General features: G+C 36.3%; 1 pseudogene; it reads right to left on the bottom strand.

Annotated features, from left to right (window-relative positions):
• Positions 1-37,636: 37,636 nt before the first annotated feature.
• On the bottom strand, positions 37,637-64,693 carry LOC129869768 (uncharacterized; annotated as a pseudogene).
• Positions 64,694-72,089: the final 7,396 nt, after the last annotated feature.

Here is a 72,089-nt window from a genome sequence, read left to right as displayed (position 1 = left end):
ATCATTCTTTCATTTTGTCCATTGATTTGAGGATAAAAAGCGGTACTTAGCTTAACTTTTATACCAAGACCTTTTTGAAATGAGTTACAAAAATGTGAAGTGAATTGAGTACCTCTATCTAATATAATTGACAATGGAAGACCATGAAGTTTCACAAATTCATGAATGAACAACTTAGCATTATTTTTGGCACCATAAGAAGTCTTAACCGGTAGAAAGTGTGCTTATTTAGTCATTTGGTCCACAATAACCCAAATAGAATCTTATTGCCTTCTAGTACAAGCCAATGTCAAAATAGGAGCCAACGTAAGACGATGCTTCAATAATTGAAAACTTTTCTCACATTCTTCCGATCATTGCAATTTCACTTTCTTTTAGGTCAACTTAGTCAAATACGAAGCAATAGTGGAAAATCATTCAACAAACCGTGTATAGTCTCCGGCCAAGCCTAAAAAGTTTCTAATATTCGAAGGAGACAATGGTCTAGGCCAATTATTTCCACAATTTGCACACCTGGAAAAAATGGGCTACTAGCATTCACACCTCCACCTTGAACCTTGGGGTATGACACCCTATCTCTAAGAAACTTCTTCCTTAAACCTTGGTGTAATAACCTCCAAGGTCATTGTCATGAACCAAGCCTAGGGCCTAGACGTGACATGGTGAATGAGGAACCCAAAAGTACCTCAAATAATTCTTTTAACATTCTTTTAGCCTTTCATAGGTAATGACAATAAATAAATAAGAAGAAATCATAATAGTAAATCTTCAACTTACATATGTCCAACAATATCTTTAACTTTTAGATTTAACAGTGCTAAGACAATTCCCTACCTCACCCTTAATCATAATAGAAAGAAATATCATAGTAAGTGTCTAAAGATCTCAACATATCATAAGCTAAAAAGATAAAGGAGTATTGTTCCCGGAATATGGGAATTTATAAAAAGTAGTCTTCAAATAAAATCTCAACTAGCCACGTGGAGGAGAATAAGGAGGAGCACCGGTCCCTACATGGTGATATCATGTAGGAATGCATGAACATTAAGGAAACATTAAAACATTTATGTAATATGAAACATAATGCAATGCATGCATAATCAATCATATAGACATGCTTTAAAATATTCATTTTGTGGGAAGATGACCATAACTGACGTTTAAGACAATGCGAGATGTCACATGGAATCCAACATAACCCCCTATGTTGGCCGGGGAGACTACTTTCCGATAGAACTCCATCAACTTCATTCATTTATTTAACTTTAACTTTAAGGGCTTTCATGGATCCATTAGTCTAAGCCTACAAGGGATCCTATGTTAGCACATAGTTAATGAGACAAGGGGTTGCTACTAGGATTTCCTTATCGAATCGTACCTCAATGCCCCATTCGGTGCTAAGTCAATTCCATGAAATAGTTTAATACTTCAAACTATTCATAGCATATAGCTTGAGAATTTTAAACATCATATTCGGTGGAATAACTCATTAAAAGCTTTAGTGATTCAAATATGCAAGAATTTTCCTTATAGCATAAAGAATCCATCATTCATAGAATTTCATCATTCTTTTATTTCATAAGACTCCCTTTTGATCATAGACGTTGCTTTCATAAATATTTATTTGAACTCAAAGCTTTCAAGTGAAACTTCATTGAAAATATAGTAAAACTAGGTGGGTTTAAATCATTTCAACTTTCAAACATGTATGTAAATGAAATTATGCATAAATAATTTGAAATTCATTAATTAAAAATCACGCATTAAAGAACCCACCATAAATTTCAAGAACCTTTAAAGAGCTAAATAGGGAAAAATACTTGAAAACCATCAATTCATACATATGAAATCATTTTGCATAAAAATAGATCACTAATCATTAGTTTAACCATGATTCATGCTATTAATTAGAAATAAGAATTACCCATAAGAAAATCTTATTTGAAATCAAGAGATTTAGTTGAAAGATTTTTGGACTACATGGGTGGAAGAACCCATGGATAAACACCTACATAACTTAGAGTAAAACTTAAAGAAAATAAACATAATTTATCATATAATCAAAATATTTTAGGCATGATACTGGAAGGAATATTTTTATTAAAGTCTTACATACATGGAATCCGAAATGTTACTTAGAATCGAATGACTTAATAACCACTCTTGAATCCTATCATTTTCTCCTCGTCGGAACATTTTTTATACTACCTAGAGTATATGAATCACCAGAATAGTATTTCCATACTACTAAGAACTAAAACTATATTTTGAGAATGAGTAAAGGAGTATGTAGATAGAAGAGTTACTTGAGAAAGCTTGATGAACAAAATGATAAAATAAGGTGGGTATTTATAGGTGTGAAGGAGGAACCTAATAATAATTAAAATAATTATAAAGAAAAATTTAAAAAATTAATTGAAGATTGTTATGTCATGGATGATGTCAAATGGAGGACTATTGATGTCATGGGTGATGTCAAATATATTTAGATCTTTCCATGATTAGTGATATGAACCTTATTTTAACGTAATACCCTTTTTTGGAGTTGCTCTTGAAAAGGATAACTTCCTCATTAGAATTTGGTGTCTCATATGAATTGTTTCTCTAGAAGTCTACTTTCATTTTATTTAAGAATTAATCGATTTGGAGCAACCTACAGTGAAATATGAGTTTTTTTTCCTACAAATACTCTATTTTGTCACAACACTATATCTTGAAACAATTAATTTATTTGACCTACTTAACCTTCGAAACATAAAATATGGTATTCACAAAAGTTTTAGGTAATGATGTTTGGGTTATTCAAAAATTTGAATCACTTAATTTGGAAAATTTAATTAAAAGTTATGCACAAAATACAAATGCGATATCATTTTCATCGAGAATTGGAATATCATATACAACTTTTTAGGGGGTGTTACATTCATTTTCATGCTTTTGCATGCTTTTACCATTTTAGCCCTTCCCGTAGCTTTTTTATAGCATATATGTGATTTTGCTATGGGTGACACGCTTCCCAAGGTATTCTATTGAGTTTTCTGGTTGTATGGCTATTTTTGAGGCTTAAGGTTTGAAAGAATTGACTTTAGTCAACTTTCGGAGATTCGAGTGTCGTACGAGAGTTCTGATGGTTCCATCAGCTCTAGAAGGTCCATTTTGATCTGTAAGGAAGCTTGGTTTGGGTTTTAGAGTCATCGTTTTGTGTTTATGTGGTTTTGCCAAGTTTGACTTGAGTCAATATTTTGAGTTAACATTCTCAGATGAAAATATTGTTAGTCTGGTTAGGTCTGAAACACCAACTTTGGTCTACAACAACCTTTGGTTTTGTTACCAAGGTGATCAGAATGTGTTTTTGGCCATTTGTGCATTTTAGGTGTTTTCTTTGAAAAATCTTTGACTTTGGTTAACATTTTATCGGAATGACCTCTGTTGGGAAATCTGTCAATTCTGTTGAGGCCAAAATTACATATCTAGTTGGGTAGCATATTTAGTTTATGCGCACGGAGTTTTGAACATATCCGGGACACCCTGTTGGAGAATTTAGTTTTCCAATCTTCCGGTGCTCGGAATGTGCCCATTTTTGGGGTACAAGTTCCTTGAGTTATTTAGGACCTTGTGATGGAGTTAGTTTTTCAATTTTGTTCATGTGTCCTAATGTCGTATTTTTACCCAATTTTGGTCCCGTTTTTAAGTATAGTAATATGTGTATCGTTGGACTTGTTTTGATGTGTTCTTCGATAATTTGATAGAGTGGCATCATTTGTAGATGGCCCAAAAGAGAAAAGCTCAAGTTTAGCAATTTTTGTGCGGTTTAGGCTTTGAGGTAGGTTATGGATTCCTTTTATTAGACTTAGCTTGGTTGGAACTGATGTATTTTAGGTGGTAGCGTGTGATTAGGTTGGAGATTTGAGTATTGATATCCCTTTGAGAAAATTTAGAGTCGATGATCATTGCTACTTGCTAGCTTGGGGTTTAGGTCTTTCAATCCTTAGTCTAGATGGAATCTTGACGTTTTATATCGTTTAGAATCCTTAGAAATTGCTCCTAGGTGATTTGTACTTAGGATGCTGCTTGTTTGACTTGTTTGGTTTTGGTTGGTCACTTGTTATGATTTTTAGCTTATGCTTGGCCTTGATTGCTCTTGATATTGAAAATATTAGTCTCGAGGCTGTAGTTTTAGCATACCAGAGTCTTAGGTGAGTGATATATAATTTGGACATGTCTCATATCTTATTTGCCCCACCAGTGTTAAAAGAAATCTTTTAAAACAAAGAATAAATGAAGAGATCAAGACATTCGGCAGATGAATAAATATGAGAAATTTAGGATAATGTTGTGATATCTTATTTATGCCATTTCTTGTTGATGAGCTTGAGGAATATTTCTGGGCAGCCCTTTTATTGAATTTGGGTTACACGTTAGTCCTTTTGATAAGCTTGAGGTGTGAATTTCGGGCGGCCCATTGATACATATTCCAGGTTATTATTTCAATATTGATGAGCTCAAAGTATCATTCTGGGTGGTCCTTTTATTGATGAGGTTGAGGGTTATTCTGGGTTCTTCATGGCATTTTTAAATGATAATGAGCCATACTTATGAGTTTACATTTGGGCATTCTTTCGATATTTATGAGTCGAGATTAGGGATTACATGATTTATTGGGTTTACTTGATCATTCTATTGACTTCCCATGCCCCCTTTTCCCGATAATCATAGATTTTAGACTTATTCCCTGTTATTATTATTATTATTATTATTATCATTGTGCTGTTTATTATATATTTATTCTTTCTGAGCTCGGTCATCCGATGATGCCTACTAAGTACCCTGTGTTTTGGTACTCATACTGCACTTCTGTCTTTTTGATGCAACTCCCAGTTCAAGCTAACCCAGTGCATGCCTGATCATCCATAGCGGTGCAAGATTCGGATTATGGTGAGCTCCCGGCATTTAGAGACTTGGTACCTTCCCTCTTTTATATTTACACTTGTACTTGTGGATAGTCATATTTGTATTGTATGTATATACATTGTCATCTTTTGTACCTAGTAGCTCTTGTATAGTTGATACCAGGTCCGGGGTTGGTCTACTGTCAGTTCGTCAGATTTGGTCACTTTTGGGCCTTATTGTATATTTTGTATCATATTGCATATTTGTACCTTGGCCCGATCTCTATTATTATATTTGTTTTGCTTCTGCCTTCTTATGTTATTTTATATTTAATAATATTGAGGTTTTACTTCAAGCTTGATTTGGGTTTGGCTTGCCTAATTGAGAGTTGTAGTAGTTGCCATTATGGATTGTATTTGGGGTCATGGCCCTTGTTGAGAATGGCCACTACCAATGCCACCACCTATCCTAGAATTAGAAAACCCACCTTTATACCGGCCCTCTTAGAATCCCACATTCTCATCTTTTTGAGTTTCTCTCCCTCAATTTGTTCGGAAAAATTCATGAGCCGAGATATGTTCATTTCATTGACAAGCATGGTGTACGACACTCCTTTGCAACCAACTCAGACACCCGCGATATGAATTGACTTATTCGGACAGGTGGATCGGCTACAAATGAAGGAGCATACTTTGATAGCTTGGTAAACTTGAGATCATAGACCCACATACCCATGTTGTCTTGTCGAAGATTGATAAACTCCAATAACTTTGCCTCTTGTAGCTCAAGAGGGAAGAAATGATCAAGGAAAGAATACTTGAAGGCTTCCAAATCAATAGGACCTTCATCAACTCTCTCTAACTTCCATTGAGTGTACCAAACTTTAGAAACACTCTCGAGTTGGTAGGTCACCAACTCTACTTTTTCTTCGAAGTCACCCCCATAATACTCACTATCTTATACACCTCATCAATGAATTCTTAGGGTTTCTCATCCATTTTCAAACCATGGAACTTGGGAGGGTTCATTTTCGCAAAGTCCCTTACTCTAAAAGTCAGAGTAGGTACACTAGGAGAAGCCGCATCTCCTTGGTTGGCCACTACTTGGGCTAGCATGGTAAAAGTGGTCCGGAACTCCACATTAGACACTTGGTCGGGTAGGGGACCATTGTCTTGAGGGAGAGGAGAAACTTGGTCCTCATTAGAGTTGATTCCTCTTTGCATAGGTGCTTTTCTTGGAGGCATTTTTTGAAAATAGTAAAGGACAATCGTTAGGGAAAGAAAGTCTTAGAAAATACTCTATCGCACGACATGGAACATGAAAGAGTGAGAATTTCCTAGAATGGCTTATAGCCTCCTATTCATAAATGTGGCACGCTTCAAACCTTTGAATAAAACTCTACTTAACGCAGAATGTTGGACACCCTTGGACATCTTAAACTTTATGCTCTATACCAAGTTTGTCACGACCCGACCTAGGGCCTAGTCATAACACAATGATCGAAACTCTGAAAGGTCTCTAACCAAGTCACTTGACGTATCATAAAATATACATAAGGTAAAGTAAATGCATAAATAACATGGAAAGAGTCTAAATCATTCTTGAGAGAGAATTTTGAGTCTTGCATTAGGCAAATTTTGAAGAATGAATTGAACATGAGGGGAATTTGAATAATTGGGTTAATATAGACATTGATCTTGGCAGTGAAAGTGTCTAGGTTTATTGAACAAAAATTCAGAAAAGACCAAACTACCTCTGATTTAATTCTAGGCGTACAACCCTACGAGGGAACTCTATGAATGATTGAGGCAGTGATGAGTCATTACAACTCATCCTACAGGTTCTGAAAAAGGCCCAAAATTGAGTATCTGAAATTTTTCTAGGAGTCGTGTCTACGACACGTCTTTGAGGTCGACGAATCGTAATGTCCACTCCTCTTGCAGGTCTTGAAAGCCTACAAAATTGAGCCTCTGAACATTTGTTATGAGTCATATTTATGACTCGTTGAATTGACTATGACTCATCTTGTAGAGTCATAGAGATACTTCAATCGATGGTCGTAAACAAGTCCAATAATTCACTCTAAGACTAGTTCCTATAAGTCGTAGGAATCTCTACAAGTTGTAAGGAGTCTCGTAGACTTGAAGTCAGCTAAAATTTGAAAAATTTCTCCTTGGTTTCGGCTTTTTGACTTTTGAGTCTTATACTTACTCATTCGGTCATGGGAGTCAGCTAGCAAAGAAGGAACATACTTGGCCTAATATGTGAACTTGAGGAAATACTCCCTCACACTCATATTACTTTGTGTGAGGTTGATGAACTCCAACTCTTTCTCAATTCAAGTGGGAAGAAGCTATCAAGAAATGCACCCTTGAAGTTCTCCTAACCTATGGGATCCCCTTCAACCCTTTAGACCTTCCATTGATTGTACAACATTTGAGAAACACCCTTGAGTTAGTAGGCCACCAACTCCGCCTTCTCCTCTGAAGACACCCTATGATAGCAATAATTTTATGCAGTTTATCAACAAAGTCTTGGGATCCTTATCAATCTTGAACCCATAAAACTCGGGTGGGTGTATCCTTGTAAAGTATCTAACCCTTGAAACTGGTGTAATCATATTTGGAGGATCCACCACCCTTTGGTTCGTGTGAGTAGTCATGTCTTGGGCTAACTTATAGACGGCGGTCTGACATTCAACATGAGTAACTTAGTTGGCTAGAGGATCATTAGGAGCTTAAAAGGTATGTTCCTCATTAGCATCAACCCACTTTTGATATGAGCTCTTCTTAGAGTTTTGTTTTTGTAAAAATTGCAAAGAACAATTTTTAGAGGGAAAAGACTTAAAGTACACTCCATCGCACGATTTGGATCATGAAAGAAGTGAGGATTTACTAAAATGCCTAATAGCCTCGTATTCATAGATGTGGCACGCTTCACACCCATGAATAAGATTCTACTTAAAGTGGCATGTTGGACTCCCAAGGACACTTCAAAACTTTGAGCTCTCACACCATGTTTGTCACAACCCAAGCTACGCCCTAGGTGTGACACGATGATTAGGATTCTTAAAGAAAACCCAGCCAAACCTCTTAGCATATTATAAGCATACATAAGGTAGAAATAAAATAGAAACTCATAAGAAATCCAAGAATATAGCATAGAAAGAATGAAGTAAGACGACATAGACTCGATACACATATCCAACATCCCTGTACATAAGCTAACATAGGCGGGAACTAGGACATGCTCCTAACTCATCCTAAAGAAAAGTAATGACATAGCATGAAATAGTCTCAATGTATCATCATAGTCTAAGAGTGGTAAAAGAATAAAAGATAGACCTAACTTTCCCTCAAAACATTGGGACTCGCCACATAATCTTCAATAAATCACCAACTAGCCATGAGAATAGAATGGAGCATCCGTCCTTGCCTTGTCATATAATGTAGGCAACAAAGTATGCAGTATTATGTTTGAATGTACTAAGTATGTAGGCAATGTAATGAAGAATAAAATCATGTTGTGCAATTTACCATTTCAAATAACATGATAAAAGAGGTAGTAAAATCATAAGTAGACATAAAAAGGGTCAATGCACAATAAACCATAAGAGTATTATGTAAAAATAAAGTCTAGGATTAGTGAAGTAAATCATCAGAAGGGACTATACATATGTGGGAAATAATCTTAACAGACAATAAGACAATGCGACCTATAACATGGAATCCCAACGGCTCCCCATACAATGAGAAAAGGTAAATCTACTTGCTAAGGTAGACTCTATCCTGCTAATAAGGTAATTATGAACATATGCTATATGTGGATCCACTAGCTAGGCCATATTGGCAATAATCTTATGGTGGCAACGTAGTTAAGGGACTAGAGATTTCTACTAAGGACCCCTTAGGTTTAGTACCCATCTCAATTTCTTCTCGGTGATAAGTCAATAACCTATGGAATACATATCATAATCATAAATATACTTGTCATAAATCATAAGCTTGTCATAAATTATAGTTCATACTTGTCTTAAAATCGTAAACTTATCATGTAGAAAGGAAAACAAAAGCTACCTATCCAATCCATAAAAAACTTGTTCATAGGAATAACTCATAATCATGTGATTCATGTAATATGGGTGTATACCTCCCATTACTACGAATCTTATTTTATAAGGAGTATCATTAGGGTCTTAAGTCACCATTAAAGATCTCAAATCACCCTTTTTGATAAAATTGTGTGAAACATCATTAAAACATCATTCATAACCATTCAGGAGTCATTCATAAGCCTTGATAATCATTCATAAATGTGCATTGAAATCCCTTGAAATTTGTGATCGTAATTCCTTGAAAACATACTTAAAATAACATATAGAATTAGTCAATAAAATTCAACTTGAAATCATGTAATGTGATGTAAATTATGCATAAATTAATCGATAATAATAAGAAAAATCATAATTGAGAAGACCCAATGAAAATTCATGAAAAGTAATATAAACTTGAAATATAATTGAAAATACCCATCATCCATGTCATGAACCCTAAAGAGTAATATACAAAATTCATAGAAAACTTCTCAATTCCATGCAATAATCATTAATTCATGTTGAAATAGGTTCATAATCATAATTTAAATCATAATTCATGTAATTGAAATTGAGACTGCAAACCTTAAAAATACATACTTTGAGTTGATTAAAAAACTTGATAATTTGTTGGTCTCCATGAGTGAAAGGGATCCATGGATGAAAACCCACATACCTTGGACAAGAGGTTAGAAGAAACTTGAAGAAATTTGAATTTTGATGAAGTGCTAGAGAGGATTGCTTGCTTGTCTTCAATTGAGATCTGAGAGCCTTTGTAGAGAGAGAATTTTGTAATTGATGATTTTTTAAAGAAAGAGGGAGAGTATGGGTTTTTGGGTAGTTAATAGGATGGGATTTAGTCCCAAAAGCATCTTTGTTAATCAACGAATAAGTAGGGAAAAGTTTAAATTATTCCTACTTAAAATATGAAATCGGACAAAAATATTAACCCAAGCCTCGACACAGAGAGGGTTTATGATAGGCCAATTTTGAGGGAACGATAATTTTGGCCAAATTTGGTTCAGGCAGGAATTTGAACTGTGCGGGACCATCTTTGCTACGCGGATTGGTCTTGCACCCTTCTGGAAAGAAAAATTTTCAAAATTTTTATTCCTCAAAATACTTTACCTAAAAATCCACTGAGGGCATTTATTCAATGCTTTACCTTATTATACCACATTCGAACCTTCACATGCCCAGGATGTTACATTAGCTCTTCCCTGGGAGCATTCATCCTTGAATGAGGTAGGACTATCTTGAGTAAAGTAGAATGTATAGCTAACAACCCAACATGAATGCAATAATGCAATTTAAACATCATTAAAAATCGGGTCTATGAGTATGCATACATGTAATAAAAGAAAGAGAGATTGGAACGTAGGACATTAGAGGATTTGAGTATGAATAGCTAAATACCTTAGGTTGGAATGGAATGACAGAGATAAGGATATCGTATCACCATGTCTTCTTCCGTTTCCCATATAGCACTTTCAACTTCTTGGTTTCTCCACAAGACTTTAACGGATGCAATTTCCTTGTTTCTAAAACTTTTAACTTGACAGCCCAAAATCTAAATCGGAACCTCCTCATAAGTCAAGTTTCTTCAACACTCACACTACCCAAAGATACAATGGCATTGGGATCACCAACATATTTCCTCAATAGTGATACACCGAATAACGGATGAACCAAGGCTAATTCCAATGACAATTCACGTTCATAGGCCACCTTACAAATGCACCTTAGGATCACATATGGTCCTACATACCTGAGATTAATTTTCCCCTTCTTTCTGAAATGCATTACCCCTTTCATGAGTGAAATCTTCAAGTAAATGCAATCTTCCACATTAAATTCAAGTTCTCTAATTCTAACATCTGAATAGGACTTTTGATGACTTTGGGCAGCCCTTAACCTCTCTTAAATAGTTTTGATCTTTTCCAAGGTCTCAAACACTAACTCGTGCCCTCACAAGGCACCCTCTTCCACTTCAAACTATCCAATAGCTAATCAGCACCTTCTCCCATATAAGGCTTCAAATGGTAACATCGCCATTTCGATGCTCGAATGGTGACTATTATTGTATGCAAATTCAAATAATGATAGGTGATCATCCTAATTTACTTTGAAATCAAGCACACAAGCCCTCAATATGTCCCCTAGAGTTTGGATTATTCTCTCGATTTGTCCATCGGTTTAAGGGTAAAATATGATACTTAGCTTAACTTTGGTGCCAAGACCTTTTTGAAAGGATTTTCCAAAAGTGAGAAGTTAATTGAGTAACATGATCCATAATGATGGACAATGGGATGCCATGTAGCTTTACCAATTTTCTAATATGCATCTTGGCATAATCTTAAGCACTATAATCGATAGAAAATGTGCTGACTTAGTCATTCTATGTACTACCACCCTAATTGAATCATGTTTCTTTCGGGTACACGGAAAGACCGTTATGAAGTCCATGTTCAAATCTTCCCACTTCTAGTAGTAATTTCACTTGTTGGGAATTTGAACATTCCGCCACAAACTTTTCTGTGTTCTTCTATATACCATTCCATCAATGTACTTCCCTCAAATCTCTATACATTTTGGTGGATCCCGGATATATGGAATATTAAGAGATATGGGCTTCACTCAATATCATTTCTCTTAGGCCATCCACATTTGGAAAAAATAATCGACCTTGGTAACGAAGTACTCCATCTCCCCCTTATGAGAAAACCTTAGTATTACTTATCAACCACCAATTTCTTTAACTTAACTAAGGTTGGATCCATGTATTTCTTTGACTTTACATCCACTACCAATGATGATTTTGAACAAGAATATCACCCTCGTTAGAGTCACTTAACCATACCCCCATATAGGCCAAATGGTGCACATGTTTAACCAACTCTATCTTGTTATCTCCAACATAAGAAACACTATTCATGGATAACCAACTAAGAGTATTGGCAATAACATTTGCTTTACCCGGATGGTACAACACACTCATAGCATAATCTTTTAATAGTTCAGGACACCTCTTTTGCTTAACTTTCAAGTCTATTTGGCTAAAAACATATTGCAAGCTTTGGTGGTCAGTAAATATGTCAACATGCACCCATAAAGATAGTGATGCCAAATATTCAAATAAAAAACAACCGCTGCTAATTCAAGATTATATGTTGTATAGTTTCATTCATGCACTTTCAATTGTCTGGAGTCATATGCTATGACTTTTCCATTTTGCATCAAAACACAATCCAATCTAACCTATGATGCATCACAATACACAACAAACCCATATGAAACATTCGATAATGTTAAAATAGGAGCCGGTGTAAGATGATTCTTTAATGTTTGGAAACTTCTTTCACACTCATCCGACCATTGAAACTTCACCTTCTTTTGGGTCAACTTAGTCAAAAGAGATGAAATAGATTACAATACTTCTACCAACCTTTTATAATATCTGGCGCCCAAGAAGCTATGAATATTCGAAGGATACAATGGTCAAGGACAATTCTTCACCCCCTTCGTTTACTTTGGATAAACCATTACACTATCACAAGAAATATTGTGACCAAGAAATGCCACATACGTCAACCAAAATTCACATTTACTAAAGTTGCGAAATAGTTCATTGTCCTTCAAAGTTTACAACACAATTCTCAAATGACCCACATGCTCTTATTTACTTCAAAAATAGATCAATACATCATCAATAAAGACCACCACAAATATGTTTATGTGTGGTTTAAAAATTTTATTCATCAAGTGCATGAAAATAGCGGGAGAATTAGTCAACCCAAATGACATAACCAAAAACTCAAAATGTCCATACCTTGTTCAAAATTCTGTCTTGGGATTGTCGCATTCCCTAACCCTCAATTGGTGATAACCGAACTGGAGATCAGTTTTGGAGAAGTAACTTGCACCTTAGAGTTAGTCAATAAAATCATCTATTCTCAGAATGGGATATTTTTTCTTTATGGTGACCTTATTCAATTGCCGGTAGTCTATACACATGAAAAGTGACACATCCTTCTTTCTAACAAATAACATGGGAGAACCCCATGGTGAAATGTTTGGCCTTATAAAACCCTTATCTAACAAATCTTTCAATTGTTCCTTCACCTCCTTATGTTCCACCATGGCCATATAGTAAAGAGAGATAGAGATAGATTCAGTGTCGGAAAGAAGATCTATACAAAAATCAATTTCCCATTCGGGAGGAATATTGGGAAAATCATTGAGGAATTCATTTATAATGGGAAACTACTCAATAGTAGGGGCTTAAGAATTTTTATCCCTAACTCGCACTAAATGATAAGTACACCCCTTAGAAATCATTTTCTAGGAATTTAAGCACAATATGATCTAACCCTTAAATACTGAATCAATACCCTTTAACTCAAGAACTGGCTCATTAAAAAAATAGAATTTGACCATATGGGTTCTATAATTAATAGATACATAAGAATCATGTAGCCAATCCTTGACAAGAATGACATCAAAATTGATAATGTCAAGTTCATAAAGACATCACATAGTATTATTTTATGCAAGAATGAGACGGAGAAATTTCCATAGACTTTCTTAGCTAAAACTGAATCACCAAAGGTGTATAAATCCAAAAAGGCTCTAGCAAGATTTTGGGAAATATATCAGATCTTATAGCAAGGTAAGGAGTAACAAAAGACAATGTGGCACCCCGATAAAGTAAAGCATTAATATGAAAGTAAAAAACCCACAACATATCCTTAACCACATCGGGAGACTCTTATACATCATATATAGCTTGGAATGTATATAACCTATTGTGGCTAGGCTACCACCTTGTTGAAATTGTCCACCTTTAGCAGCTTAACCTTGATAAAGTTCTTATCATTCTTTATTGCACAATTAGGGCATTCAGAGACCTTGTGCCCCACTTTACCATATCCAAAATATGCACCCGTACCAACCAAAAATTTGCCTCACTAGTTTCTCCCACACTTGGAACACATGGGGAGAGTAGATACACTAACACCACCACTTTAGGACTTAGGGATGGGCACTCTATCTTTGTCAAATCTTTGGCCTAAATATTTTGAAGAGCTTTGGTCTTGAAACTTTTGGCCTTGTCAAAAATGGCTATTACCACCTCCAGGTTTGGATTGAGAAAACCCACCTTTAAATGGAGCCCTCTTGGACTCCCTCACCTTTCTCTCCTTAATATTATCCCTTTCTATTTGTTTGGCATATCTCATGATCCTAGAAATTTCCATATTTTTGATAAGCATTGGTGTTTGGTATTCTTTCATCACCAAGTCTGATTATCATGAAATAAACTTACTCATTAGGGTGCGGGAGTCAGCTACAAAACAAGGAGCATACTTGGAAAACTTTGTGAACTTGAGGGTATACTCCCTCAAAGTCATATTACCTTGTTTAAGATTTATGAACTCCAACACTTTTGCCTCCCTCAACTCCACCAAGTTAATGAAAGAGTGAATCAGGATCCTTCATGATAAAGGTGACTTAAGACTCTATTGATGTTTTATGACAAGGATTCATAATTATGGAAGAAGGCCTACACACACATTACATGAATCACATAATAATGAGTTATTCCTATGAACATATTTTATGAACCATGATTTATGATAAGGAGATATTTTATGATGATTATAGTTGTCTCCTTAAAGTATTAATCTTTCTCCCCCTCTTTCTCGCCTTTCTCTATTTCAGATCTCATAGTTTTTTGATTCGATTGACTTAACTAAAAGGTATATCATATTTATTGGTATAGATAATTGTCCTTCATAATGTATTTCATGAGCTATTCTTATTATGAATTTATATTATAAATGATATTCCGTTGGCCATTGTACTTTGCACTAAGTGAACTAGTGGCGATTATCCATGTCCCATAACTACGTGCCACCCAAGGATCAAAGGATATTATAGAAGAGTACCAAAATCTCAACAAGATTAGAAGTGGGTACAAAATCGCAAAGATGTTAGAGGCGAGTGCCCAAATCTCTAAGACTAGAGGTGAGTACCCAGTCTAAGAACTAGAGGTGAGTACCCGGTTCTCATAAAGATAATGAAGTTTTAATGCATTGACCAATGAGCTAAATGTTTTAAAAAAAATTCATGATTTTACTCATGTTCTAATGATATTGGTCTTGTGTCCAATGATTCATATTGATTATGTGGTCCAATGATTCATATTCATTATATCCTATGTTTATTTTTCATGCATATTTCTCATATAGTTAGTGCATTCCATGTACTAACACATACTTTTTACCTATATTATATCATATTATAGGGTACGACAATCACGCTCATCCTTCACTTGCTGATGACTAGTGCTTGCTATTAGCTTACTATTGGTGAGTCCTCATAGTTCGATGACATGTCACTTATATTCATGTTTGACAATTGTTACTTTATTACTCTTATGTCATCTATTTAGGTGAGCTAGAAACTTGTCTTATTCCCCTATTGAGTTAGTAGAGGCATGTAAGATAGTAAGATTCTATGTTGTCATTTTCTCATTCGAGACTTATGTTATATTTGAGATTTTGCTTCCATATCATGATTTAGCTTTATTGCTTATTTACCAATGTATGTTTATGAATATTTTTCTAAGAGGTTTGGTTGGGATCCTATGGGATTCTAATTGTCATGTTATGTCCAAGGCCTAGGTTGGGTCGTGAAAAACTTTGTATGAGAGCACAATGGTCAAGTGTCCTAAGGAGTCTAATATACCGCATCGAGTAGAGTCCTGTTCATCAGTGTAAAGTACGCTAAATATATGAATAAGAGGCTATGATGTATTTTAGGAACTCTTTACTTCTTTCATGATCTATGTCATGCGATAGAGTGTACCCTAAGTCTTTTCCCTCTAAAGATTGTTCTTTGCAATTTTCAGAAGTTGCGTCCAAAAAGAATTCCAATCCGAAGAGGGTTTGATGCTAATGAGGGACAGGGCCCTTAATATCCTAACTACCCTCTAGCCGATAAAGTTACCTATGGTGAATTTTGTACCGCCATCTCTATTGTAGCCCAATCCATGTCTACTCTAGTGAACAAAAGGGTGGTTTCTCCTCCAAATTTGATTACACCAGCTTCAAGGATTCAGGACATTACAAGGATGAGACCTCTTGAGTTTCATGGGTCCAAGGTTGATTAGGATCCCTAAGTCTTTATTAACGAGGTGCATAAAATTATTGCTCCTATGAGGGTGTTTGTGGAGGAGAAGGCGGAGTTGGTGGCTTACTAATTATAGGGTGTTGCTCATGTGTTGAACAATAAATAGATGGCCGAATGAGTTGAAGGAGGTCCCATAGTATGGGAGAACTTAAAGGTTGTATTTCTTGACCATTTCTTCCCACTTGAATTAAGGGATGTAAAAGTGTTATAATTCATCAATCTCAAGTAAGGTAACATGAGTGTGAGGGAGTACGCCCTCAAGTTCACAACCTTGTCGAGGTATGCTCCTTTCTTGGTATCCGACCCTATGCCCGAATGAGTAAGTTTATCTCGGGAGTGGACTTGGTGATGAAAGAATGCAGAACCTCCATGCTTATCAAAGAAATGGAAATTTCTAGGTTCATGACATATGTCGAGCAAATAGAGGAAGAAAAGTTGAAAGAGAGGTCAAAGAGGGAGTCCAAGGTGGCTCGAACCAATGGTGGTTCATTTTTTTCTACCAATCCAGTGTTTAAGTTCAACAAGGATAATGTGACAAACCCTAAGCAAATAAGTGATAGTTTTAGTAGTCATATTTTCTCCGCATGTCAAAAGTGTGGGAGGAACCATCCAGGAGATTGTCTAGCTAGTTCGAGTGCATATTTTGGTTGTGGTAAGATGGGATATAAGTGAAGGGATTGATCCTCGATTGCTAAGATTGACAAGGATAGCTGCCAGAGAGCTCAACCCTACCCTTCTTTAGGTCGTCCAACTCAACAATGTACCTCATCTAGTATGATATAAGTTTTTAGTTCGCGGATATAGTTGGTATTGATTGGATTTATGTTTGTTATGCCTTGATTGACCTTAAACCCAGATGATTGGTTTTTTGAGTAAATTGAAAAGTTAGTTCCTTATGTCTACCCTTATAAATCCCTATATTTCGGTCCTTCTCATGCTTTCATGTGCATTAAAAGTCACGAAATGAGTTTTAAGGTCATGTTTTAGCTTGAGATCAAAGATTTCATATTTTATGAATTTTTGAGATGTTTTGCAATTATGCTGGACTTTTATGTCCATTTCCTATTCCATTCATGCTAGTTTGAGTTCCATTGAAGGATGAATGTTCCCAATAGGGAGATATTGTAAGACCCAGAAAGTTGAAAAGTCCTAAAAAGAGGTTCAAAAGAAGTTCCAAGGAAAAATCTCAGCTTTTGCATTAGGTGACCACCACGGAACAGGATCATGGACCGTGTAACTTAGTACGGTCTGTTTTGGCTCCCGTGGTGGAAGCCTTGAAATTCAAGATTTTAGAGGTGGGCTTCACAATAGGGACCACGGTCTGTGGTACGCATCGTGGCTCGTGGTTCCCTTCATGGTGAACACACCTCTAAGACCCCCAGATTTCTAGTTCAAGTCTATCACCAAGGACCAAGTTCATGGACCGTATTTACCAACATAGTCCGTGGTGAGTGTCCATTCAGTATCCCAAAAGAAGTTTAAAGTTAAGGTTATTTTGATCATTTTCCTATATTTCAGTAATGGATGTGGATGTTTTTTTGGACTATTTCACACCTATTAACTATCCTAAAGTATTCTAACCCTCTCATTATCTCCCAAAAACACTCCAAATCAAAATCTTCTCTCCTAGGTGTCATCTCAAGAGTCTTCTTCTTCTCCAATCTGTTTTACAAGATTTCTTCAATGTCAAGCTTCAATTCAATTCAGTATAGGGCTCCTAAAGGTCAAAGTATATGGGACTTCATCCATGGGTACCTTTCATCTATGGAATCCCAAAGATTTCTTCTCAAATTTTATTATGATTGCTTCAATTAAAATCCCGAATTCCATGATTTGCATTGAGTCTTCTCAATTATGATATATTTCAATGCTATTAGCCTAATTATACATAATTCATATCATATTGCATGATTTCAAGTTGAATTTCTATGACCCATTCTATATTCTAGTTCCAAGTATGATCTATGAGATATGATCACGATTTTTAAGTTATTTCAATGAAAGTTTTATGAATGAGTTTAAAGATGCTTTATGCAAACAATTTTATAAATGGTCATTCTATGATGTTTCTAAGAAGTCAGTGAAAGAGTGACTTAAGATCCTTGATGAAAAAGGTGACTTAAAACCCTAATGATGATTTATGACAAGGATTTATAATGATGAAAGGCCTACACCCACATTTCATGAATCACATAATAATGAGCTATTCCTATGAACAATTTTTATGAACCATATTTTATAATAAGTGTACAATTCACAATGATTATTTTATGATGTTGATTAGTATAGATTATTGCCCTTCCTAATGTATTTTATGAGATATTATGATGATGAATTTTTATAATAAAATATATTCTGTTTGACATTATACATAGTTGCGAGTGGACTAGTGGTTATTATCCATGTCCCATAACTACATGCAACCCAAGGATCAAAGGAGATTAGAGGCATGTACCCAAATCTCAAGGAAATTAGAGGCGAGTACCCAAATCTCAAAGAAATTAGAGGCGAGTGCCCAAAATCTCTAAGACTAGAGGAGAGTACCCAGTCTAAGAACTAGAGGAGAGTACTCGGTTCTCATAATGATAATGAATTTTTGATGCATTGACCAATGAAATAAATATTTTAAATTGTTTTCATCTTTTTACTCATGTAATAATATTGGTCTTTGAATCCCATGATTCATATTGATTATGTCTCATATTTATTGTTCATGCACATTTCTCACATACTTACTGCATTCCATGTACTAACACATAATTTTTGCCAATATTCTATCATAATGTAGGGTATGATGATCACTCTCATCCTCCTTCCGCTCATGGCTAGTGCATGCTATTAGTTTACTATTGGTGAGTCCTCACAATTTGAGGACATGAAACTTATATTCATATTTGATAGTTGTTATTTCATTACTCTTATGTTATCTATTTGGGTGATTTAGGAACTTGTATTATTCCCCTTTCGAGTTAGTAGAGGTATTTTAGATAGTAAGAGTCTATGTTGCCATTTTCTCATTCGAGACTTATCTTCTTTTTGAGATTTTTCTTTCGTATCTTGATTTAACTTTATTTCTTATTTACCTTATGTATGCTAATGAATGTTATGCTAAGAGTATTGGTTGAGGTCCTCTGGGATTCTAAACGCCGTATTACGGTTAGGACCTAGGTCAGGTCATGATAAACTTGGTATTAGAGCACTATGTTCAAGTGTCCTAGGTAGTCTAACATGCTGCATCGAGTAGATTTTTGTTCATCAGTGTGTATCATGCCACATATATGAATAGGAAGATATGAGGTATTTTAGGAAATCTTCACTTGTTTCATGATATATGTCGTGCGATAGAGTGTACCCTAAGTCTTTTCCCTCTAATAATTGTTCTTAGCGATTTTCTAAAGATGCCTCCAAGAAGAATTCTAATCTGAAGAGGGGTTGATGCAAATGAGAGACAAGACCCTCAAGCTCCTAATGACCTTTCATCCGATTAGGTTACCAATGGTGAATTTCATACCACCATCTCTATGCTAGTCCAATCCATGACGACTCTAGCGAACTAAAGGGTGGTTGCTCCTTCAAATGTTATTACACCAACTTCAAGGGTTCAAGACTTTACAAAAATTAACCCTTTAGAGTTTTATGTGTCCAAGTTTGATGAGGATCCCCAACACTTTATTCATGTGGTGCATAAGATTGTTGCTATTATGGGGTATCTTTAGAGAAGAAGGCGAGTTGGCAGCCTACTAACTCAAGGATGTTCCTAAAGTGTGGTCAATCAATGGATGGATGAAAGACTTGAATGAGGTCCCATAGGATGGGAGAACTTTAAGGTTGCATTTCTTGACCTCTTTGTCCCTCTTGAATTGAAGGATGCAAAAGTGTTAGAATTCATCATTCTCAAGCAAGGTAACATGAGTGTGAGGGAGTACACCCTTAAGTTCACAAAATTGTCCAGGTATATTCCTTCATTAGTAGCCGACCCCCATGCCCAAAGGAATAAGTTTATCTCGGGAGTATCATACTTGGGGATAGAAGAATGGCAAACTTCCACGCTTATCAAAGAAATGGACATTTCTAGGCTCATGACATATGCCGAGCAAATAGAGGAAGAGAAGTTGAATGAGAGGTCTAATAGGGAGTCCAAGATGGCTCAAACTGATAGTGGTTCATTTTTTTCTACCGATCCAGTATTTAAGTTCAACAAGGATAATGTACCAAACCCTAAGCAAAAAAGTGATAGTTTTAGTAGTCGTATTTTCCCCGCATGGCATAAGTGTGGGAGGAACCATCTAGGAGATTCTCTAGCCAGTTCGGGCACATGTTTTGGTTGTGGTAAGACATGACTTAAGTAAAGGTATTTCCCCTCGGTTGCTAAAAATGACGATGATAGCCGTCAGAGAGATCAACCCTACCCTTTTTCAGGTTGTCTACAATGTACCTCATCTAGTATGATATAAGTTTTTGGTTCAGTGATATAGTTCATCTTGATTAGATTTGTGTTTGATATGCCTTGATTTACCTTACAACCTAGGTGGTTGAGTTTTTTATTAAATTGAAAAGTTAGTTCCTCATGTCCAACCTTATAAAACCCTACATTTAAGTCCCTCTCATGTTTTCATGTACATTCAAAGTCATGAAATGTGTTTTAAGGTCATGTTTTATCTTGAGATCAAAGATTTCATGTATCATGCATTTTAAGATGTTTTTCTTTCATGTTGGCTACCTATGTCCCTTTCATATTCCATTAATGCTAGTTTGAGTCTCATTCGAGGACGAATGTTCCCAAGGGGGGATATTGTAAGACTCTAAAAGTTGAAAAGTCCTAAAATGAGGTTCAGAAGAAGTTCCAAGGAAAAATCTTAGCTTTTGCACCAGGTGAACACCACGGACCAGGTTCACAGAATGTTTTACTCAATACGGTCCGTGTTGGCTCCCGTGGTGGAAGCCCTAAAATTCTGTATTTCAGAGGTGGGCTTTATGATAAGGACCACGCTCTGTGGTAAGCACCACGAATCGTGCTGCCCATCATGGTGGGCACATCTCTGAGACCCCTCGATTTCTAGTTAAATTCTATCACCATAGAATAGGTTCACGGACCGTATTGCTGGACATGTTCCGTGGTGAGGGTCTGTTCAGTAGCATGAAATCAATATTATGTTAAGGTTATTTTGGTCATTTTACTATAATTCATTAATGAATGTGGATGGTTTCTGTGACCATGTTCTCACATATTAACCACCGTAAAGGCTTCAAACCCTCTCATTATCTCCCAACAAAACTCCAAATCAAAATCTTCTCTTTTAAGTGTCCTCTCAAGAGTCTTCTTCTTCTCCAAGCATTTTTAAGGGATTTCTTCAAATTCAATCTTAAATTCAATTTAGTCTAGGTCTATTAAAAGCCAAGGTATGTGGGACTTCATCCATGCGTACCTTTCACCCATGGAATCCCAAAGATTTTTTCTCAAATTTTATAATGATTTCTTCAATTAGAAGCCCTAATTTTATGATGTGCATTGGGTCTTCTCAATTATGATATATTTCAAGGCTATTAGCCTAATTATGCATAATTCACATCATATTGCATTATTTCAAGTTGAATTTCAATGACCCATGCTATGTTTTAGTTTCTAGTATGATTTCTGAGAGATGATCATGATTTTAAAGTTATTTCAATGAAAGCATTATGGATGAGTTTAAAGATGCTTTATGGAAAGAAGTTTATAAATGATGATTCTATATTATTTCAAACAAGTCAAAGAAGGAGTGACTTAAGATCCTTGATGAATAAGATGACTTAAGACTCTAATGATGTTTCATGACAAGGATTCATAATGATGGAATGCATACACCCACATTATATGAATCACATAATAATGAGATATTCCTATGAACAAGTTTTATGAACCATGATTTATGATAAGTGTACAATTCATGATGATTATTTTATGATGTTGATTGTTATAGATTATTTCCCTTCCTAATGTATTTAATGAGCTATTTGTATTATGAATTTGTATTATAAATGATATTTCGTTGGACGTTGTACTTAGCACCGAGTGAACTAGTGGTGATTATCATATCTTATAACTACGTGCCACCCAAGTATCAAAGGTTATTAGAGGCTGATTAGGCTCAACTACACCTCTACAATTCCTAGTGTAGGCGGTCACAAGCAATATAAACCCAACATATAAGGTTGGGGTCGAATATGATAGGGAACAATGTATAGGAGATTGAAGAAATAAAGAATTATAAGCCACTAGTTGGAACCCAAAATGTCATGACCCGACCTAGGGCCTAGTCATAACACGACAATCTAAACAACGAAGGGCTCCAACCAAGCCTCTTGTAAATATCATAAGCCTACATAAAGTAAAATATAAAAGCAGAAACATCATAAGCGAGTCTAAAACATGAATAGAAATCTGAAAATGTCTTATGACAACATAGACTCAAACATATGTCCAACTAGATGCCTCTAAACATGAGTATGGGGGAGGATAAGACATTTTCCTAGCTCACCCTCGATATACAAAGTAAACAAAAGTCTTTTGAAAAGAAAACAATAACCTACTTGAAACTAGTCTCCGGTCAATGAGGACTCACCACAACACATTCGGATAGAGAACGCCTGCTAGTTATGTGGACGATTAGGATCTTCAACCTCAACCCCTACATTATAAGACAATGTAGGAAACAAGTATACATTAGTACATTGGAATGGACTAAGTATGAGGACATGACATGCACCGTAAATCATGGAATGCAAAGGTTAAGTAAATCACATGATAAGATGGAATACGTAAAGTCATGAGAAAATAATATTGACCAAAGCATTTAAAAGCATAAATTCAAAATCATAATATACTTAAGAGATCATACATATGTGGGATAGGAACCATAACAGACAATAAGACCATGCGAGCTATAACATGGAATCCGATGATACCCACATCGAGGAGGAGGAGGCTAATTTGCCAAGGTAGACTCCTGATAATGAACATGTGCTATTTGTGGATCCACTAGCTAAGCCATAAAGGGAACCTACGGTGGCACATAGTTTATGGGACATGAGGCTTCTACAAAGGCTTTTGATAGGGCCCCACCTCAAGTCCACTCGGTGCTAAGTAAAATCCCACGGAATACATACATAACATAAGATCATGATTTCATATATCATAGTCATAATTATAGGATTGAAATCATAGAGTAGATCATTTTCATAACATATTTGTAATGTGAGAATTGTTCTTTCATCATTATAATCATATTTGCATAATACATATCGTTACACCTTGGGTCACCACATAGGGCCCTAAGTCACCTTACTTCATAAAATGCATGAAATTCATACCTTGAACTTAGAGTAAAAGTCAATTTCATAATCAATTGACTTTGAAAATCATGTAATTCACTTGGAAAGATGCATGATCGTCAACTTTATATCATCCCATACATAATTCATATAGATAATATCCTTTGGAAGTATAATTCAAAATACTCATAATTTACATCATGAACCCTATAGATCAAAATAGGAGAATTCATAGAAAAACTCTTCAATTCGATGCAATAACCATCAATTTATATCAAAATATACTAATGATCATACTTTAAATCATAATTCATGCAATAGGAATAGAGATCATAAAATCTATAAAATACCATACTTTAATTTAATAGAAAACCTTAAAAAATTAATTGGGCTTTCATGTATGAAAGAATCCATAAATCAATACCCACATACCTTGAGTGACAACACCAAATAATTGAAAGAAATTGAGAGTTTGATGGAAAAATTGAGTAGATTACTTGAATTCTTCAATGAAAACCTTTGAGAGCCCTTTTTGTAGAGAGAGAAATATTTAATAAATAAATTGTAGGAGAATGAATAGAATTAGGGGCTTAGGTGAATTTATAGAGTCGGATTAGGCCCTAAAAATATCTAGGTTCATTGACTAATAATTTGTGAAAAGTCTAAAATACCTTTAAAAAAAACTCCACTCGCCCAGAAAACTCCCCCAAGTCCGCAATGCGAACTTGTCGCACACCCTTCTATTTCGTGAATTTTTTCGAAAATCTATCTTCTGATATACGGGTTCTAAAAATCCACTGAGACTATTTTATAGTAGGTTGGACCCCCTGATCGATATTCTAAACTCGATTTTTTAAAAAGATTAAGGATAATGCATTAAATGAGCGGCCTATTCCCAAGGCATTCTTAAGGTATTTGTGAGCATTTTTTGAGGGATCTTACAATATCTCCCCTTGGAAATATTTATCCTCGAATGAGATTTAATTAATATAATCGGTTGTTGCGTTGGCTACCCTTAGGTTGAGCTTGGGCGGCTTGTTGCACTTGGCCTCCTATAGGATGACCATCTCGACCCTTGTTGGCAACAGGAGGGCACTCGGATCGCTTATGGCCCATGTTGCCACATCTATAGTAAGCACCCATTCTGATCAAGCACTTTCCTCCATGATTCCTTCCACATTTTTCACATTTTGTAAAAGAAGGGTTACTAGCATTTACTCCTCCTTCTCCTTGATCTTTAGGGTATGGCACCCTATACTTATCAAACTTCTTCCCCGCGCTTTGGCCTTGATGCAAGCGTCCACTTCTACCAACGGTCCTAGCATTAGAGAACCCACCTTTATACCGGGCCCTCTTAGAATCTCTCATCCTCATTTCTTTGAGCTTTTCTCCTTCAATTTATTCGGCAAAATTCATGAGACGAGTTATGTCCATCTCTTTAACAAGCATAGTGGTGCGACATTCCTTAGCAACCAAGTCGGACACCCCCAATATGAATTTACTCATTCGGGCATGTGGATCGACAACTATTGAAGGAGCATACTTTGATAGCTTAGTAAACTTGAGGGAATAGTCCCTCATCCCTATATTGCCTTGTCGAAGATTTATGAAATCCAACACTTTAGCCTCTCTTAAATCAAGAGGGAAAAAGTGATCAAGGAAACCAAGTTTGAAAGCGTCCCATTCGACAGGACCTTCATCCACCCTCTCCAACTTCTATTGAGTGTACTATATTTGAGCAACACCTTTGAGTTGGTAAGCTGCCAACTCCGCTTTTTCTTCCGAAGTCACCCCCCTAATACTCACTATCTTATAGACCTCATCAATGAACTCTTGAGGATTCTCATTGATCTTTGAGAAATGAAACTCTGGAGGATTCATTCGTGCAAAGTCCCTTACTCTTGAGGCCGGAGTAGGAACATTAGGAGGAGCCACAAAACCTTGGTTGGTCACCACTTGCGCTAGCATAGTGATAGCGGTTGGGAACTCTACATTAGTTACTTGGTCTAGTAGAGGACCATTATCTTGAAGAACCGAGGGAGCTTGGGCTTCATTAACATTATCTCCCCTTAGAAATGGTGGTCTTCTTGGAGCTATCTTTCTAAAAATGAAAAAGAAAGACTATTAGGGAAAAGAAATCTTAACGTAAACTCTATAGCACGACATGGATCATAAAAGAAGTGAGAATTTCTACTAAATGCCTCATAGCCTCCTACTCATAAGTGTGGCATGCTTCACACCCATTAATAAGACTCTACTTGATGTGGCATGTTAGATACCCTAGGACACTTGAAAAACTTTATGCTCTGGTACCAAGTTTGTCACGACCTGACCTAGGGCCTAGTCATAACACGATGATCAAAACCCTGAAGGGCTCCAACCAAGCCTTATATACATTTCATAAGTATACATAAGGTAAAGTATAAAAGAAAAAACATCATAAGAGAGTCTAAATCATGAATAAAAATCTAAAAATATCTTATGACAACATATACTCAAACATATGTCCAACTAGATGCGTTTAATTATGAATATGGGTGGGGGCTAAGACATTTCCCTAGATCCCCCTCAATATACAACGTAAGCATAAGTCTTTTGAAAAGAAAAAAGTAACCAACTTGATGCTAGTCCCCGGTCAATGAGGACTCACCACAACACAGTCGGATAGAGAACGCCTACTAGTTACATGGACAATTAGGATCTTCAATTTCAACCCATAAATTATGAGGCAATGCAGGCAAAAATGTATATTAGTACGTTGTAATGGACTAAGTATGAGGGTGTGACATGCAATGTAAATCATAGAATGCAAAGGTCAAGTAAATCACATGATAAGATGGAATACGTAAAGTCATGGAAAAATAATATTGACCAAAGCATTTAAAGGCATAAATTCAAAATCATAACATACTTAAGAGATCATACATATGTGGGATAGGAACCATAACTGATAATAAGATCATGCGGGCTATAACATGAAATCTAATGATACCTACATCGAGAAGGAGGAGGCTACTTTGCCCAGGTAGACTCCTGTTCATGAACATATGCTATTTGTGGATCCACTAGCTTGGCCATAAAGGCAACCTAAGGTGGCACATAGTTTATGGAATATGAGACTGCTACTAAGTCTTTTGATAGGGCCCCTACCTCAAGTCCATTCGGTGCTAAGTCAAATACCACAGAATATATACATAACATAAGATCATGATTTTATACAATCATATTTGCATAATTCATATCGTTATGCCTTGGGTCACCACATAGGTCCCTAAGTCACCTTACTACATAACATGCATGAAATTCATACCTTGAACTTAGAGTAAAAGTCAATTTCATAATCAATTGACTTTGAAAATCATGTAATTCACTTGAAAACATGCATGATCGTCAACTTTATATCATCCCATATATAATTCATATAGATAATATCCTATGGAAGTATAATTCAAAATACTCATAATTTACATCATGAACCCTATAGATCAAAATAGGAGAATTCATGGAAAAAAACTCTTCAATTCAATGCAATAACCATCAATTTATATCAAAATATACTAATGATCATACTTTAAATCATAATTCATGCAATATGAATAGTGATCATAAAACCCATAAGATATCATACTTTAATTTGATAGAAAACATTGAAAAATCTATTTGGGCTTCATGGATGAAAGAATCCATAAATCAATACCAACATACCTTGAGTGATAACACCAAATAATTGAAAGAAATTAAGAGTTTGATAGAGAAATTGAGTAGATTACTTGAATTCTTCAATGAAAACCCTTGAGAGCCCTTTTTGTAGAGAGATAAATATTTAATAAATAAATTGTAGGATAATGAATAGAATTAGGGGCTTTGGTGAATTTATAGAGTCGGATTAGACCCCAAAAACATCTAGGTTCATTAAGTAATAATTTGATAAAAGTCTAAAATGCCCTTAAAAAACTCCACTCGGCCAGAAAACTCTCCTAGTTCCGCGACGCGGATCTGTTGCAGACCCTACTATTTTGTGAATATCTTCGAAAATTTATCTTCCGATATACAGGTTCTAAAAATACGCCGAGACCATTTTTCTGCATGTTTTGACCTCGTGATGGATATTCCAAACTTGGATTTTCCAAAAAGATTAAGGATAGTTCATTATATTTACGGCCTATTCCAAGGCATTCTTAAGGTATTTGTGAGTATTTTTTTAGGGATGGGAAATGAAAAAAATGATAATATTATTATATGAACATTTTAGTAATAATTTAGGATACAGGAAAGGGAAACATATACAAGGTCAAAGGCCTTTCCAACGAAGGAATCACAAGGAATTTGGGGAATGGGAAGTTGATTATCATTCACATGATCCATTGCACCTTAATCTCATATAGTTTGAATAAATCATGGTTAAAATCATATATGCCCAAAGTCTAAGTTATCCACCTATTCCTCTTGAATATAGGAAAATATATCTCAACTAGTTCTTACGAACCCAATTGAGTGATAAAATAATTGATTTAACATAGGAAATGGATGAAAACACTATTTCTAGATAAATTCCTATGTATGAAATGCTAAACCTCAAATTATGCACTAATCAACTTTTTTCCAACCTCAATTGCTCTTTCAATCTCAATAGAACTAATGGGAAAGTCCAAGGAGTGATCAAATCCATAGGAAAGTATTTAAAATATGAAATTGATTAGATAATTAAAGACCCAATTCATAAATGAGAATATATTCAATTAATTGCAAAAAGCAAAAGAATAAAATTAACAACTCAATCAACTGTCTATTACTAGCACAAAACTCTAATTATATTTTGATAATTACACCTACAATTCATGCAATACAAAGAAAGGAAATGAAGAAAGGATAAAAATAGTTATAATTAAGAATTCAATCTCTAATCAGATAGGGAATTGTAACAAACTAGCAATGAAAACCTAAGCCCAAGCTATTGAGTATTCTTCAACGTGTTCTCTCTATGTTTAATCCCCCCAAAATTGATTTTATTCAGTGTATAATGTGAATTTGGGATCAAATTATGAATTTCCAAAATTGTCCCTATGCTTGACGCTTTTACTCATTGCGGTCGCGATGGTTGACCGTGATCGTGAAGTCAATGCTGACTAAGCTATTGCTAATAGTTGGAAACTGTTGATTGCATCACGATGCATGATCTTTAAGATCACGAAGACCATTTTGGTGCCAGATCCTTTTTTCTATTTTTGCCTCATTTTCACTTGATTTCTTTCATTATTCCCCAAAGCAACTAGTAACTCCTTATCTTGCTCAATAAGAAGAAAACGACATAAAAAACAATTATTTTCACATAAACAAGACAAAATCGTTAGTTTAAATAGCCCCAATGAGTGAAAATGATCAACTTACTAACATCCCAACTTAGAAAATTTGTTTACCCTTGAGCAAAACACAATCAAAGCGCAAGAGGCATTCAACTTTAGCACAACTAACTTTCATTTCAACTAAGAATCATGATCATGGATTTGGTTAGTACTAACAAATAGTCCATATACAACTTTTCACAAAAACAACCCCTTCACTTTCATGATATATTTTTCAACAACCAAGAATGGTTAAGTGACAACTACTCAAATTCAAGAAATGACTCAACTCTTTATCTCTTTTACATGCTCAATTGATTCAATTCCAAATTTTCAAGATCACCACTCAATCAACTTACATTCCCTCACAAGGAAAGAAATATCCCAAAACCACTTACAAAGTATGTACAAACTAGGGACTACAACACAAACATTCACACTCACAATAAAACATCATATGAATACAAATGCAACACCATAGGCATGCCTATATTTTCTATCAACATTAACTCAACTTTGCTTGGTTAGAATTCTCCAAAAGACTTTCTTGAGTTTGTAATGTATGCTCAGGGAAGGTTAGGATATCATTTAGGTATAAATGACTACACCCTCCTTGAACTACTCAACAACTAATCAATTTTCAACATTTCCACTTTTTTAAATAATGCACATTCCAAATTTTCATTTCCACTAAAAATGCCTCACACATGCAACCATTTTCAATCGTTTGGAGCATTCAAAAATTCATTTATTCACTTTTTTTTCTTGATTTTCAAAACCTTTTCATTACTTACAAATTTGTCCTCCATTCATCAATCTCTTTTTTTTATCAAGCTATTACGAGATAGGCATCCCTTCTATGATTTTCCCATAACACCCTTAACTTATGCTTTTAGCCTCTACTTTTATAATTTCCAGTTCAATGAGGGTAAGGGTTCAAAAGAGGAATATTTGTTCAAATTTGGTAAGGCTTCTAATAAGGTTGCCAATAAAAGTAATAAGGCTCAAAGGGGATAACTAAGAATGCATTTACTGCAAAGGTGGGATTTTTAGGCCAAGTGGACTTTAAGAACAATCAAAGAAGGCCTAAGATCATTTTCCAATGAAACTCAATTAAAACCAAAATTTAAAAACCAACCAGGCAAGTTCTAGGTAGCACAAGCGAATAGAAGGAATTATTCAAAAACTCACAACATATGGCATGCAAATTAATCAAGATGGTTCAAAATCATATTTCCTTTTCAACAAACAAGTTGCATTGAACCATTCAAGCCGACAATGAATCAAAAGTCACAAAAAGAGTTATAAAAGTTATCAAAAAATTATTCAAAATATGCAACTTTCAAAATGAAAGGGTATGCAACATGTAAGACTATGTTCCTAGTACCAACCAAGCCATAATCTCCAAAAAAATATGACGATTTTACCCTTAAACCAATCTATCATTGGGAAAACTCATACATCTCTTCGGGATTGGCATATGGCTACTCAGACCTCACCACACAATGATATTCGAATACACTTACAACCAATTGAAGATTTGCCCTTGAGAAAGTCGTCACTCTATCTCTTATAGGGCATTGCCATTCAACAACACCATCAGAACAAAGAAAAATACCAAAGAAACTAAGAAAAGGCTAATAAGTAAAAGCAAAAATGACTAACAAAGTAAAAGAAAAATATAAAATAACTAATCCGATACAATCAAAATCACAATCCCAACAAGGGCACATCATCAATAATCATCAAGGCCAGAGAAGGGCACACAAATCCATGACAAGCCTAGAAAGGGCAACATAAAAATAATCAACAGGAGCAATAAGAATCCAAAATCACAACTCCCAACATAGACTATACAAAACAAAGGACCCTAAATAATGCACCCCCAACTGAAAATACAATTGTCTCCTCACAGAAAATATATTAGACAAAGAATACGAGGGGCTTGCTGGGATGTCTCGATCGAAACTAGAGTTACTATGGCCCTAAAAGATATCATCATCATCATCATTATTATATGCAGAACCATAAAATCTCCTGAGTCTGTTTATCATCTTGTTGAGGAATTTTCTCTTCTTTTTCTCAAGCTCTTTCATCTTCTTCTTCCACCTCTCGATCTTAGCCAACTTGTCTTTAATTTGTCGCTGCTCAGTCACAATAGTAGATAGGGTCGAAGACATAATACCTGAAGTGGAGAAAGAGGACTCCCCAGGAATGGTAGGGAGGCTCCGTACAAGCTCCCAAATCTGCGAATCAACACTATGTACTTGGCTTGATATTTGGACCAAAGTTGGAGGCCCAGTTTGTAGTGTCCTGCTAGACAAAGAAGTGGACTGTGGATCTAGGGGAGCATTACTCTCAGCGAATATACCAAATGCTGGATCAAGTATGTAAATATTTTTTTTCTTTGATACATTCCCCGATCTCTTCTTCTTTAATGGATGGATTGGCTTTTTGGGACACTTAAGGCTATCCGTTTCCTTTTGTTCAATCCCAGCCATCTGGCATAAGTGAGTAATCAAAGAAGGAAAGTAGATATTTTGGTACCTCTAATGACTACCTCATAAATCTATTGGGCAATCAACTCGCAGACATTTAGTTCAACACCCTCCATAATAGCACATATGAGCATCGCTCTATCAAGGGACACATCAGTTTTATTTCTTGAATGTATGATATGGCTACAAATGATATATAACCTTGTTTTGGCCTCGACAGTGATTTCAAAGGATTCAATTTCGAAGATTGGAAGTAATTTATTATGGCCTATGTCCATCATGCAAGTTCCTCACAAACCATTCTTTCCCTTCGGTCTGTTCTCTTGCCTTATGCACATCATTTTTCGCATCTAGGAGGCCATAATAACCATTGATATTAGTGGAGTCAAATATGACTTGCTTCCCTCGAACAATGACAACCTAATCATCTTTAAAGTCCATTTTGGTGGCATTAACATATAACTCATAAACCATAGAGTAATTCTCCTTGATAGGATTTGGTACAAAGCACATCCAGCCGCTGGCCTCCAATCGCCCATAAAAATCAGGCATTTTAGCTTGAAGCTTCTCAAAAAGAATGACCCTCTCCTTTGTGATATTTTTGAAGGTGTGGGAGTCATTCAATTGGTGACACATGAGTGATAGAATCAACTCTCAATTTTAGAACTCCTCATCCCCTAATTGTTGTTCAACTTATGGGTCATTTGAAATCTCATTTAAGGCCATTTTGCACAATTAAAGTACCTACACATGATACAAACTCGTTAGACAAGTGGATAGGCATATAAAGAAATGTATTAGTATGAAATTAGGCCAAAGAAGTGGATGGAAAAGGATTCAAGGACACCGGGGCAGAGCTATTATTTTTGGCATATTTTACTGCTAGGGAATTAACTCATCGCGATCGCCGAATCAACCTTCGCGATCGCGAATTTTGTGCATCGCGATCGCGAAGGTCAAGTATACTCAAAGGAAATATTTATTCAAGTATTTTGTCAAACACATCAAGTGCATCAAGTTTCAAGCAAATTTTTCAACACTAAGAAGCCACCCCTTCACCCCAAATATCAATTAACAACCCACAACAATGTATTATCAAACTACTTCCAGAATTTCTATTGAAACAAAATGAGTTCCTTTTCAAAAAAATTTGGCGAGAAGAAACCCAAATTTCAACTAACTTACCCACTCATGAGAAAACAAAAGAAGAAGATTAAGAACACATACCTTGAAAATAGATACTTGAAGAAGATTAAGAACACAAAATGAAGCAAGTTAGTCTTGATATTTTAGGAGAAAAGTCGACTTTTGAGGAATGGGAACTGGTAGATAAAAATGTAAAACTCAGTCTTTTTAACTGACCATGAGTCATCGCTGTCGCGACCCTCTCCTTGCGATCACGAATGTACATATAGTAACTCTATGCGATTGTGGCATTGGGCTCACGCGATCACGACCAGTCAAGTAATTTAATTCTGTATTGCGGCCCTTGGTGCTTACAATCACAATGAGGTGTGCACTGACTGATCCTCTAAACTTTCTATAATTTTTAGCGATGTGCAATCCATTTGGCGATTTGTCCATCAACTTTTGGCGATCTTCAGCTTCTTAAAATTGTTTCAATCCTCATTTTGAAGGTTTTTCAATCCCAATCAAATTTTAGTTCTGAAACAGTTCAAAACACTTACAAACACTTAAAATTATGAGGATTAGTCAAAAATAAATTACTAATTTATGTTAAAAACTCAAAATTAAATTAAAAATTTTAAATTTTTGGATACGGATGGGTTGCCTCCCATCAGGTGTACAATTTAACATTCCATTGCGACGTCAGTTTCATCACCCTTTGTGTTTCCACTTGGAGGCAATGAACCTTCTCCCAACTTCAAATTAATTTCTCTACGAAACTCATAGGGACAATATAAGAGTACCAAGAATCTCGCTCAATCTCTCTACTTTGAAGACTTGAATTTCTTACCCAATTTCACATCATGTTTTATGGAGGAGCATTCGACATGAGTGATAGAATCACTAGGACATTCGAACATCAAATTTCATATTTTTTGTCCTTCAAGTGAATGACACTATCATTATTAAATGAATTAGAGTTACCATATATGAACTTTTTGGCTTTTTCTTGCAAATCTAGTATCATTCCTTTGATTTCGGCATCTTAGAATTTTATTGGTTTGGTTTGATTGCAAACACCCAAGATTTTATCAATGTCAAACACAAACCTTCTTCTTGATATTCCAACTTCCATTTGCTATTATTGACCACTTAGTGAGGAGCATGACATGCTCCTATTCTTGTTCTTACGTTGGCCTTCAAAGTTGCAATATTCAAACTCAAGTTGGATCACTTCATGGCACCGAGATAGGTGCAAATTCAAGAAATTATCCCTCATTTTGAACATCAGATGTTGTAGCTTCTCACCATATCCAATATTTTGGGCTAAGCTTATGAGCCAAGATTGACTCACCACAACCAATTTTTCACAAATTTGTTCATTGAGAGAAGCCTTCACATAACTACCCTCAATATGAAGTCCTCCTCAACAAGGCCATGGGTCATCAAGATAAGGATTACAATCACCAAACATTGTTCCTTCACAAGAATCCATAGAAACAAACAAACACAAAGCAAAAACAAATGTTCACAATTTGGATAGAAACTAGTAAACTCTAAATTCTAAATCAATTCAATACGCCAAATTCTTCACAAACAATGGCACCATTTTTTATTACGCTCAACTACACCTCTATGATTCAAAGTGTAGGCAGTCTCAAGTAATATAAACCCAATGTATAAGGTCGGGGTCAAATCTGACAAGGAACAATGTGTAGACGATTGAAGAAATAAAGAATTACAAGCCACTAGTTGGAACTCAAAACAAATAATAATATTATAATATAAGATTTTAGTAACAATTTAGGATACGAGAAAGGGAAACTGATACAAGGGCAAAGGCCTTTTCAAGCAAGGAAATAAAGTGAATTTGGAAAATGGGAAGTTAATTATCATTCACATGATCCTTTGCACCTTAATCTCATATAGTTTGAATAAATCATGGGTAAAATCATATATTCATAGAGTCTAAGTTATCCACCTATTCCTCTCAAATATAGCCAAATATATCTCAACTAGTTCTTCAGAACCCAATTGAGTGACAAAATAATCGATTTAACATAGACAATGCATGGAAAAACTATTTCTAGATAAAATCCTAAGTATGAGATGCTAAACCTCAAATTATGCACCAGTCAACTTTTTCCAACCTCAATTGCTCGTTCAATCTTAATAGAAGTACTGGGCAAGTCCAAGGAGTGATCAAATCAATAGGAAAGAAATTAAAATATGAAATTGAGTTGATAATCAAAGACACAATTCATAAATCATAATATATTCAATTAATTACAAAAGAAAAAGAATAAAATCAACAATCCAATCCTTTGTCTATTACTATCACAGAACCCCAATTCTATTATGATAATTTTACCTACAATTCATGCAATACAAAGAGAGGAAATGAAGAAAGGATAAAAATAGTTACAATTAAGAATAAAATCTCCAATCCAATAGGGAATTGTAGGAAAATTGCTATGAAAACCTAAGCCCAAGCTATGGAGTATTCTTCAAGGTGTTTTCTCTATGTGTAATACCCCAAACAATGGTTTCTAATCAGTGTATAATGTAAATTTGGGATCAAATTATGAAGTTCCAAAACTATCCTGCGCTTGACGCTTTAACTCATCGCGGTCGCGATGGTTGACTACTATCGCGAAGTCAATGCTGACTAAGTTATTGCAATGGCAACTAATCTTTAAGTATTTGTGAAGAGTTGGAAACTATTCATTGTGATCGCGATGCTTGATCTTTGTGATCACAAAGATCGTTTTGGAGCCAGATCTATTTTTCCAGTTTATGCCTTCTTTACCTCTTTTTCACTTGATTTATTCCATTATTCTCCAAAGAAACTAATAACTTATTATCCTTCACAATATAAGGAAAACCACATCAGAAGTACCTATTTTCATATAAACAAGACAAAATCATGAGTTTAAATATCTTCAAAGAGTGAAAACCCTCCACTCATCATAGGCGAGTACCCAAATCTCAAGGAGATTAGAGACGAGTACCCAAATCTCAAAGAGATTAGATGTGAGTACCTAAATCTCTAAGACTAGAGGCGATTACCAGTCTAAGAACTAGGGATGAGTACCCGGTTTTCTTAATAATAATGATGTTTTGATACATTGAACAATGACATAAATGTTTTAAATTATTTTCATGATTTTACTCATGTTCTAATGATATTTTTCTTGCATCCCATGATTCATATTGATTATCACCTATGTTTATTGTTCATGGACATTTCTCAGATAGTTAGTTCATTCCATATACAAACACATAAATTTTGCCTATATTGTATTATAATGTAGGGTACCACGATCTTGATCATCTTGCTCCCGCTCGTGGCTAGTGCTTGCTATTAGCGTACTATTGGTGAGACCTCACAAAAATAAGGAGATGAAACATATATTAATATTTGATAGTAGTTATTTCATTCCATCTATTTGGATGAGATAGGAGTTTGTCTTATTTCCCCATTGAGTTAGTAGAGGCATGTTAGATAGTAAGAGTCTATGCTGTTGTTTTCTCATTCAAGACTCATGTTCTATTTGAGATATTTCTTCTATATCCTGATTTAGCATTATTTCTTATTTACCTTATGTATGCTCATGAATGTTATGATAAAATGCTTGGTTGGGGTCCTCCGGAATTCTAATTGCTGTATTATGACTAAGTCCTAGGTCGAGTCATGACAAATTTGGTATCAAAGTACATGGTTCAAGTGTCCTAGAGAGTCTAACATGCTTCATCGAGTAGAATATTATTCATAGGAGTGAAGTGCTCCATGTCTATGAGTAGGAGGCTATGAGGCATTTTAGGAAATCTTCACTTTTTCATTTTAGGCTATAAGTCTTTTTCCTATAACGATTGTTATTTATAATTTTTAGAAGATGCCTCTAAGAGGAATTCCAATCTGAATAGGCGTTGATGATAAAGAGGGACAAGCCCCTCAAGACCCTAATGACCCTCTACCCGATCAAGTTACCCATGGTGAATTCCGTACTACCATCTCTATGCTAGCCCAATCCATGACTACTATGGTGAACCAAAGGATGGTTTCTTCTCCAAATATTATTACACCAACTTTAAGGGTTTGGGACCTTACAAAGATGAAACCTCCCAAATTTCATGGGTCCAAGGTTGATGAGAATCCCCAAGACTTTATTGGTGAGGTGCATAAGATTGTTGCTATTATAGGGGTATCTTCGGAGGAGAAGGCAAAGTTGGCGGCCTATAAACTCAAGGGTGTTCCTCATGTGTAGTCCAATCAATCACTACAAGAAATAAGACTTATTGTAGTGCCAAACGTCGCTACAAAATGATCCAAAGTCGCCGCTAATGGTATATAGCAGCGACAATTGCTCCGTTCGTAGTAGTTCCATAACTAAAGGTTATTTGTGACGATTAAACAATGTCGCCATAATAAAACTCTATCTGTAGCGACATAATTCATCACAATATATAAATAAATATGCCATAAGAAATAATAATTTAGAACACAAATATTTGGAAAGTCGCTCCTAAAATATGACCTATAGTGGGGACATAGTTGCCACAAAATCGTATACGATACCTGTGGCAACTGTTATGTCGCTCCTAAAATATGGCCTATAGTGGCGACATAGTTGCCACAAAAGCTTACACGCTAACTGTGGCTACTGTTATGTCGCTCCTAAAATATGGCCTATAGTGGCGACATAGTTGCCACAAAATCGTATACGATAACTGTGGCAATTGTTATGTTGCTCCTAAAATATGACCTATAGTGGCGACATAGTTGCCACAAAAGCTTACACGCTAACTGTGGCTACTGTTATGTCGCTCCTAAAATATGGCCTATAGTGGCGACATAATTGCCACAAAAGCTTATACGCTAGCTGTGGCTACTATCATGTCGCTGATAAATATTGATATTAATTAGTAGCATCTTCTATCACTGGAAAAAAGTACAAACTATTAACATCAACTTTTATGTCGCTGCTACACGTCAATAATTAACAGCCGCAAAAATCCACTAAATATCAGTGGCAACTTTTTTGTCATTGCAAAAGGTAATATTCATCTCGTTACTATAGACTAATATTTAGTATTTTAAAAACAAATTCTCTAAAATTAGTATATATATAGATATTAAAAATATCTAATATATAGTTTTTCACAAAATTAGAACAAAAGCACTTACGAGTACATACATATTAGCTAGTACTTCAGTTATCATTGTATCTCACAAAATTAGAACAAAAGCATTTCGTGTTTGCATATACAAGTACAAAAAGCAAAAACTCCCATTGCACGCCTTCAAACTACTTCTTGATTGGGCCCCATTGCATAAGAACCTTGTCCCTGAAAATAGAAAAATAATATCAACTTCCTCGAATGACTTCAATGTCTCAAACTGTCTTTCATAGTATTCCTTTTCTCCTATAATCAGTAAAAAAGTAGTCAAAAGAGGACTTAGGATGTTAAAGATAGGAGCTTTTCATATAGCTTCTATTGAGTCCTAATTTAACATCAAACAGTACTTAGTCTACAGAAAAGGAAAATTACCACTTTTTTCCTTGCCAAGAACATGTTTCTTGGGATGTTACACTTCATATCCCAACCTAAAATCTTAACTTTTCCTTATACTTCACAACATGAAGTAGTAGCTAAAGCAACAATATTTTGTAAATAACAACTAAAAGAAGCAAGATTTTGACTCCAAAAATGGAAACACAGAAACTAAAAAGTTTACAAAACCAAAACCTACAATAACACAAGACTTGAGCACTTTATCTGGAAGCCTTAACAAAAAATCATGCCTTAGTGACTTATTAAATGAGTTTCGCCGGCTGAAACCAAGAAAAGCTTTCCCAAAAGTGTCTTATAGATAATGATAAGGTTGTTGATAGCTTATCAGAAGCCTTCACTAGTTTCCAGTAAATACATAACACAAAAAACTTCCAACAATCTTCCACTTACTATTGATAACTAAAGTACTTCTTGTTGGCCATAGGCCATAGCTTTGTTGGATTCGGCATCTCTAAAACCATGGAAAGCTTTCCAGAAAACATTTCAGTTGTTGGATTTTCCTAATAATTAACTAGTCCAACTTTTAATGTAACTATTTTCTACACAAAGATAACAATTTATTATATTCCAAAAGAGCAAGAGAAAGTACCTGTTGCATTCTAGTCATAATAGCAGCCATTTGTTCTTGGAACATCTTGTCTACCTCGCCTTTCATGTGTTCACGCTCCTCTTCTAATTTTTTCTGCAAATCTTCTTTCATATTCTTTTTTAAATCAGCAGTCATTTGTTCATGTTCTTCTTGTAACTTTCGATCCATATCAGCTTGCATCTCTTGACGAATACTTTCCATTGCCGAAGATACACTTGCCTCTATGTCTGACTGATGTAGTTGAGTCTTTTTAGGAGGCTTCTTTCCATATCCTTTTCCCCGAACATAGCCTGATCTCTCACCGAGAACCAATGATAAAATCTCATCCCTAGTCATGGCATGCTCGATCTCTTCAGATTGTTGTTCAACAACAAGTTGTTGAAGCTGACCCTGCAATAACATTTAATTATTTCACCAAATAATAACGTACATATTGAAAGTAACTTTGGACTTTCTTTGGTCCAGCTTTTGGACTTCTTCCAATGCAAACATGTATTCCGAGAAGCAAACTTCCCTGCAGATACATTGTCCAAATGCAGTCATATGTTTGAACATACACAATATTTCTATAATTTTCAGCAATTACCACAAGAAACTACGGGCTACATCAAGTTGGACAAGCTAGGGATGGCAAGTTTTAGAAGAAGAAAACTCAACCTCCTTGAACTCTTCTTACAACTTTAGTGTTCTAACTTCTTCTTCTTCAATTTGGATGTCTCTATTTCATAGCTATATCGACTTTGAAGATTTAATAGTTAGGACCTTTGTAAAGGGGAGAGTCCCTCGTTTATAGCTTTCCTAGACTAAACAACTTATCATTAGAGATAAGGACTAGAGTAGGTATTTTTGCTCTATTTCTGCTGTACAGGTACATTGCAGACCTGCAACACTTGATACAGCACTTGGAATTCCTCTCTTGTTTGCTTTCATTGTGCAGGTAAATAAAGTGTTGCATCACTTTATGACTTTGTTGTCGAATTGCAGCATACATCTAGAACCTGCAGGTTGATTTAGCATGGTGCAATGGAGTGGATTACTACATCAACAACTAAGTTTACTGCAGAGCTGCAATATCCAACAACAAATACCTCAACTACACAAATTTGTACACATCTACAATACAACCATACTTGGAACCTTTAGCATCCAACAACCTGCAACACCTTACAATAGTCATCCTCATCTTGAACCTGCAAAAATATGGGGCAGAAACTGCAGCTGCAGTTAAGTCCTCAATGGTGTTCTCATTTCTATGTCTTCAAGGGTGTTTATTTACATAGACAAGGAAACTTTACAGCTGATATTTTGCCCAAACACAGCCACAAATCCAAAGAAGAAAGATTACATATTGAAGTAGACAAGGTGAATTAATGACTATCTTGAGACGAAGTTGTCTCCAAAAAAAAGAATAAAGTAACTTGTAGTAGATCAAAAAGATAATAAGGTAATGTCTTTAGGGAATTACATGAATCTGTTGGGATTGCGGATCCAACCATACACGTTCTCCGTTGTCTTTATTACGTGTATGCTGAATCTCCTAGACTTTATCTGGTGTGTCTTTTTCTCCCGATTCAGGATTTCTCTACAATATAGTTCAATAACAAAATATATATATAAGCAAATAATCATATAAATAACAAGAAGTGTATGTAATTATAGAAGAACAAATGTGTTTTCACCGTAGCTTCCTCTACTTCTGCAAATGATCGCGTCCCACAAGAATGCTTAGTTATCTGTTTTTCTCTATTTTTTTTGTTTCTCTCACTAACAACCTGTACTAAGTCAAGAGATCAGAAAATATTTATGCTAGTCTAGATAGCTACTGAAATATGTCATGTTTTTCATGTAAGCATATGTCTAAGATTATAGAGTGGGCAACAATGTTTTGGTTATAATAAAGTTACCTTGAATTTCTCACTGCCAAAATACTTAACTAGGTATTTCCAGTCCTCCAACTCAACATCCTCAGGTTGATGAGACAATCTTTCTTCATCAGTATCATAGGCAGAGTAAGAATTATGCAATCGAGCTTTCCATGCCCTAAAAAGTCTTTGCATAGTGCTTATCACAAAGCCTTGTAACTTATGTTCTCGCAGTCCACCACAAAATTCAAATTTGTCCTGAACACATTATAATATTAAATTTGATAAATTAAGTAATTTAAAGACAATACAAAATGGAAAGTAATTTATTACCTTAACCTTATACCACATTGCTTCTTCATGTTTTAAAACAATATTTTGCCAATTTCCATCTCGAAATAAGATGCTGCTCCTCATGATCAAGCCACAGTAATTAACAATATCTCTAGCATTAGAACCCACAGCTCTATCAATGTCATCTGGAATAATTATATTGATTTTTCCTCCGTACTTAGTTTTAATATCAACCGTCTTAGATTTATATTTTCCTCTTCCTCTCTTTTTATTGATGCGAGAAACTGCAAAGCAATAATATGGTGATCTTGAGAACTATATGCAATCATGGCATCTTAGCATCTCCACTAAAAGCTTGTAGATTCATGGCATCTTATCACCAAAATATCTTTTGTTAACCAATTATCCTCATCTTTTTTCAACTTAAAGATACATAAAAATTTGAGCTTATATATTTTAAGAAATAGATCAAAAGAAGATTATTAAATAAGTGTCTATATCTGCACCCAAGTAAGAACGAAACTAGTTAAGCCTCTGTCAAGTATGAAAACTAGCAGATGAAGGGAACTAGCAGAACTAGAAGAAGAGAAACTGCCAGCATTTTAAGTTAATTTACTTTGCTGCAGAACACCACTCATTAGTCTATTAGATCCTTGTAAATTTAAATTTCCATAACCAAGACCAAGCACAGACAATTCTGCACCACTAGCTAGGGACGTGGACTAACCTGTACCAGTTTCAACCTCCGGGGAGGGGCTTACACTTTCTTCTAGAGTTCTGGATGATTGTGTCTCTGGAGATGTTCTTTGGATAGGGTCATTTGATATTTGGCTTATCTGCTGAGGTCCTTTCCTTGGGTTAGATGATTGTTCTGTCTGTAGAGGTCCTTGCCTTGGTGGTATTTGTGGCTGAGATGCAGTTCCAGCAAGACTTTCTCGTCCATGAAAATTTCCACATCCAGTTCTTATACCACCTCTTCCACTTTTACCTCATCCAGTTCCTTTCATTTCCTGCAACATGATTAAAAAGGAGAAGCATAAGATTCATAAATTAAAAATGATAAAACATATATCTACCAGCTAAAGAAAACATCAATTCATAAAACAACGTATTAGATTAATAAATTAAAAAAATATGTGATATTTTGCTAACAACTATAGCCTCATTGATGGAAATGTAACACATTGATTAAACTTAAAATGCTGATTATATTTACAATTTTCAGCAACTTCCTAAGGAGACAAGGGGGTACTACATACTAGACAAACTGGAATGTCAAGTTTCAGAAGGCAAAAGCTGAAGAGGATCATGGAACCACCTTAAATGAGCTGCAGACTATCTCAAGAGGAAGCACCATGAGCTCTTCTTCTAATTTTCTTTTGTTTCTTTCTTTTTTTGTGTTCTCTCTTCTTTTTTTCTTTTTTGAGGCTATGTATTTCCTTGAAGTTATAGCCTCTTTGAAGAATCCTTATTTAGGATTATATTGCAAAGGGGAGAGTCTCCCTTATTTTATGGTTTTCCTAGATACTTTGTATCGAGAGGAGTCCTCTCATATATGCTTAGCTACCTAGGATCCATTGTTCTCTATTATCTACATACTGTGCAGGTACATTGCAAATCTGTAGAAGCTGTAGGTTGTGACTAAACCATCTAGGAGAAAATGTTGTGGATAAGATCACCAACTACAGAAACACTGCAGAGCTGCAGCACAAACCTGGAGGATGCTGCAGCAATTAATACAGAACTGCAGCTCCTTGTACAATTCAGAGCTGGAACATCCAACAACAAAGTCACACAATAACTTGAAATACCCTGTAGAACTGAAGCAGTATAATGCAGGTAATAAAAAGTTCAACTTGGATGATCTCATGGCCTTTTCTAAGCAACGAGTAGTGAATTTGTTCATATTAGCACTTTTCTGATGCACTCACAATTTACGTAGTTGTTTTAATCAAAAACGCAGATGGACTGTCTACTAGTAAAAAGCTTTTTTCACATAATAGACCAATCGATAATTTATAATCTTCTCTTTTTCACATTCTAATAGCACCAAATTCTTAATTTATCAACTATCTACTGCACAATAATATCAATCTCATATCTCTCCTCCAAATTATATAATTATACGGTTATTGTTATTCCTATAATTTTTAAGTATTATCATATCTTTTTGTAGCTCACAAAAGATAAGGACAAATACTAGATTCTCCATACATTCTGCGGCTATTTACAGTGAGTCTTATCGACTCTACACATCTCCAGAAAATAAAACTTCAAATAAAGAGAATCGATTGACCAGCTAACTAGACAGAACTGCACAAAGTATAAAAAATAAATCTCTGTAAACAAATTGTGAATACTTCTTTCTCCAACAAAGGTGTCAATTCTTTAACTAGTCAAAACCACAAATCCATGAAGAGATAAAGATTTAAACAATGAAGAGATTCTCGATTTCAAGATAGATTTTCCAATGTGCAATCCAAATGTAGGATTTCCATCAATAGACATAGAAACACCCACATAGAGGATATCGAGAATACAAAATACAAAATACAAATGAGAATATAGAATTTCAGCTTCTAGTTTACCTCGCAAGATTGAGAATACAAAATACAAAAACATCTTTAGAACTTTCAGCTTTTAACTTACCTCGAACTAATTTTCAAAACTTCAAATGGGCGAACTGGTTCAATCCTTTAGAACTTCGAACTTCGAACTTCTTACGCTCACATGATTTTCAAACTAGGAACTCTCTTCCTTCTCCATCGACTTTAGAGAACCCCATTTCTACAAAATTCAAATGGATTATAGAAATTACATGTAAAATCTTAAAATACATAAACCTAAAAACAGATTTGAGCACATACCTGATGAAATACATACTTTATAGAACCCTATTAGTCAAAAATTGAAGAATATTCAGCAAAAAGGAACCTTATTCATATATATTTCACCAACAGATCGACACTACTTGTTCTTAAAAATCGAGCAAAGAGGAACCTCTGTTAGCAGTGTTGTCTCTGTTTTTCTATCCTCCGATCCCTTTTTCCCAAATCTATATAATATCCATTTTTTTGTTTAGGTTTGTGCAAGAGCTGATGAGAATGGCCTTTAGTTTAGCAGCTAAGAGATGATCTTTTAATATCTCAAAGCTTGCCAAATTTTTACAGATTTTTTAGTTTATTTTTCTTTTAAATTTAATTTAGTTGGATTAACATTAGCGGCGACTAGGTCGCTACAAAATCTTATTTGAGGCGACATTTCAAAATTTGCTACTAAATATTTAGCGCCCAAATTTTATTTTAGCGGGACTTTATAATTTGCGAATTAGTGACAACTATTAGCAGCGACACAAACTAAGTCGCCACTGAAACTAAACATTTTGGAACGACCATATATGTCCCTACTGAATATGAAGGTTTTTTAGCAACAAGTAGGGTCGCCACTAAATCTCACCACAATAAGTGTTATTTCTTGTAGTGAATGGATGGCCGAAAGAGTTGAAGGAGGTACCATAGAATGGGAGAACTTCAAGGTTGCATTTATTGGACACTTCTTACCACTTGAATTGAGGGAGATAAAAGTGTTAGAATTCATCAATCTCAAGCAAGATAATATGAGTGTGAGGGAGTCCTCCCTCAAGTTCACAAAGTTATCCAGGTATGCTCCTTTCTTGGAAGCCGACCCCCATGCCCGAATGAGTAAGTTTATCTCGGAAGTGTTGGACTTGGTGATGAAAAAATGTAGAAATGCCATGCTTATAAAAGAAATGGACATTTCTAGTTCATGGTGTATACCTAGAAAATAGTGGAAGAGAAGTGACCCCAGAAGTCAAAACGTTTGAAGCAATGACAAAATTCTCCAAATTTCAAACTGACACATGTTTATGATTCACTCTATGACTCATAAAAGATTCTATGACTCGCAAGAGTGAGTCATAAAGTGAGTCCCAAGGGTCTATTCAGGACCATCACCAGGTGACAATCTATAACTCAACACGAAGAGTCGTAGGAGTGTCTACGATTTGTCTAAGTGATTCATTCTCAAAGATCAAAGACTCTACAAATTTGAAGAATTTTATACTAGTAAGATGAGTCATGTTTATGACTCATAGTCCTTTGGACACGACTCGTCAATGAAGGTTCAAAGACTCTCAGGTCTACAGGTTTCAAGACCTATAGAAAGAATGCTTGTTGCAACTCGTAGACCTCAAAATGAGTCATAGAAATAACTCATTTGCAAACTTCAAAGTCTTTAAATTAAACCGTTTTCTCAGACCTGCAAGACGAGCTGTGTTGACAACTCATAGAGTCATCTTATAGGGTCGAAATCCTAGCTTTAATGAAGGGTAATTTCTTTATTTTCCAAGTTTGGTTCAATGACACTAGACACAATTATTGCTAATTTAAATCCTAAATCTACCCAATTCTTTGAAATTTCCCTCATTCTAAATCATTCTTCTAAAAACTTTTAAAGCAAAGAACTGAATTCTCTCAAAGGTTTTTCTCCAAGTTTAAATTTAGGGTTTCAGATTTCTTTAGGGCTTCTTCTTCAATTCTTAGTGAATTCAATCAAGGTATGTGGAAATTGATCTATGGGTCCCTTTCACCCATGGACTCCCAAACTCTCATATTTTCCTCAAATTTAAATTAATTTATGAAGCCTAGTTTTGATGAATTGCATTAGGCTGATTTGATTTCATTTTAGTTACCAATGATTACCCTAAGCATATATGTACATGAATTGTATGATTTTAAGCTGAATTATGAATGTCTATGCATAAAACTATCTCAATTCTAATTTTTAAGGTTCAAAGATAATTTTTGTAAGTTGATTTTGAGTTTATTGATTTTCAAGCAAAGTTTTGATGATTTAAAGTTAAGATTATGATTTTTATGATCAAGTTATGATGATAATCAAGTTATGAATAAAGTTATTATTGTGTGATTTGTCCAATTCTCATTCACTCATGTTAAACATGGTTATAAGTACAATTCTCACCGAAGTTATGGATTCTTATGAATCACTAAAGTTAATGAGCTACTCTTAATATGTTTTATAAATATGGATTGATAGGTAGTAACTATATTTCCCTATTATGTTATGAGCATGGTTTATGAGTTTCTATTGGGATATTGACTGAGAACCGAGAGGGCTTGTAGATGGGGTTCACTTCGGTAATGCAGTTAGTTACCCTATATAATCCTAGTAGAAACCTAAAGTCCCCAACTATATTGCAAACATAGGATTTCCTATGTGCCTTAGCTAGTGGATCCACATATAGTACAGTTGAGTTGAGTACCATGATGGAGTATACCCTAGCAAGGTAACCTCCCCCTTCTTGATCAGCGTTCTATTGGATTTCATATTATAGCTCACATGGTCTAAGATGTTGGTTAAAGGTTTTACTCCACATAAGTTAAATGTTAAATCTATGAGTTAATGATGATATTTTATAATATGCATCAATCAAGAGTTTTTATATGTTTTCAAATTCTTTTTAGTCTTACTCATGTTCATTATTACTGGTCATGCATCTTATGGCATAGAATTTTTATTCCTTTACTTGTTCATGCATATCTCACATACTTAGTACCTTTTATGTACTAATGCATATTTTGCTTACTTTGTGTCATAATATAGGAATGGATGACACTCACGACTATCCTCTTCGTCTCTAGAGTTACTTAGTTTTCACAAAAAAGTTAGTGCGTCTTGATACCATCGAGGAAATGACTTTCTTTTCATATTATTTCAATGACTTACTTTTATTATTTCGAGTGATATAGGATCTTGTCCTAAGCCTCCCATCAAACATTAAACTAGAGGCATGTTTAGAGGGTATAATTATGTAGTCCATTCAGACGTGGGTTGATTGATTCTTTCCTTTGGGCTCATTCCCTTGAGTTATTACTTTCTCTTAATTTACTATGTTTCTTTACCTTATGTATGTGATCTATGCTATATTGATTTGTTGGGGTCCCTCGCATCCCAATCATCGTATCATAGGTTAGCGCTAGTTTGGGTCGTGACAAACTTGGTATCAGAGCACAAGGTTTTGAAGAGTACTAAGTAGTATAACATGCCGCATTAAGTAGAGTCTTATTCATTGGTGTAAAGCACGCCATATACATGAATAGGAAGCTATGAAACATCTTAAGAAAATTTCACTTTTTTCATGATCTATGTCATGCGGTAGAGTGGTCTTTAAGTCTTCCCCTCTAACACTTGTTCTTTGCAATTTTTAGAAAAGGACTCCCTAAAGATACCCCTCTAGAAGGAATGTAGTTGAAGATGAGAAACAAGCTCAAAATGATCCCTTGAATGAATAAGTCTCCAACATCGAGTTCTGAGTGGCCTTTCAAGTACTTTCTGAAGCTGTTATGGCTCAACTCAACCGTGAAGTGGTTTCTCCCATGAACCTAAATATGGGTATGACTATGACAAGAGTTCGTGATATCATAAAGATGAATCCTTTAGAATTTAGGGTTTTAAGGTAGAAGATGACCCACAAGAGTTTGTTGATAGCATTCACAAGATAGTGGAGATTATACGAGTTATCCCAATTGATAGGGCGGACTTGTCCATATATCAATTGAAAGGTTTTTCCCAAATTTCATTTCATCAATGGAAAAGTGGAAAGCCTAGATAGGCGGATCTAGTGACTTTGGAAGAGTTCAAAGGAGTGTTTCTTGATTGGTTTTTTCTATTTGAATTGAGGGAGGACAAAGTACAAGAGTTCATCAACCTGAAATAAGGTGGTGTGAGTGTGAGGGAGTATACGAGTTATCCCAATTGATAGGGCGGACTTGTCCATATATCAATTGAAAGGTTTTTCCCAAATTTCATTTCATCAATGGAAAAGTGGAAAGCCTAGAGAGGCGGATCTAGTGACTTTGGAAGAGTTCAAAGGAGTGTTTCTTGATTGTTTTTTCTATTTGAATTGAGGGAGGACAAAGTACAAGAGTTCATCAACTTGAAATAACGTGGTATGAGTGTGAGGGAGTATTCTCTCAAGTTTACTTAATTATCAAAATATGCTCCATTTATGATTGCCAACACAAGAGCTCATATGATTAAGTTTATGTCAGGTGTGTCAGATATGGTCTCAAATAAGTGTAAGATGACTATATTGATCAGGGAAATGGAAATATCTAGTCTTATGACCTATGCGGAGAAAATCAAAAGTGAGAAGCTAAAGGAGAAACGTAGGGAGTCCAAGAGGCCAAGGATTGATGGTGGTGATTTCTCTCATGCTAAGTTCAGAGGTGGTGGATGTCCTCATTTTTGCCAAAGGTATTCCAGCCAAAATTCTTCAAATGCCATTACTCAAAGGTTTGCTAAATATAGGGTGCCTAACCCTAAGCCTCATGGAGGTTCTCCTATTAGTAAAGTGACCCCCACATGCAAAAAGTATGGTAAAAACCACAAGTGTGAGTACTTAGTGGATTTGAATATGTGCTATCAATATGGTAAGATGGGTCATCATGCTAAGGAATGCATGGTCTAAGATGGTCTTCATGAAGGCCAAGTTGCTCAAGATGCCCAAGTGCAACCATAAGGTGGTCAATTCAACAATTGGTTTTATGTTCTTCATGGTAGGTAAGAGGTGGAGAAGACTCCCGATGTTGTTATTGGTATGTTCTGGGTCTTTCACTATGATGTTTAGGAATTACTTGATCTGGGTGTAAATTTGTATTTTGTTTCCCATATATGGCCATGAGATTTGATGTTAGCCTCGAAATGTTGTTTGAGCCTTTTTTCGTTTATACTCCGGTAAGTGAGTCAGTTACGGCTAAAAGAGTCTATAGAAGTTGTTCGATTTAAGTTTTCCATAAATTCACCCTATGTGACTAGTTGAGCTTGAGATGACCGATTTTGATGTTATCATTGGTATGGATTGGCTATATGCGTGTTATGTTTATATTGATTGTAGAACCCGAGTGGTTAAGTTCCAATTCCAAAATGAGCCGATCCTATAATGGAAAAGTAGTAATTTTGTGTTCAAAGGTCAATTCATTTCATGCCTTATAGCTCGAAAAATGATTTCCAAAGGTTCATCTAACATCTTGTGAGGGTTAGGGGTGAAAACTATGATTTTCTTCCTCTAGAGTCAGTCCCCATTTTAATAGAGTTTTCGACTATATTTTCTGATGATCTACTCGGTGTTCCTCCCAAAAGGGAGACCGATTTTGGTATAGACCTTCTTCTGGGTACTCAACCTATTTCTATTCCTCCTTACCAAATTTCTCTGGTGTAACTAAAAGAGTTGAAGCATCAATTGAAAGACTTATTAGATAAAGGATTCATTAGACCAAGTATATCCCCATGGGGTGCTCCCATCTTATTTGTTAGAAAGAAGGATGATTCGCTATGTATGTGTATTGACTACCGGAAATTGAACAAAGTAACTATCAAGAATAAATATCTAATTTTGAGGATAGAAGATTTGTTTGATCAATTGCAAGGGGAAATCTATTTCTCTAAAATTGACCTACGTTCCGTTTATCACTAATTAAGGGTGAGGGAGTGTGATATTCCCAAGATGGCATTTCGAATAAGGATGGACATTATGAGTTCTTAGTTATTTCATTTGGTTTGACCAATGCCCCCACGGTATTCATGGACTTGATGAATAGGGTGTTCAAATAACATTTGGACATGTTTGTAATTGTGTTCATTGATGATATTTTGGTTTACTCTCGGAATGAGGAAGATCATTCTAATCACTTAAGGATTGTTTTGCAAACTCTAAAGGACTAGCAATTATTTTCAAAGTCCAATAAAGTGAGTTTTGAATAAGGTAAGTGGCATTTCGTGGTCATATTTTGTCCGGTGAAGGGATTATGGTTGATCCTAAAAAGAGTAAGGCAGTACAGAATTGGCCTAAAACATTGTCCCCTTTAGATATTAGAAGTTTATTGGGATTAGCCGTGTACTATATAAGGTTCGTGGAAGGGTTTTCCTCGATCTTGTCACCTTTGAGTAAGTTGACTTTAAGAAAAGTAAAGTTTCAATGGTGGAAGCGTATGGAAAGCGTTTCCAAGAGCTGAAAGTTCATCTTACTACCACTCCTTTTTTGACTCTACCGGAAGGACTTGATGGTTTTGTTTTATATTGTGATGCTTCAAGGGTTGGTATTGGTTTTGTTTTTATGCAACATTGTAAGTTAATATTCTATGCTTCAAGGTAGCTTAAGGTGCATGAACAAAATTATCAAACGCATGATCTTGAACTAGCGGTTGTTGTGTCTACTTTGATGATTTGAAGACACTATCTTTATGGTGTCCATGTGTATGTGTTCACCGACCATAAAAGTTTACAATATGTGTTTAAGCAAAAGGACTTGAACCTTCTGCAAAGGAGATGGCTTGTATTGTTGAAGGACAGGACATGAGTATCTTGTACCATCCGAGCACATTTAGGTATGCGGTTGGTTGACTCCGATGATTGAGATATTCTTGTTCATAATGGTTTGAAATCATCTCTTGTGGTGTATGTTAAGACCAAGCAATACTATGATCTGATGTTGGTTGATTTAAAGAAGTCGATTGCCGAAAAATCCATTGAGGCTTTCTCCCAAGGGTGATGGTGTGCTTCGTTAGCAAGGTCAGTTTTTTGTACCTAATATTGATGGGTTAAGAGACTTGATATTGAATGGGGCCTATAGTTCCTAATATTCAACACATCTGGGTTCCACCTAGATGTATCATGATTTTTGGGAAGTGCATTGGTGAAATGGCAGGAAGAAGAACATAGCTGAATTTGTAGCTAACTATCCAAATTACCAACAAGTTAAATTTGAGAATCAAAGATTAGGAGGTATAGCCCAAGATATTGAAATTCCTCCTTGGAAGTGGAAAGATGTGAATATGGAATTTGTAGCGGGTTAGCCTCATACTAAGAAGCAATATGATTCCATTTGGGTTGTTGTATATCAAATGACTAAGTTAGCTCATTTTCTACCAGTTAAGACGTCTTATGGTGCCGAAGACTATGCTAAGTTTTATGTTGGTGAGTTGGTAAGACTTCATGGTGTTCTCTTGTCCATAATATTGGATTAAGGTAATTAATTCACTTCACACTTTTGAAAATCATTTCGAAAAGGTCTTTGCACAAAGGTTAAGTTAAGTAGTGCTTTCCATACTCAAACTGTTGAGCAAGCTGAATGAACGATCCAAACTTTAGGGGATATGTTGAGGGCGTATGTCATTGATTTTAAAGGGAGTTGGGATAAACATTTTCCGTTGATCAAATTTGACTACAATAATAGTTATCACTCTAGCATCCAAATGACTCCTTTTAAAATATTGTATGAAAGAAGATATAGGTCCCCTGTGGGATGGTTTGAAGTAGGTGAGATGGACTTAATTTGTTCGGATTTGGTAATAGTTTCTATGGAGAAGGTGAGGCTCATAAGGGAGAGGTTGAAGATGGCTCAAAATTGTCAAAGACCTTGAATTTGAGGTGGATGATTCAGTTTCTTTAAAGGTTTCATCCATGATGATGTAATGTGTTTTGTTAAGAAAGGAAAATTGATTCCTAGATATGTTAGACCTTATAAAATATTGAGACGTATTGGCAAGGTGGCTCATGAATTAGATCTGCCACTTGAGTTAGCTATGCTTCACCTGGTGTTTTATTTGTCTATGTTGAGGAAGTTCGTGGGTGATCCAAATTCCATTATACCATTGGAAGATGTGAGTGTTAAAGAGGATTTTACTTATGAGGAGGTTCCGTTGGAAATTGTAGACCAGCAAGTGAAGAAGCTAAGAAACAAAGAATTTATATCTGTCAAAGTATTATAGAGGAATCAACAATACCCATACCTCTTTCCCTCTACTCAAGCCTAATGGAGTAAGTTGTACTTATTGAAGCTAATTCAACTCTTACATATTAAGTTCCTCCTATGTCATTCATAAACATGCATGTTCATGAAAGATCATGAAAGTTGATTTTTAAAGCCATGTTTTATGTTGAGTTGAGATTTTTATGTTCTATTCATTTTAAGGTGTCACCATATTCATGTTGGGTTGATAGTCCTCTTTTTGTATCTTTCCTATGAAAATTTAATCTCATTCAAGGACAAATATTTCCAAGGGGGAGATATTGTGAGACCCCGAAAGTCAAAAAGTTAGAACCAAGTAGAAAATTCTCAAAATTTCAAACTAACCCATGTTTACGAGTTACTCTAGGACTCCTAGTAGTTTATTTTGTAAGAGTGAGTCGTAGAGTGAGTCCCAAGGTTCTATTCAAGACAATACCATAGTGACATCCTATGACTCAAGAAGATGAGTCGTAGGTGTTTTTACGATTCATCAAAGTGAGTCATTCTCAAAGACCAAAGACTCTACAAATTTTGCAGAATTCAAGACCTGCAAGATGAGTCATGTTTATGACTCATAGTCCTTTGAATGAGTCGTAAATGAAGGTTCAGAGACTCATGAGTCGTAGACACGACTCATAAATGAAGGCTTAGAGACCCTTAAGTCTACAAATTTCAAGACCTATACGAAGAATTCTTATTACGACTTGTAGACCTTAAAACGAGTCATAGAAACAACTCATTTGAAAACTTCATATACACGAAATTAAACCCTTTTCCGAGACCTACAAGAAGAGTTGTCTTAATGACTCAACATCGGTTCTAATACTCGTAGAGTCGTCCCATAGGGTGGAAATCCCAGTTTTAATGAAGGGTAATTTCATCATTTCCCAAGATTAGTTCAATGAACCTAGAGACAATTATGGATAAGTTCAAGCCTATATTTACCAAATTCTTTGAAATTTCCCTCATTCTAAATCATTCTTCTAAAATTCTCTATGGCAACAAACTCAATTCTCTCAAGGATTTTTCTCCAAGTTTCAAGCTAGGGTTTCAGATTTCTTTTTCAATTCTTAGTGAATTCAATCAAGGTATGTGGGAATTGATCCATGGGTACTTTTCACCCATCAAGTTTTCTATAATTCTCAATTGATTTATGAACCCTAATTTTGATGAATTACATTGGGCTGATTTAATTTTATTTTAAATTGTTATCAATGATTACCCTAAATATGTATCTACATGAATTGCATGATTTTTAAATAAATTATGAATGCCCATGCATAAAACTATCTCAATTATGATTTTAAAGTTCAAAGATGATTTTCATGAGTTGATTATAAGTTCAATGTTTTTCAAGCAAAGTTTTCATGATTTAAAGTTGAGATTATAATTTTTATGAAGGTATGATGATGATCAAGTTACTATCAAAGAAAGTTATTATGGTGTGATAAGTTCAATTCTCACACATTTATGTTAAAGATGGTGATATGTACAATTCTCATTGAATTACGAATTCTTATGAAACACTAAAATTAATGATCTACTCCTAATATGTTTTTTAAAGCTGGATTGATAGGTAGTTACTATCTTTCTTCTAGGTAGGGTTTGCTCTGGTAACATAGTTAGTTAACCAAGGAAATCCTAGTAGAAACCTAAAGTCCAAAACTACGTTGCCAACGTAGGATTGCCTTTATGGCCTAGCTAGTGGATCAATATATAGCACAGTTGAGTTGAGTTGATTTGAGTACCATGATGAAGTATACCCTGGCAAGGTAGACTCCTCCTTCTCAATGAGGGTTCCATCAGATTCCATGTTATAGTTCACATGGTATAAGATTTTGGTTAAAGGTCTTATCCAAACAAGTTAAATGTTAAAGCTATGGGTTTATTATGATGTTTTATGATATGCATAGACCAAGAGTTTTCATATGTTTTTAAATTTTTTAAGCGTTACTTAAGTTCATTATGATCGGTCATGCATCTTATGACATATTTTTCACAATCCTTTACTTGTTTATGAATATCTCACATACTTAGTAATTAATATGTACTAACACATATTTTTCCTACATTGTCTCATAATGTAGGGGAGGACGACACTCACGACCATCCTCTTCGTGTCTAGAGTTAGTTTTCTCAAAGGAGTTGGTGAGTCCTCATACCATCGAGAACATGACTTTATTTTCACATTGTTTGAATGACTTACTTCTATTGTTTCTGGTGAGATAGGAGCTTGTCCTAAGCCCTCCATCAAATATTAAACTAGAGGCATATTTAAATGGTATTATGATGTAGTCCATTCGGACATGGGTTGATTGATTCTATCCCTTAGACCCACTACCTTGAGTTGTTACTTCCGATTATTTTACTATGTTTCTTTACCTTATATATGCGATGTATGGTAATATGGCTTAATTGGTGTCCCTCTTATCTTGATCTCCATGTCACAGCTTGGTCTCCCTAGTTGGAGTCATGACAGGGAGTCCAAGAGGGCTCAAACTGATGGTGGTTCATCTTTTTCTAGCGATCTGGTATTTAAGTTCAATAAGGTTAAGGTGCCAAACACTACGCGACAAAGTTATTCTTTTAGTAGTCGGAGTTTCCCCGTATGTGAGAAGTATGGGAGGAACCATCTAGGAGATTGTCTAGCCGGTTTGGGCGCATATTGTTTCTCACAACCCGACCTAGGGCCTAGTCATAACACAACAATCGAAACCCCAAAGGTCTTTATCCAAGCTTCTTGACATATCATAAAGCATACATAAGGTAAAGTAAAGTGGAACATAGCATACAAAAGAGTCTAAAATCATGAATCATAAGGAAAGAGTGAAGTTGACTAGATAGAATCTAAATCATTTCGTCCAACGAATATCTCTAATAAACAAGAAGATCGAGGGCTAAGACATATACCTAGCTTTCCCCAAATCATGAATGAAATAAAAGTCTTCGAAAGAAAGAACAAACTCATAACTAGTTCTCGATAGATGAGGACTCAAAATAATTCCTCCGGATGGAAGCTCAACTAGCCATATGTAGGAATTTGATCCTAAACCCCTACATTATGAGATAATATAGGAAAAAATATGTGTTAGTACATTTGAATGTCCTATGTATGTGGGAATGACATACAATATAAATCATAGGATGCGATAATCAAATAACGTACATGATAAAGAGAATAGTAAAGTAATGAGAAAACAATAATGATCAAAGCATTTAAAAGGACATATTGAGATCATAAAAGAACATTACGAAAGTATACATATGTGATATAGAACCATAAATGACAATAAGAACTGCGAGCTATAACATGGAATCCCGATGTCTCCCCATATAACAGAAGAAAGAGGAATCTACTTGTCAAGGTAGATTCTACCCCACTTTGCAGGTTATGTACATACGCTATATGTGTTTCCACTATCTAGTCCAAAGGAAAATCCATGGTGGCACGTAGTTATGAGATAAGATCTTTATATAAGGACCCTACAAGTCAAGCACCATGGAACCCATCGTGGTCCTTGAATGGTAACATGGCCGGTGGTGGTGAGGCATAGCCCCTGCCTTGGGAAACTTCTTGAGGGTCTTAGGGAAGGGGTTACCACGGAGGGAACCATGGCTCATGGTTCTCACCGCGGCCCATGGTCTCTTTTTGGGTCCCTTCCCTATAGGACTGATTTATAGAACCACCACTATGGTGGCTCACCATGAGTCGTGGTTGTGAAAACAACCCATGATGGACTTCATGGTCATCACCTGCTGCCAAAGGTTGCACTTTTCTGGGATTTCATCTTTTGTTCCTCATTTTCCCACTTTCCATCTTGTGGGTCTTAGAATATCTCCCGCTAGGGAATATTCATCCCCGAATAGGACTCAAGCTAGCATGACTAGAATAGGGAAGGAACATAACAACCTAACATAAATGCAAAATATCTCGATAATGCATAAAACTTAAAATCTTTAATCTTAAGAAAAACATAACTTTAAAACTCATTTCATGAACATGAATGCATATGAAACAGTGAGAATAGCTAAAACACATAATTTGGGCGTATTAGATCATGAAGGTATTAAATACCTCAACTAGGCATAAAAGGAAAGAGATGAAGATATTGGGATATCATATCTGCTTCAGCTTCCCATTTAGCACCCTCGACCTTGTGATTCCTCCATCACACTTTAACTGAAACTATTTCTATGTTTCTCAGCTTTCTAACTTGCCAGTCAAAGATCTCAACTAAAACCTCTTTGTATGAAAGACTCTCCTAACCTCAATGTTGTCCAAAGGCACTATGGAACTAGATCACCAATAAATTTCCTCCATAATGACACATGGAACACCGGATGCACCGATGCCAACTAAGAAGGAAAATCCAACTCATAAGACACTTTATTAAATCGCCTCATAATATGATATGTGCCAACATAGCGAGAACTTAAATTCCCCTACTTACCAAAATATATTAGACCCTTCATAGGAAAAAATTACAAGTAAACATAATCATCTTTTTTAAATTCATGTTCCCTTCTTCTCACGTCTGAATAGGTCTTTTGTCAGCTTTAGGCCATTTTCAATCTTTCTCTAATGAATCTAACCTTCTCCATAGCCTCAAATACCAACTCGGGTCCTATCAAAGTAACTTCACCTACTTCAAACTAACTGATAGGATATCTACACCACCTACAATACAAAACTTCAAAAAGATCAATCTCAATGCTAGAATGATAACTGTTATTATAATCAAACTATATTAATGAAAAATGATCATCCTAATTTCCCTTAAAATCCATAAGGTATACTTTAAATAGATCCTCTAATGTCTGAATGGTATACTCAGCTTGAGTATCTGTTTGTGGTTGAAAAGTTATTCTAAGCTTCACTTGTGTACCAAGACCCCTTTGGAATGATATCATAAACTAGGATTTAAACTGAGTACCTCGATCCCAAATGATTGATAATGGAATACCATGAAGCTTAACCAACTCTCGGATGTACAATCTAGCATAATACTTGGCTATACATGAAGTCTTTACTGGGAGAAAATGGGCCGACTTAGTCATTAGCTCAACAATCACTGTCACGACCCAAACCAAGGGCTTAGACGTGAAATAGTGAATGAGGAATCTCGAGGTACATCACCTAAGCCTCTTAGCATTCATTTAGCCTTCATGAGTAATGATGATAATAATGAGTGGGAAGAAAAAAGGGGAAAACGGGACTAAGGGAGAACATCATCAAATACGAGTTATTAATAACCTCAAATCATCATCCATTCTGTCCAAACTTACCTCTACTTCTAGACTTGGCGGGTGCTAAGGCATGTCCCTAGCTCACCCAAAATTGAAATCAAAATAAGTACAATGAAACGAATCCAAAACTATTTACATAACATATGCTAGAAAGGGAAAGGAACGTTGTTCCCGAAATATGGGAACTCATCAAAATGGTAGCCTTCAATGCATTCAACTAGCCACGTGGAAGTGATTGTGGAGAAACTCTAGTCCCTACATCTTGATATCATGGAGGCAAAATAGTATGCTTTAGTACTTTGAATATATTATGTATGTAGGCATGCAATTCAATGAAAACGTTAAAGCATTGTATGATAAAGTACATAAGTAGATGCATGCACAAGCAATCAATATGAATAATACTTGAAATGTTCACTTTGTGGTAAGATGACTACAACCGACATCTAAGATCATGTGAGCTATTACATGGAATCCAACATAACCCCTATGTTTGCATGGGGAGACTACTTACCGAGTAGAGCTCCATCAAACTTCATTTATTTCATAAACATTTTGAGTTATTTTTAGATATACCAACCTAAGACTACAAGGACTCCAATTTTATCACATAGTTCAAGAGACTAGAGGTGGCTACTAGGATTCCTTTACCAAACCCCACCTAAAGCCTCATTCGATTCTAAGTCAAATCCTACAGAATAGTTCATATAACATAATAACATAATCATGTACATAGCTTTAGATCATCAAAACCTCATTCGGTATAATATCTCTTTAAAAACCCTTCTTTGATTTACACAAGTGAGAATTGACCTTTCACAAGTAGAATCCATCATTGCATAATCATTTCATCATTTGTTTATTTCATAAGACTCCTTTTGATCATAGACACTACTTTCATAAACATGCATTTTGAGTCAAGAGCTTTTAAGCCAAACTTCATTCAGAACTTAGTAAAACTTGGTGGGTTCCATTCAATTCAACATTCAAATTGTTAACATAAATACTAGCATGCGTGAGAGTAATGGAATGCACCAATTAAAACATTAAAAACAACCCACAAATTCACTTAAAACCCCTTTCATGCCTTTATATAAAGGACTTTGACGAATCAACTATTCCATGAATTAAGAGTCAATATAAGATAAGATAGGTAAATAAACTTCAAATATTCAACAATCTATACATTTGGAAATATAAAGTGAAAACCCATAAGATCCACCATTTAAATTAAACTAGTAAGTTAGAAAATATGTGGGCTCCATGAGTGGAAGATCTCATGAATAAAGATCCATATACCTTGGAGAATAAAGGCCTAATGAAAGCTTGAACAATGGAGACATGAAGACTTTGGGAATGAAACCCTAACTTGGAAGATGATCCCTTAGGAGGAAAGGATTTTGTGTGTTTGAGACTAAGTGTGAGAATGAGGGAATTGGGATAGCTTAGGGTCTTTATATAGGATAAAATCTTTCCCAAAATGACCACACTTTGATGATAGAATATGGGAAAAGACCTAAATACCCCTTTAAAACTTTTTAAAATTGACCCTATGACTCATCCTTACGAATCGTAGGCCTCCCAATGAATCATCAAAAGGACTCGTCCTGCCGGGTCTGAGAAGACCCTGAGGACTGAGTCTCTGAAGTTCCTCTACGACTCATCTACGAGTCATAAACTTTTCTATGAATCATAGATGGGGCTCATCCAGCAGGGTCTGAGACATCTTAAGGACTAAGTCTGAGAACTTTCTTTATGACTCGTCTCTATGAGTCATCAAAGGAAGAACGAGTTGTCAACTCAAGTCGTTCTACAGAGTTTGAGCAACCTGGAGGACTAGTTCTCTGAGGTTCATTGATGAGTCATCTCTACGACTTGTCTAAACTTCCATGAGTGGTAAACTCAACTCGTAAATGTGCCCCTCACATAGTCTAATTTCCAACATCAACGTCTCTTCTATGAGTCAGGCATATGACTTATTGGTTGAGTCGTAAATATTGATGCACTCCCACTTTCTAAGGTTTGTTCCTTCGTTTAGAATTTTCAATTTTTGAGTTTTTACAATATCTCCCCCTAGAAAACGTTCATCCTCGAATGAGATTTAACTAACATAGAAAGGACACAAAATGAGGACTAGCAACCCAACATTAATGAAATGACACATAAATATGTGCAAACCATGAGTCTTTCATACTTAACATAAAGTATTACTTTAAACTCAACATTTTGAACATGCATGCATGTGAAGACTTAGGAAAATATAAAATGTAGGAGTCTTAAACAATTACATCATGAATAGCTTAGTACCTTAGGCTTGAGTGGAATGAAAGAGATAAGGGTATCGCTTTAACATATCCACTTCCGCTTCCTATGTAGCAGTTTCAACTTGTTGATTTCTCTAAAGGAATTTGATGGATGCCACTTCCTTGTTCCTTAATCTCTTGACTTGTCGGTCGAAAATTTCAATCGGGACCTCTTCATAGGTCAAGATTTCTTCAACATTCACTACCTTCAATGGCACAATAAAACTTAGATAACCTACATAGTTCCTCAACATAGACACGTGGTATATAAGATAAACCATGGACATTTCCAAAGGCAACTCCAACTCATAACCAACCTTGACAACTGTCTTAAGATTTTATACGGCTCTACTGTCATGACCCAAACCAGTAAACCATGACAGTGCTCGAACTGGACACACGCGCGTACCCCTGCTTACTATAAGTAAACCCATTTCCTGTTTGACTCATCATGTACCAATAAATAAGAAAACATATAAGACGACGAGGCTGTTATAACATATAAGGTCATTCCATAATACACTTACATGCAAGCTGACAAGGCTGTTATGACACAGGGAACGCTCAACTCATAAGTCATATAAGCACAATGGTACATACACACATACACAACCCATATACAACCCACGTACATATCCACAGACCTCTAAGAGTAAGAACTATAACATAAGGCAAGACCGGGCCCCCGCCGTACCCATGAACAAAAATATATACATCAGGGTATAGTACTAAAATCTAGGCTCCAACAGAAAGGAGCACCTCTGGATTGCTGGGTGGGACTCCTATGCTGGCTGATCGCTAAACTGTGTATCTGTACCTGCGGGATGAACGCAACCTCCTCGAAGAAAGGGGGGTCAGTACGACATATGTACTAAGTATGTAAAACATAATATAGAATAATTGGTAGCATATTTTGAATACAGAAGCAGGAAATAAAATATCATATAAGAAACCTGTACCTATACCCTATAAATCATAAAATATGCATGCTCAAAATATACAATATAGTTGGCCCTTTCAGGGATTCAGTGAATCATACCTGTAGGACCATCATAGGCTCGATGCTATCACCACCTTATTACATCACATCATTGCATATATACATACGTACCAGGCCCTCTAGTGAGGGACTCAGTGAGTTCTTTAGTTATTGCCTTATCATTTCCTCATATAGTATACACGGCCCTTTAGTGAGCAACTTAGTGGATAATATAGTGAACTGCGAACGTTTACGTACCCGGCCTGGTACTCAGTGATAGAAGGGTTACAGTTTGCATGAGTAGAGTAGTGAGTAACCATATGCAATTTAAAACATTATCAGAGACCCGATGATGTAAGAGGATTAAGATATCGTCCCGAGTAATAGTGTCATCATCTTGGATGCTCTCTAAATGCCATTAAGGTCTACATTAATTAGCATCTCGGGGTCCCTAGACACGTACTAAAGTAACGCTACCACTTAAGGACTCCAGAGCATTTATTTTCATATAGTCCTTACAACTAGGAGCCCGTATATTCATTAATTCCTTACCATATAAAAGCTTCAAGGAAAATAGCTCAACTACTATATAAGTTCAACCTTCATAAGTGAATAAGAGACACTTAGGAATGGAATCACCTCATCGATCATATCATCTTTTACTTATATCTAGGACATGCCAAAGAAGAGAAAGGATAGGCTTTACATAACTCTTCTGGATTGCTTTTAACCAGGTTTGTCTTGTCGTACTTTGTACCTATTTAACATGAAATCAAATATGAATATCAACACTCGACTTCGCAGTATTTTAATTTACCTTCTAGTATCTATATAACTCACTCCCTCGCTCGCCTTTCTCGACTACTCCCTTAATTAGTTACGGAATTAATGGAAATCGGGCAGCACCTCTCCTATAACTTGCCCTATATGAACTTACAATTACACCCTCAATTATTTCAACCAACCAAAAACAACAATCAGCAGTATACAACATATAAATAGCACAATAGGATGCAATATAAGTTCCAAATAATTCGCCCAAAACTACGATACCAAGAGAGGGTTTTTAATCTTTATTTCATAAAACCTTTAACTATACAAAGCGGAGGGTCGTATGGCTGAAAAAAGAAGCCCCCACGACCCATTTAGACCATGTTCAATCCCTGAAACTCACCACCACACACCTGCATCCGCACACCATAAGCACAACACCTTGCTTCGACTACGATTTAACTATAGCGACTCCAATTTAGTTTGTTTCGAACGTCAAGAATTCCTATGAAATATTTATACTTACAGCCACATAAAAGGAATATAATACACTACATAACCACCCCATAAAGTCCAAATTGAAAGGAAAAACCTTACCTTACCCAAATTTGGCCAAAACTTGCCAAATTGCGCCTCGGAACTTCTCTAAACGTACTGAAATTGAGCGGGCTATTTGTAGCTCTTCCTTGCTTCCCCAAAATGGAATTTTATGTTATAAACCACTGCTATATCACCGTAGGATACCTAAAATAATTAATTTGTAGAATAAAATCGGGAACCCTACTTTTTCTGTCTTGGCCGTCACTCCTTTCTCTCTAGCTTTAGAGTTTCTTTTTCTTGTTCTTGGCTGACCTTTTTGGATATAGAATGACTTGAAGATTCATAAAACATGTATATATGGGCTTCCTTAGAGGTGACACATGTTATCCCCTTAGGGTGACACGTGTCCAGTCCTTATTGGGCCACCATATCTATGCAGCCAATTAGGGGCTACCACATGGCAATGGGGTCCACCCCCTAAGCAGGCAAGTGAGTCAGCTTCTTGCTTCAGCTTCTGCCATGTGTCACTCCTTCCTTGCTGCCACGTGTCATTCTCTCCTCCTTCTCATGAGTTCATAATTTCGTCTTATTTTAAGAACCTATATAATCTGTGCTACGTAAGCTTGGTATGTACTTAAGTAGCTTAAGTATGTAAGACTTCTAAATTCATAGCTTACGAAGGTAAATCGAGTTCTACAACTCATTACTTGGCCTCCAACTCTTTCCAATTTCTCATGACCCTATTTCCAACCTTCCCTACTAGGGGGTATCCCATTCTCCTTTTCTTATAGTTGTTTGATAGTGTCGTATCTTATGCGGCTCACATGATAGCTTCTAAGAAACTTAAGGGACATTATGAGCTCAATAGTGTGGGGTGTAACATCTTTCCCCCTTTAGAACATTCGTCCCCGAATATTAAATAAAACTTCCCTTAAGACTTTATATAGATTGTAGGGAGATTCCTTTCTATTGAGATAACACACATTTTCATCCAAGTAATTAATATACGAGTTTCAGGGGTTGAGGTTATCTCTAGACATCAGGAACAGGTATGGATACTTGTATTTCATGTCCTCTTCAGCTTCCCATGTCATTTTTTCATGATTCCTATTCTGCCACAACACCTTGACAGACGTTACATCCTTAGTCTGTAATATTCTAATCTGTTGATCCAGGATGGTGATCGGTTTCTATTTATAGGCTAACTCCTCTGTGACCTGGATATCATCTATGGGATATACTCGAGATGTGTCACCCATGCATTTGTGAAGCATTGATACATGGAAAACTAGATGTATTGCTTCCAGGTCTGCCAGTAAGTCTAGCTCGTAGGCAACTTTTTCTATTCGGCGAAGGATTAAGTAAGGGACAATATATCTCGGAATCAGCTTCCCTTTTTTGCCATACCTCATTACACCTTTCATAGGCGACACTTTCAAAAATACCCAATCGCCCACTTGAAATTCAAAAGTTCGATGTCGATTGTCTGCGTATGACTTTTTTTGACTTTGGGTAGCTAATAATCTCTCCCAAATAAGCTTTACCTTTTCCACTACCTGTTGGACCATGTCTAGGCCAATTAGTTGCGCTTCACCAACATCAAACCAACCAATAGGTGATCTGCACTTCCTGACGTATAAAGCCTCCTACGATGCCATTTAGATGCTGAAGTGATAGCTGTTATTATAGGCAAACTCAATAAGTAGTATATGATCATCCCAGCTACCCTTGAAGTCAATTATACAGGCCTGCAACATATCCTCTAGCATCTGAATAGTGCGCTTGGCATGTCCATCAATCTGATGATGAAATATCGTGCTAAGATTTACTTGTGTTCCCAAGCCTTCTTAGAATAACCGCCAAAAGTGGGCTGTAAACTGAGCTCCCTTGTCCGAAATAATAGATGTGGGAACTCCATGAAATTATACTATCTCTTTGATGTACAATTTTGTATAGTCCCCAGCTGAGTATGTGGTCCTGACTAGGAGGAAGTGGGCTGATATTGTCAGTCTATCCACAATAACCCATATGGAATCGTACTTCCGCAAAGTACGAGGTAAGCCGATAATGAAGTCCATGTTAATCTCTTCCTATTTCCAAGATGGAATCTCTATCTCCTGTAGTAGCCCACTCAGTTTCTGATGTTCAACTTTAACTTATTGGTAGTTCGGGCATTGGGCTATGAACTCAGCTTTATCTTTTTTCATACCATCCCACCAATATAAACCCCTGCGGTCATGATACATATTGGTTGACCCTAGATGAATAGAATATCGGGCATGGTATTCCTCTTCCAGGACTTGCTGCAATAGCCCTGCAACTTCTGGCACACAAACTCTGCCTTTTTATCATAGTACTCCACCCGACGTGACCTCGAACAGAGTTTTTCCCTTTTTGAGAGCTACATCCCTATACTCTGTCAGAACAGGGTCCTCGTATTGGTGTTGCTTTACTTTGTCCATGATCGAGGATTCAGCCACCCCTCAAATAAAAACCCCACCATCATCCGAACCTGCTAAGTGGACTCCAAGGCTGGCGAGCTGGCAAATTTGGCGGACTATCCCCTTTTGGTCTGGTTGTGTATTGGCCAGGATACCCTTGATTTATGGCTGAGTGCATCCGCTACCTCATTTTCCTTCCCTGGGTGGTATAATATGTTGATGTCATAGTCCTTCAGCAACTCCAACCACCTTCTTTGCTTTAGATTTAGCTTTTTCTATTTAAAAATATACTAGAGGCTTTTATGGTCCGTATAAATTTCAACATGTACGCCATATAAGTAGTGCCTCCATATTTTTAAGGCATTAATCACCGCTGCTAATTCCAGATCATACATTGGATAGTTCCTTTTGTGCTTCCTGAGGTGTCGGGACGTGTATGCTATAACTCTACAATGTTGCATCAAAACACATCCTAGCCCAATACCGGAAGCCTCGCAATAGATAACTTAGCCACTTGGTCCGTCAAGAAGAGTGAGAACAAGAGTCGTAGTTAATTTATCCTTTAACAATTGGAAGCTTCGTTCGCAAGCATCAGTCCACTGGAACTTAGGCGTTTTTTGAGTCAGCCTTGTTAAAGGCACCAAAATGAAAGCAAACTTTTCCACAAACCTCCAGTAGTATCTTGCTAACCATAAAAAGCTATGTACCTCCATAAGGGTTGTAGGTCTTGGCCACGCCTTCACAGCCTCGATCTTCTGGGTATCTATGCGAATACCATAAATCCAAATAACATGCCCCAGAAATGCCATTGAAGTCAACCATAATTTACATTTAGAAAACTTAGCATACAATTTCTGGTGTTGGAGTACTCCAATACCACCCGCAAATGATCTGCGTGTTCCTTCTCTAATCGTGAATAAACTAGAATATTATCAATAAATACAATCATGAACAAATCTAGAAATGGTTTGAACACTCAGTTCATCAGATCCATAAACACTGCTGGAGCATTTTGTCAGCCCAAAAGACATCACTTTGAACTCATAATAGCCGTATTGGGTTTTGAATATAGTCTTTGGGATATTTGCCTCTCTTACTCGTACCTGATGATAGCCTAACCGAAGGTCTATCTTCGAAAAGAACTTAGCACCCTACAACTAGTCAAACAAATCATCAATCCTGGGGAGAGAATATTTGTTCTTAATTAACACCTTGTTTAGCTACATGTAGTCGATGTACATTCGCAATGATCCATCTTTCTTTTTAACAAACAGTACTGGCGCTCTCTATGGTATTGTGCTGGGCCTAATAAAGCCCTTTTCCAGCAAGTCTTTTAGCTGTTTCTTTAATCCTTTAACTCTGCGGGTTCCATTCTATATAGGGGGATAGAAATAAGCTGAGTATCCGGTAACACATCTACTGTGAATTCTATCTCTCGTTCAGGAGGAAGACATGCGAGTTCATCTGGGAACACATCTGGCTATTCATTAACCACGGGCACCAACTGAAGAGTGGGAACATCTGCTTCCAAATTATGTACGTGGACTAGATTACAAATATACCCCTTTCTGATCATTTTCCTTACCTTAAGGTATAAAATGAATCTATCCTTCGGCGATGTTATGTTCCCTAACCATTCAACAACTGATTCATCTAGGGATTGGAACCAAACCTCTTTGTTTCTATAGTCTACATTGGCATGATAAGGAGCCAACCAGTCCATACCCACAATAATATCAAACTCTACCATATCTAACTCTATCACATCAGCCAAGGTACGATGACTATACACATTTACCGGGCAATTCCCATATACTTATTTTACCACAATAGAGTCCTCTACTGGTGTAGCCACCTTAAATGATTCCATTAACTCAGGTTTAATTCCAAGTTTACTAGCAACAAAAGGAGATATATATGATAAAGTAGAGCTTGGATCCATTAATGCATATACATCCCAAGAGAACATAGATAATGTACCTGTGACCACGTTTGGCGATGCTTTTTGGTCCTGTCTACTGGCTAGGGCATATATGCGATTAAAAAGGCCGCTAGAACTGAAAGCTCCACCACGGCCTCTACCACGGCCTGCTAGTACCTACATAACCCACCCTATTAGTTGCATAGCCACAAAAGAGAAAGAACCCGCAACTGACCCAGTTGGCTGGGCCACACTACCTAGAGTACCTTTAAGTGGACATTCCCTCGCAAGATAGCCTTGGCGGCCACAAGAAACACAAGAACCTGTAGTCCAGTGATATTCCCCAAAATAAAGTCTATTACGATGGGGATACTAGAGTACTGGTCGTCTTGACTATCAAGAACTATGGTTCACCTGTGCACCTGAAACTCTGGAGCTTTGACCAGCCCCTGAATACCTGGTGCTCTCAAATCTTCCACCTAGAAACTGTAGAGGTGCACTCAAAGCTGGCTAGGAGGGATATCTACAAGACTACTGGAACTGCCCGCTTTGAAATTTCCTCAGATAACCAACCGACCTAGACCTCTTAGGTTAACCTCTATCAAAACCTCTATCGGACTGACGCACTCTATGTCGTTCCTCTACCCCTTGGGTGTATGCCTATACCTGGGCAATATCCATGCCTAGCTGAGAAACCATGGTCATGCAGCTATAAACCAAATAAAGGTCCAAGCCCATTAGGTAATGATGTACCCAATCTGCCATATTGGCTACAATTGTGGGGGCATGCCTTACCAATGAGTCAAACTCGAGGTTGTAGTCTCGAACACTCTTGCCGTTCTGCTTCAACTGTAAGAATTTATCAATCCTGGCTCATCTCATTTCTGGAGGTAGAAAGTGGCCAAGAAAGGCTTCTACAAATTCATCTCATTCAGCTAGAGGAGCACTCTCATCCCTCGATAATTCCCAAGACTCGTGCTAGTTAGTGGCCACGTCATGCAGTCGATAAGAGGCCAATTCAACCGATTCAGTCTTCGAGGCCCTAATAATTCACAGTGTATGCTACATCTATCGAGTGAAATCTTGTGGGTCCTCTACAAGTCTCGACCTATGAAAATCTTCGGGATTGTAGGCTAGGAAGTCACGAACCCTTAAGCTATCTTGTCTATTTGCATCATCTAGGCCATGTCTCCAAGCCTGTCTTGCCATAAGTCCAGTCAGCAACTACACTGCGTCTTTCATATCTATATCCTCCGCCCTGTGCTTTAGGGTTGGAGACTCCCGTACTGGAGATCCAATATCTATAGTTGTTGCTGCCCTAACCTCCTCTGGGGGTGGCGGCATAGTAGAGCTTGCTGACTAGAGTACAATCCCCGACATCAATTGGGCATGGGCCCTAGTAACTCTTGGGGTCTGACTTGTTTCCCCTGCTGCTGACTTGCCCTTCTGGGCAGTGGTTGCTTTCCTTTGAGGAATCACTGTAAACATATAGGTAGATTAGTGAAGGGTCATCCTAAAAACATAGCTCTATCACATGATCTATGATAAAAAAAAATAACATCCTAAATGTCTTGTAACTTTTTGTTTATAGCTGTGGTGCATAACATAACGATAAACAAGCCTTTACTAGACACGGTCTATAGACATTCTAAGGATGAACTGCTGTAATACCACTTTTGTCAAGACCCAACCCCGTAGGCCATGATGGGTGCCCGAACTGGACACAGTACGTCCTTCCAACTATAAGTAAACCCATTTCCTGTTTGACTCATTATGTACCAACAGATAAGAAAATATACAAGCCGATGAGGCTGTTATAACATATAGGGTAATTCCATAATACACTTACATGCGAGCCGACAAAGCTGTAATGAAATAGGGAACGCCTAACTCATAAGTCATATAAGCACAATGGTACATACACACATACACAACCCATATACAACCTACGTACATATCCACAGACCTCTAAGAGTAAGAACAGTAACATAAGGTGAGATAGGGCCCCCGCTGTACCCATGAACAAAAATATATATATCAGGGTTTAGTACCAAAATATAGGATCCAACATAAAGGAGTACATCTGGACTACTAGGTGGGACTCCTATGCTGGCGGATCCCCAAATTGTATATCTATACCTACGGGCATGAACGCAACCCCCCCTTCCCCGAAGAAAGGGGGGTTAGTACGACAAATGTACTGAGTATGTAAAACATAATATAGCATAGCTGGTAGCATATTTGGAATACAGAAACAGAGGATAAAATATCATATAAGAAACCTATACCTGTACCCTATAAATCATAAAACATGCATGCTCAAATTATATAATATAGCCGGCCCTTTCAGGGATTCAGTGAATCATAATTGTAGGACCATCATAGGCTTGATGCTATCACCACCTTATTACATCACATCATTGCATATATATATATACGTACCCGTCCCTCTAGTGAGGGACTCAGTGAGTTTTTCATGTTATTGCCTTATCATGTCCTCATATAGTATACCCGGCCCTTTAGTGAGCAACTCAGTGGATAATATAGTGAACTGCACATGTTTACGTACCCGACCTGGGACTCGGTGATAGAAGGGTTACAGTTTGCATGAGTAGAGTAGTGAGTAACCATATGCAATCTAAAACATTATCAGAGACCCGATGATATAAGAGGATTAAGCTATCGTCCCGGGTAATAGTGTCATCATCTTGGATGCCCTATAAATGGCATTAGGGTCTACATTAATTAGCATCTCAGGGTCCCTAGACACGTACTAAAGTTACGCTAACCACTTAAGGACTCCAGAGCATTTGTTTTCATATAGTCCTTACAACTAGGAGCCCGTATATTCATTAATTCCTTACCATATAAAAGGTTCAAGGAAAATAGCTCAACTACTATAAAAGTTCAACCTCCATAAGTGAATAAGAGACACTTAGGAATAGGCTTTACATAACTCTTCTGGATCGCTTTTAACCAGGTTTGTCTTGTCGTACTTTGTACCTATTTAACATGAAATCAAATATGAATATCAACACTCGACTTTGCAGTATTTTAATTTACCTTCTAGTATCTATATAACTCACTCCCTCGCCTTTCTCGACTAGTCCCTTAATTAGTTACGGAATTAATGGAAATTGGGCAGCACCTTCCCTATAACTTGCCCTATCCAAACTTCCAATTACACCCTCAATTATTTAAGTTAACTAACAACAACAATCAGAAGATATAAAACAAATAAATACCATAATACGACACAATATATGTTCCAAACAATTGGCCCAAAACTACGATACCAAGAGAAGGTTTTTAATCTTTATTTCGTAAAACCTTTAACTATACGAAGTGGAGGGTCGTGTGGCTGAAACCAGAAGCCCCTAATCCCCATTTATACCATAATCCATCCCTTTAACATACCACCACACACCTTCAGCCTCACACCACAAGCACAACACCTTACTTCGACTACAATTTAACTATAGCGAATCCAATTTAGTTTGTTTCGGACGTCAAGCATCCCTATGAAATATTTATACTTACAGACACATACAAGGCATATAATACACTACATAACCACCCCATAAATCCCAAATTGAAAGGACAAACCTTATATTACCTAAAATTGGCCAAAACTTGCCAAATTGCGCCTTAGAACTTCTCTAAACATGCTGAAATTGAGAGGGCTGTTTGTAGCACTTCCTTGATGCCCCAAAATGGAATTTTATATTATCAACCACCAATATATCACCATAGTATACCTTAAATAATTAATTTGAAAAATGAAATTGGGAACCCTACCTTTTTCTCTCTTGGTCGTCGCTTTTTTCTCCCTAGCTTTAGGGTTTCTCTTTTTTGTTCTTGGCTGAACTTTTTGGATACAGAATGACTTGAAGAGTTATAAAACATGTATATATGGGCTTCCTTGGATGTGACATATTTCATCCCCTTAGGGTGACATGTGTCTAGCCCTTATTGGGACACCTTATCTATGCAGCCAATTTAGGGCTGCCATATGGCAGTAGGGTCCACCCACCCACCCCCTAAGCAAGAAGGTGAGCCAGCTACTTGCTTCAGCTGCAGCCATGTGTCACTCCTTCCTTTCTTCCATATGTCATTCTCTCCTCCTCCTCTTGGGTTCGTAATCTCATCTTATTTTAAGAACCTATGTAATTTGTGCTACGTAAGCTTGGTGTGTATTTAAGTAGTTTATGTATGTAAGACTTCTAAATTAATAGCTTACATAGGTAAATCTAGTACTACAACTCATTACTTGGCCTCTAACTCGTTTCGATTTCTTATGACCCTATTTCCAACCTTCCCTACTATGGGGTATCCCATTCTCCCTTCCTTAGAGTTGTTTCATAGTGTCATAGCTTATGCGGCTCACATGATAACTTCTAAGAAACTTAAGGGACATTCAGAGATCAAGAGTGTGGGGTGTAACATCTACATACCTATGGCTCAACTTCTCCTTCTTACCAAACCGAACTACACCCTTTATGGGTAAAGCCTTCAAGTATACCCAATCATCCACATTAAAACTCAAGATTTCTCCTCCTTGTATCAAAATAGGACTTTTGGCAACTTTGAGCTGTCTTCAACCTTTCTCTAATGACTCTCACCTTCTCAAAAACATCAAGAACCAAATAGGGACCCGATAAGGTCATCTCACCCACTTCAAAATAACCAACCAAAAACTTACATTATCTCCCATATAAAGCCTTAAACGGTGCTATCTCAATATTTGAGTTGTAGTTATTATTTTAGGCGAACTCAATAAGCGGTAGATGGTCATCCAAACTTCCCTTTAACTCTAATACACAATCCCTGAACATATTCTCTAGTGTTTTAATTGTCCATTAAACTTTCCCATCAGTTTAAGGATGCAATCCAGTACTTAGCTTCACCTTAGTACCAAGGTCCCTTTTAAATGATTTCCAAAGTTAGAATTGAATTGGGTACCACAATCTAAAATAATTGACGAAGGCACACCATGCAACCTTACCAATTCCTAAATATACAACTTAGCATAATCCTTAGTACTATAAGATATCTTGACCGGTAAAAGGTGATCCAACTTTGTCATCTTATCAACAATCACCCAAATTGAGTCATGATGTTTCTAGGTATGAGGCAAACCCACTACGTAGTCTGTGTTCACTTATTACCACTTTTAAGTGTGGATTTAAATATCTTGTCATAGGCCACCTAGCCTTTAATGTTCGATCTTTAGTTGTTGGCAATTCAGGTATTCGGCCATGAACCTTGCTATAAACTTCTTCATGCTACCCAACCAATAAAGCTCTTTTAAGTCTCGGTACATTTTTGTTGAACCGGGTTGAATTTAATATGAAGAATTATGAGCCTCCTTGAAGGTCATACACCTTCGGCTATTCACATTCGAAATGCAAAATCGATCTTAGTAGAGAAGTACCCCATCTCCCTTATGAAAAGACTTCTACTTTCTTTTGTTTCACCAACTTCTTTAACTCCACTAATATCAGGTCAAGGATTTTTTTTGACTTAACATCCACCATCAAAGATGATTTGGACCCATTATGAACAAACATACCACCATCTTCGGAACCACTTAACTTCACCCATAATCTAGCTCCCTCTTCCCTTTATCCACATAAGCCACACTCCCCATATACATCTTACTAAGTTCATCGGCAACCACATTGCCTTTACCGAGATGATAATGGTCACTCATATAATATATGTAATAATGACTCCTTGAAAAAAAGTAGAGACTAGGTAAAGCTTATTCTTTCTCTTCCTTTGGCATGTCCTAATTGGAAGTAAAATGTGATACGAACTCTAGGGTAACTCCACTTTTAATTCCTAAATGTAATTTGTATCTCTTATTCACTTCTGAATGTCAAACTCTTGTAGTAAGTTGAACTACTTTCCTTGAACTCCATAGGTTGAGAAGTACTGGATGCATAAGCTAGTCCTAAAGACTATGTGACGGGTATCCCTAATTCTATGAACTATTAGTATTACTTTAGTACATGTCTAGGGTCCCCGAGATCCTAAGTGATATAGGCCTCAATGGCATTTAGAAGGAACTGAAGAATGCTAAACTACTATTCTAGTCCTTGGATGATAGCTTAATCTTCTTACATTATCGAGTCTCTGATTTAGATTGTATATGGTTACTCACTACTTGATTTATGTATACTGTAATATATCTGACACCGAGTCCCATAAAGGGCCGGGTATAATATATGATGATTATAACACAGAGTCCTATAAAGGACCGGGTACGGTATATGATGATT

Source organism: Solanum dulcamara, chromosome 10, assembly GCF_947179165.1.
Source record: "Solanum dulcamara chromosome 10, daSolDulc1.2, whole genome shotgun sequence".
NCBI lineage: Eukaryota > Viridiplantae > Streptophyta > Magnoliopsida > Solanales > Solanaceae > Solanum > Solanum dulcamara.
This window is presented reverse-complemented; position numbering and strand designations above follow the sequence as displayed.